Source organism: Lichenostomus cassidix, chromosome 1Aa (genome assembly GCF_008360975.1).
Source record: "Lichenostomus cassidix isolate B80296 chromosome 1Aa, HeHo_3.0, whole genome shotgun sequence".
NCBI lineage: Eukaryota > Metazoa > Chordata > Aves > Passeriformes > Meliphagidae > Lichenostomus > Lichenostomus cassidix.
The window spans coordinates 18,018,372-18,090,460 of record NC_139480.1 but is presented as its reverse complement, the minus strand read 5'-3'; the positions used below and the strand labels follow the sequence as shown (position 1 = coordinate 18,090,460).

General features: G+C 37.2%; 1 protein-coding gene and 1 long non-coding RNA gene across 6 annotated transcripts; both read left to right on the top strand.

Annotated features, from left to right (window-relative positions):
- The first annotated feature begins 31,124 nt into the window (after positions 1–31,124).
- On the top strand, positions 31,125–38,098 carry LOC146443254 (uncharacterized). 2 transcript variants are annotated; one of them, XR_014846500.1, is made up of 4 exons: positions 31,125–31,354; positions 31,467–31,548; positions 33,260–33,434; positions 35,473–38,098. It is a non-coding gene; the product is annotated as an uncharacterized LOC146443254 (long non-coding RNA). The 2 variants fall into 2 exon arrangements; XR_014846499.1 differs by having other exon boundaries at positions 31,467–33,434.
- Positions 38,099–46,353: 8,255 nt separating this feature from the next.
- Positions 46,354–66,341, top strand: LOC146443253 (uncharacterized). Of its 4 annotated transcripts, XR_014855990.1 has the most exons (5): positions 46,354–46,457; positions 49,098–49,169; positions 49,337–49,527; positions 50,019–50,080; positions 65,749–66,341. XR_014855990.1 is itself a non-coding variant. In XM_085079239.1 (4 exons), the coding sequence occupies exons 1-4, from the start codon at positions 46,403–46,405 to the stop codon at positions 65,904–65,906; spliced, it is 345 nt and encodes a 114-aa protein (XP_084935365.1). In that variant the 5' UTR covers positions 46,354–46,402; the 3' UTR covers positions 65,907–66,341. The 4 variants fall into 4 exon arrangements, 1 of the variants encoding a protein (XP_084935365.1); XR_014855994.1 differs by lacking the exon at positions 50,019–50,080; XM_085079239.1 differs by lacking the exon at positions 49,098–49,169 and having other exon boundaries at positions 49,458–49,527.
- Positions 66,342–72,089: the final 5,748 nt, after the last annotated feature.

The following is a 72,089-nucleotide window of genomic DNA, read 5'->3' as shown; positions in this document are numbered from 1 at the left end:
GAATTCTGTGTTGTTTCTGCTCAAACCATACCACATTGTCAAGTTTCCTCTCCAGCTCCTTACCCATTGCTATTTTCACTGTTACAAGTGTTTTCATTTTGTCAGCAGTTAGCTTGCCAAGCTGGAGAGAAAGAGATCTAAGGTTTTACTTATCTTGATTTTAGAAATTACCGTTTTCATCAAGGGAAGTGTTAACATAACAAAAGCAACTTTATTTCAGAAAAATCAGTGAGCTGGAGGCAAGTAGTTGCGTCCCTTTGGCTTGAAATCAAGTTCAGAGAACGTAGGAATTTGTTGTATACAACAAGAGCACATCAGAGCAAGTCTTCCCAGACCCGCTTTGTACCATCTCCAAAGGACTTGGGAAGGCCTATGAAATGAACCGTTTGAAAACTGCCAAGTGGGCAGATACAGAAGCAAAGGCAAAAGCAGATAGCTGCCTTAACTGTGTTAACTTCATGAGCTGTTTGGGCTGGGGAGACCTGAAGTTTGACTGGAATCTTTCTGCCCTGTGACATTTCAAAATAAAGATTATATCTCCATCTGTTCCCTGAAAGAAAGGAAATATTGACCAACAGCAGAAAAGCTCAGATGAGCAAGAATCAAATGATCTCATGCTGTTGGTGACAGTAGTAGATACAGGGTGAGGAACACTGATGGGGCGACAATGCAGAAGGATGATGTCTTGGAAAAGTCCTTTCATCATGGGTTTAGGGATCAGTACTGCAAAGATTTTAAGCACTAATAGCACATAATATCACTATCTGAAGTTCTGTCTAGACTTGGAGACCAAGGACAGATTGTCCTAGATTAGACAGGTTTCAGGGAGATTAGATAAAGTCTCTCGATTTTTTTCCTTTACTTGTGATATTAACGAAATAGGGCTCATTAGGATATCATTAAATCAGTTAGCTCCTGCTCAGGTGCACATGTGAAGACATATGGAAACAAAGTACTTGGTCCTTAACAACATCAACAAGCTGTAATTTTGCGCAAAAGGATTCACTGCTTGTTAAACTGTTAAAGCTAAATATCTCTTTATCCTGCGTTCTCAGTGGTAAATGATTTTGTTAACGCAGATTTCATTTACATCGTTGGATCTTGAGCCTTTCCAGACAATTAAGATAAGCAAGGCTCCAATATGTGAAAATGAGAGGGAAGAGGTTCCAGTAACACATTCTTCTCTCCAGCACCTTGAGGAGTCATACAATTTTAAGACAACTAAAGTACTTATGTACTATTGCAAAGCATCTAGTCAGGCTGGAAGAAATCAACACTTCAAGAGAACTTCTTCAGTAGGTGTTAAGCGCTCCCATCTTCTCAGCAGGAGATGTTCATTATTGAAATCACCTCATGGGGATAAGTACAGGGAAGAAACAATGCAGCACCGAGAGGTGTAAATGGCTTTATTCACTTTGGTGGATCCTCATCCTCCCCGTAAGTCAGGTGCTTAACAATCTGTGATGCTGTCAGTTGTTAGTAGCTGACACAATGAGGCTTGTGGTTGTTTACATCATGTAGTTATGTCATGGTAACAAAGAGAAGGACTCCGGCAATTTTAGTGTACCGGAGACCCCAGACCCTGCGGCCTCTGCTCCCCGAGAACGCCCGAGAGTCAGTGGAAATGTTCAGTCCTCCCTTTCCCTTCTCCCTTCCTTCCCACATGCCTCTTTGTCTGAAGAGAGAAGGGCCACTGAACTACTGGCCACTGAGATCAGACCGGGAGAAGGGAGAGAACTCTGGATGCCTGCAGAGGCAAGGGGATCCTGCTTCCAGTAAGTGAATAGGTATGCAAAGATTCCCAGTTTCCTTGGGAAAGAATTTAGAGAATCCATGAGACAGCTGGAAAGTCAAGGACCTTTTATTGCCCTTGTTTTCAAGAAGGAAGACAGATATTACACATACACACATATGTTTCATTCCTAGCATGCATTTGGCTTTGAAGGTATGTCCCAAATTTCCCTTTTCCATGCCATCCTCACCTTGTCCTGTCTCATCCCTTTGCCTCCTGAACTTCTCTTCCTGCTTGGGAAAACCTGGGACCACTCTACCCAAATATACTTTCTGTCTCAGTGTCTGTTGTCCTCTACTGCCTGTTCTCAATAAATACACCCACATCTAATTCCTTTTTTCTGCACTAGTTTGAGTACTATTTGAGCTGTATTTCTGACTGTTTAAACAGTTGGCAAGTAGTTATGGTGTTTGCCAAAAAGCATAATACTGGCAATGGGGGGGTTATTTCAACAATCAATGCAGTTTTAGAAAGCAATCTCCTTTGTCCTCCTCTTAATACTGTGACTTTGTTACTTTTGCTGCCTTTACCTACTTAAAGATATTGTAGAAAACTGGAAATGAAAGATGTCATCTCTTTCTGACTCTCGGTCAATATAAACCTCCTCTGTATTATTGGGGAGGAAAAAAAAAAAGGGTGGGGATATATTCTTCCAGCCCTTTAATCTGCCTTTGCAGTAGGTCTCTGAATGGCAAGGTCACACATTTATTTTATACTTTTTAGCTGTTAGCCAGATAGTGGCAGTGGAATATGATCATTGGATACTCAAACCCAAGAAAAATGACCATATGGACCATGTTATTAAATGTTACAAAGAAAGATGGGAAGAAAATAAATCCCTGCATGTCTGTTCAGCACTAGAGAAATCTTATCCAAAAAATTCAATTAGTTCCTTGCACGTGTCACATGGAACACAACAGTTTCACTGCTTCAAGTACAATTAGGCTGAGAGACCACAGAGCATTTAGGAAGGAAACAGGCCGGAGTTGGGGGCAGCAGCAGCATCCCCACGCGTGATGGGGAGTCGGGGAGGTGACTCCCAGCTCCTCGCAGAGCTGTGTCTAGACAGTGACAGTGCACAAGCACCCAGCACCGAATGAGGCTTCAATAGCTGCATCTAATCATGGTTTTGATCTGCAAGAAAATTAAAAATATATGAATCCCAGAATCTTAGGTATATGAGGGGTTTGGTTTTTGTTTTGTGTTTTTCTGAAGAGAACTGTCACAATAAAAAAGTAATTAATAATGTATTTTGCTGTTAGTGTCTTTGTAAGAATTTTTTTTTTGTGTGTGAATTGAGGATTTTTCCAAGATGCACTTTGAATAATCCACAATTCTACCCTAGAGCAAAATGAGATTTATACCAGAAATAAATAATATTTTTAAAGGTAAATTGAATCACATGCCATTCTTCTTGTGTAAGTCTCTCTATTTAAAACACACCCTCCTCATTTCAGCAGTATGAGATATGAATAAATCCAAACACTTTATTTATGTAGCTATAGAATTACTACAGAGAAACAAAAGAAGAATCCAAACAAGACGTTTTTAAGAAAAAATACATTGCCAAAAAAAAATTAAGCAGGTTACTTACACTCTCAGCATTAAGACTTGGCAAACCTAATACTAGATCACCTTTTATCTAGTAAGACAAGTGTTTCAAAGGAATACAAATTACCTTTCTAACAAACCTAAAACAAGCATGCCTTTTTAATGTAAATATATATTAAACAGCCATATGCATTACATAAATTGCTTCATCATTACTTTTTTTCTCACTTGGCCCCGTAGTTTTGTGATGTGAACACCATTAACTAACAGTACCAGCCCAGATAGTCTGACCTTTAGTAAACGTTTTGCTCAAGTCCAGCTTAATTACCCTTCAGCTCAGCAAGAGAAGCTATATAGCTATAAACCACAAATGAAACAAACATTTCTGTTATCAACTTTTCCTTCAGAAGGCACATTAAAAGAAAGTTAGAAAGCTTATTTAATGTTTTAGTGTGACAAATATCAGTTCTTAATTTCATTTTCCTTGATTAAAGTCATTGTCAATATCCTCAGACTGGCAAGGTGTCCACGAAACCTACAAGTGGCCCATGAGTGGAAAAGAAAACTCCTGCAGGAGGCAAATGCTTTGAGAATAAATAGCAATATTATGGTGTCATTTATTAAGCAGGAGTAAAGACAGTGTTTTGTTTGCTCTGACCCATGTCTACATTAAGGCAAGAATTTATGTCTTCTATAAGCACATAATTTGGTAGATACACATACAAGAGTGGCTATAATAAAAGTAACTAAAAGGAAAAGGTTTAAAATACAAAAGCCAAATGCTCTTAAAGGTGATTTTCAAGAGATTGTTAAAAATAACTTTGTCTTTGCCTCTTATTTAATATGTACAAAAATTACATAGGAGGATTCTTAAAGGCTTTTACTTCCATTTTAATGGGTTCAGAATAAACAGAATAATATAACACAAGTCAAAACAAAGTAATTTAACAAACAGCAAAAAACACAACATACTATAATTACGTATAATATATCTACATGTTTTCATAAGAAGAAGCAGTGGAAAATGGATTTGCTCTTTTATTCCACATTTGGTTCTCACTATATTCTTAGTGCACGCAGAGGCCTGAAAGAAACACCAGATAGTGAGGTAGCTCTATGATGCAAAGCATTTATCCCTCACTGGTATTTCTCCCTAAAAGGAGAAGGCAACTTTTCTGTAGCTCTGAATAACTTCCCTGGGTGTCATGGTTTAACCCTAGCCATCAACCAAAGCCACACCAAGCTTCCCCACTACTCCCTAGTGGGATGGGGGAGACAGAAGAGTGAAAATCAGAAAACTCATGGGTTGAGATAAAGACAGTTTAATAGGGATAGCGAAAGCTGCAAACACAAACAAAGCAAAAGAAGAAATTCATTCACCATTTCCCATGGACAGGCAAGTATCCAGACATCCCAAGAAAAGCAGGATTTCATCACATGTGGCAGTAACTTGAGAAGACAAATGCAATCACTAGAAACATTCCCCTCTTCCTTCTTCTTCTCACAGCTTTATATACTGAGCATGATGCCATATGGTCTGGAATATGGGTAATTCAGCATCAGCTGTCCCAGCTGTGTCCCTTCCCAACTTCTTATGCCTGACCAGCCTCCTTGCTGGTGGGGTGGTGTGAGATGCAGAAAAATCTTTGGCTCCATGTAAGCAATAGTTAAAACATCTCTGTGCTATCAACAGAGTTACCAGTACAAATCCAAAACACAGACCCATACTAGCTTCTGTTAAGAAAATTAACTCTCTCCCAGCCAGAACCAGCACACTGAGTAACTGGGGACTGTGCAGGAAAAGAAAGTTATAATTAAAAATGTAGGAGATGCATTAATTAACATTACCCTTATAGATCAGTCATCTAGGAAGTATTTGTTCTTATAATACTCAAAGACAAAATATTCTGCAATTGCCATCAAGCTTACCTTTCTTCAAAAGTGGAAAAGCTCACCTACTTAACTCTCAGTCAAAAATAGAAAGAAAATATTTACCCTGATTTTATATGCTTTTGCTCCTGTATCCAAAATAACATACACAAACTTATGTGTGCTAGAATTTCATACCCACACTAAATAAATATTATTTCAGACATAGAGATTAGAGTACATCAAAATACATGTGCAAATGCTAGTATAAACAAAGCCTTTGTCAAAAAAAAAACCTGAGGTTTCTGACCTGATGTAGCCAGTAGATAGAGCACAAAAATTGCCACAGTACTAATTTAGCTTTTGGGCATTAGAGAATTACAGAATTATATTACTTTTGGGGTTTTTTCCATTTGCATGGACACCTGGGATTAAAAAAAAGAAGAATCAAAATTTCTAAAAATCTTTGTTCTGGGATATTTAGTTTATACTTGCAATAAAATTCTCCTAATTAGAGGATTATCTTCATCCCTGAAAGCAGGGCTTAGTCTATTAGTCACATTTAACTTCTGTCCAAGCCACTGATGTTCCCTTCAAGTAACATTGTCCATGGCTAATGTTACTTCTTATCTGCCTTTTCATTATGTATAGTAACAAAAGACTTAATTGCATCTATTTCTCCAAAATGTGATCAATAATTCTAAATGTAGTCTGTTTGGTTCAGAGGAACAGCTCTTTTTCCAAATTAAATCTTCCAAAAATGATAACTGGTTCTTGACATAGACTGTGCAGCTACCATAAATTTGCCTCCTTGACCCACTGTAATAGCAAGATGAAATCAGAATGATTGTTACTTCTGAACTATTTGCTTCTGTCTACTTGTACCACATCATGTAGTCTCCTCGTTATCAGTTTTTGTACCTAGCTCTTATATTACCTCTTATCAGCATTCTCAGCTAGCTTGTTTGCTGCTCTGCTGGAAAGTCAGTTTTATCCAGAAATAGAGAAGAATGCTACTGTTCCCTTTATCCTACAGCTACCCCTCAGTACAGGTGTTGGGTGTTTGACCTATCAGCACACAACAAGGTCTCAGGTGCTACTAAATGATTTTCCTAGGAATGCCCAGTTCTTGAATGGTCCCAGCTCTCCAGTCACTAACTGACCTTCAAACCATTTTTGTGAGCGTTTTCATCACCCCATACAACAAAAAAGTAAATACCGAAAACCAGGAAAAACCCATAAGGCAGAAGATGAAACATGGTAAATCCACCGCAGCCTGAACTGGATTTTTTTTTTTTTTCAGGTGAAAATAGCCCTATATTGAATGAAGGTGGGTACTCATACCACAACCTGGATTGTTTAAGGGATAATATTCTTACAAATGTGTAAAAGTTAATATGCTCATTCTAGCATTAAGCTGATGAGGAGTTGAATTTCATTACCTGTGTGGACACAGACTTCCAACTCTCCTACTTCATATACAAACAGAAGGAATTTAGTGGTATCCTCCACTTTCACCAGATGAAAGTAAGGCAGAAAATCTATTTCACATCTTCATCAAGGTCAGGGTCAGCTCAGTTTTCTAAACCCTGAAGTCTGGGGTTTTGCTGATGCAAAAATTTTGCCCACGTGTGCTTTGTCTAATTAATTATAGTAAATTAATTTAAATAAATTAATAGGCAAGAAAAATAGATTACAAATGGTGATTTTTAATGATTGTCTTTTCACTTCCTTGTGATGTGAATTCTCAAAGATTTAGTCTGTTGGTTCCTACCACATATACCTCTGTTTATATTACATGAACTCACTTGCTATTAACTTGTTTCTGCTTCTCTTTGGTCCAGGTCTCAGGTTTTTATGAGCCACACAGCTTCTTGTCCATTTATATAAATTTCTATCATTTTATCTAATACAGTATCATCAACAGATTCAGTAAACAGTTGTTAGCAACATAATTATCACTGGGTCAAAATCCAAGACCCCAGTCTCACACACATCCTTCTCTTCTGCTAATTCTGTAAATATAAACTACTATCCAAAAGCTGCTGCTGAACTTTAGATGTAGGTCTCAAAAGTTGTTGATTTCTGTGCTTCTAGGATTTCGGCAAGCACAAATCTCCTTCTTGGGAGTACAACACTTTGAGCTGGATTCAAGTGTACATTTCTGTGGAAAGGTCAGATGCTCTGTTCAGTATTCAGGCAGAGAAGGCAGATAGACAATATGCAGGTGAGCTTTCTTCACCTCAGATATAAGTTAACTTTTCACAATGTCTCTCATGACCTTGCTATTCAAATCAGATGTACAGTTTTAGTATCATCTTTTTGTCTCCCAATGCTCATACACAGCACCAATGGGCTCTTGCAGGCAACTCTCTAATGCAGACCATGTTATAAGGTTGAAAAAGTGTGTAATTTTGATAAATGGTACAGAAGATGCCATTACTGGGTAGGTTCCCTCAGCCAGGTACACGTTATGTCACCCTACTGCAGCTGTTCAGCTGGCTGATGGATAAATTCTCTCAGCTGGCTTTGTGAGCCTTAAAGGAATGAGCAATTCACCAGATACTGATAAGAATAACAAGCTTTTTAGCTGCATAGGGAAAGAGCTAGAAATGAATGCACTTTTCTTTCTGCATCCACAGAGGTGTTGTAGAAAATTTGAGTCATACATTTGACCTGGGGAGCTACAGCTGAGGGACATTAAGTGGCCTTGGGAGTATGCAAATTATGCAAAATTCAGGAAAAAAAAAAGTCTTATTATGATGTATCATTTTAACAAATTTCCATGCACAATATGAGGACATGTATGCCCTGAGAAGCCCTGACACAAGTGTATAGCCCTATAAGTGCCAAGTCATCCTAACAGGAGGTACAAAGCCATCATCAGCATACAAATTGTGTGATCTATGGTGTACGGTATGAAAAATTCTTTATGACATTGAACTCTCAAAAATCAGATCCACCTACAGATATTCTAAATCCAAACAGACTGGTTACAAACCCGAAATAGGAGTTTAGTCACCATCCTCATTTCTATGGTCAATGGCAGGTGGCACATAGTTTCTTCGTTAGATATGGAGGAAATTCAGCATTAGCTTCATGATGGTCACACACTTATTTTAAATTCTTGATCCACTGATTCATATTACTAATCTGATGTGTAGTCTTTTTCCTATAGCTCTGGAAATTCCCTCTTTTCTCAGTCCAAGAACTGGTAGGGTATGGTAGCTACATCACCAAGGCTTGCTTGATATGCTCATAATCATCCTCCTCTGGGAGAAGAGGATAAAATTGTGCCTAGCCAGCATTTATATTTTTGTTCCTAATGAGCATTCAGAAACCGTGCAAGCCGATCAGCTCAGACATCTAGAAGTGACCTGAGGAAAGAAAGGTGATACATGTAGCTTCAATATCTACTGTTTGCTTTGCTGCTAACATTAGGACTTGTGCCTCTTGGGTTTTCCCTATGTCCATCTAGCAAGCAGAACCACCTATCCCAAATCACTCTCATGCCATGATGGAAAAAGCTACTAATCAGTTATCAGTTCTTAAAATTCAGGGGCACATATTCCATTATACACCTGGAGACAACAGTCTTTGCTACTTATTGCTTTAAACAGCAGAAATGGTACATAATGAAACTTATTTTTAATGCCAGAAATTAGTACTTTGAAGAACTTGTGTCAGTGTCTCAGACATTATGAAAGCTGTATACTTACAAATCACCCATGGTCTCAAACAACAAAAATATTTGTAAATAAAATGCTATTTTTTAAAAATTGTTTCCCACCAATAAGCACAAAAGAAAGCAAGTAGATTTCCTGATTGAGGAAGAAGAGTAATTTCCTTTCTGTATGTTCTGCATTTTCTATATTTATTACTGTTTTGGTCCATTCCCTTCTGACTAAACTACTGCAAAATATTTTTTTGTCCCTGTGTTAAGGATCATGACAAGAATCTTTAATTAATACCAAGCTTCACTTGAAGCCAAAACAAGAGACATGTGATGTGAAACTCTGCATTCTTTGCAGTTTTGGATGTCTTTGCAGTAGAAATTTAAATTCATGGCAGCAGGTTTTAATGCTGAAGCAAAAGAAACACAGTTTATTTGGGCTCTGGTCCTACTTACTTTTGAAAAGCTCTGTGTGTTCTTTACAGAAAAAATGCATGTTCTCTTTTAAAAAGAGTGAAGAACAGAGTTTTCAAGGCCAAGATCCTTGGTGCCATTTCAGAATGATAGATATTTCATGTCAGTTCCTAGTTATACAGTTGAGGAGAAAGAAAATGAAGCAGCTTTGACACTTATACATCAAAAGCACAGGGAACCCATGTAACCACATACTCAGAGTGAAAATGCGAATGAACAGAAAATATTTTCAATGGTGATACAGAGCTGCAAATTATATTTACTTCCGAATTTTAATCAAGCAATACATAGTAGTATATCAACATACTCACTACAATTTCTTCATTAAATAATACTGTGCAAAAATATTCAGAACATAATGTAAGAAATAAAGTACCCACTTTTTTGAGAGATGTGGCAAAGAGCAAACGAGCAAGTTTCTGAGTGGCATCTTCAAGAGATACAGAAATCATATATTAAATGCTTAAGTCAGCACCTTAAGCGCTTAGTTTGCATTGAGTCTGCCTCAGCTGGGGTATATCCACTGAATAATGTAAAAACTACAAGGGTCTGGGTATATTAGACTTCCAAATAGGAGCAATTAGTGAGATGGTACCTGTTCTCATGTTGAAAACAAGTACAATGCAGGAGTGTTGTACACCCCCCGGCTGCAATGAAGCTAGTGGGCTGTTCTCTGGCATGTGGCATGATTTTACTGTCTCCTCAAAGTACCATAATTTTAAGGGGTGTTTTGCAAGTTGTAGATATGCCCTCATATTTAATCCAGCCTGTCTTATAAACCAAGATATTTTAATAGATTTCTTTCACATTGTTGAAATAAGAATGTTCTTCCCCAGCTAATGTGAATTCATGTAATTGTTTAACCACAGTCGGCGACTAAGTACCATGCAGCCACTCACTCAACCCCACCCCTTCCCATCTTGGTGGGATGGGGAGAAGAATTGGAAGAAAAAGGTGAAAGACATGGTTAAGATAATAATTTATCAGTTGAAATAGTTTAATGACTGATTTTAAAAAAAATAATAGCAAAGCAAAGGGAGACAGCAAAATCAGGGAGGAGTAAAACCCAAGAGAAATAAGCGATGCCCAGTACAGTTGCTCACCACCTGACTGATACCCAGCCTGGCCTTGAGCAATCATTGGCCCCTCCTGGCCAACTCCCCCAATTTAAATTGTTGGCATGACATTCTATGGTCTGGAATACCAATTTTGGCCAGTTTGGCTCAGCTGTCCCAGCTGGGCTCCCTCCTAACTTCTAGTGCAGCTCCTCACTGGCAGAGCACAGGACACTGAAAAGTCCTTGACTTAGGGTCAGCACTACTCAGCAACAGCCAAAACATCAATATCAGTGTGTTATCATTATTCTCATACCGAATCCAAAACACAGCAGTGTACCAGCCACTAGGAACAAGATTAACTCTATCCCAGCCAAAACCAGAACAATTCATAAGGCATGTTTCTGTCCTTTGAACTTAGCCCACTATAAAGGGAACTTTGTTGTTTTGCTGGTGTCAAAACACACATATAGCTTTTAAGAAGACAATGAAATGTGTTATGCTGGCAGAGTCATTCACAGCATCATCAGTTCTGTGAGTGCTTTCTGTATCCTATGAGTACTGAGTCAGGAAAATGTCACTTCAGCTGTGTTTACATCCTTTTACACTCATTAAAAAAAATAAAAGTATCAAGCTTTCTAAAATTACATATTTAGAAAAAAACTACAAACAAGTTAAAATGTTTGCTGAAACATTTATTATTTTTATTCATTTCTATGCCTTGATTTTTGATGCTTGATTATACAGGTCAATCCATCACAAAAGAGACATTAACATGTGATTGTATAAATAACCAAAAATATAGAAATTTGTAATATTGATATTCACAACAGAATGCTGATTAACTCATTCTGGACTATTTTTCAAGTAATCAAAAAAATAAAGTTTCTCAATCCTCTTATGAATATTCTGAAAAAGAAAAAAGATCACTCCCAAATTTTATTATTTCACAGAATCACCAATTGAAGTAGGTTAAAAAAGACCTCTGAGATTATTGAGTCCAACCTATGACCTAATACCACCATGACAACAAGCCATGGCACTGAGTGCCATGTCCAGTCTTTCCTTAAACACCTCCAGGGATGGTGATTTTACAGTCTAGCTGGGCAGCATGTTCCAATATCTAGTCAACCTTTCTGTGACTAATTTCTTCCTGATGTCCAACCTAAACCTCCCCTGGTGTAGCTTGACGCTGTGTCCTCTCGGAGCACTTGGTACCTGGGAGATGAGGCTACTCCCCACCTGGCTACACCCTGCTTTCCAGCTGTTGTAGGGAATGAAAGGTCTACCCTGAGCCTCCTCTTCTCCAGGCTGAGCACCTCCAGCTCCCTCAGCCAACCCTCACAGGACACAGGACACACACTTTGCTCCACTTCAGTCACAGCTCAAAAGATTACTTTCCAGCTGACATCTCTGCCTGAGCACAACAACTGCTGCTGAGATTTACTTGTGTGGCAGATGAAAATCAGCTGTGTTAGGATCAGTCAAATGAAACAGATGTGGCACTGCTACCTAGAGAGTAGATAGAAGGGCACACATTGTCTATTTAGACAGAGCCCTACCAAAAATGTGTGTTAAATAATAACAAAAGAAACTTCAAACTAATTTTTACATTAAATATTTAAGCATTTTTTACAGAAAGAAGCAGCGATATTCAGTTCAATTGGAAAAAGATTTGGAATTCTCTTGAACCCATTAATTTGTCCAACTAAGTGATATCCTATGAGTGGTATTCACAATCACTGGGAAGAGAGCTGTCATGTTACAAATGAAATGCAATTATAAAAGTTTTCTTTTTCCTTCATTTAGAAAAGCTTTCCAGTCTGTGCAACTTTTCCATTTGCAATCTTGAATATCATACTTTTGCTTTAAGTATAACATGAGGTCTTCTTTGATTTACTTATATAAAAGAAAAACCCAAACCAGTAACTATAGGGTCATATGCAAATACCTCCCATAAAAAAATGTGGGACCTTATGTGTGTGTAAATACAAGTTTGTTTAAACTGGACAGAGATCTCTTGATGCATCTCTAAACTCTAAGTGCACTCAGGTAGAGTTGCATTCCTGCTGAGATCTCTCTACATCTACCCTTGCCTAACATGCCACTACACACACCTCTGGCCTGTTTATGAAGCCCAAAATATTGCATGGTACTGTCCCAGCTTTAAAGTGATTCTTTTTTACAGAAAGTTTGAACTATTAATTTTTATTATGTAAACATGAAAAATAATAAATCTTATTGTATTAACATTTAGACCTGTGAGACACATTTAGAATATGACTTTGCCTAACTTTTCATCCAAGTTTTACATTCTGTGGTATATGCAGTCAATGTAGTCTCTATTCCTAAGGAGCAGATGCACACATGCATGCACAGGTATGTGTGAAAGAGTGTGCCCTCTGATTCTTGAAAGGAACGGAACACGTTCCCTTAAAACAGATTAAAACAAAAAAAACACACTAACCTGTTAATAATGGAAAGTCCAAAAGATGCAAGGGTGAGTGGCAGCTGTCTGCTGCCCTATGCTTTTTGGGATGGCCATTCTGAGAGAGCTATAAAAAACAGCTAAACAGAGTTATTTAAGAATTTATTGCTTCAGTCTCAGCAGTGTATTTTGCACAGGCATTTCACATATCTATCCAACAGATTGCTAAGATTTCTGACACTGGAAGCAATGGTCTCTTTGCTCCGTTTTGCTTGTGTCTCTGGAATTGCCTGCCAAGGAAGGATTAGCATCCAGAGGTAAAGGAGATGGTGGCATTACCACTTTCTCCTTAGGGGTCCACTGAGAAGGAAGGGTGAACTGGCAGCTTGCAAACGCCTTCCTTGGCTTTGGACTGTCCCAAATTCCTATGCTCCATCCTGTTTCCACACAGTCTTACCCATTTTCAAAGTTGTGACAACTGAGTTAACTCCTTCTTCTGCACTGGTAATAGGTACCTCACACTTCAGTTTTCCCCTCCTCTTCCCCCCTGCCTCCCTTTTGTGAGCAGGCTTTCTGCCACTCCATGTCCTCAGCTTGGGATCCTGCCAACACAACTGAGACAGCAAGTCTGGAAATAGCCTATAGAACCTCGCTTTGCTAGACCGGAAAGTTTTAAAAAATAGGCTGGAAAGATTTATACAATGGATTGGCAGCTGATTAACAGAAAAACACACCCAGGAGCCAAAATGAATTTTGAGTATTGTGGAAGGATGCCAGCTTGACAGCTCTGCAACCCAAAGCTGTCCACAGGAAAGGTACAGGACAGAGCCCAACTCCACCAGCTGCTGCCACCCTCTCTGAGGAAATCTGATGACTATGATGAGCAACAGTCAGTGTCTCTGGATGTGATTTTTCACTGCAGTAAGACTTGAGGGTTAAAGAGTAAAGTAAACAGTCTCATAAGCACTGTATATGCTTTTTCCTTCTCTGAAGTTCATGGCAGCAGTTTGGATCTCATCAGCACTTAGAGTAGGTCAGACTCATACCACTACTCTGATGTTTTGAATTGCTCAGCAGAACATTTTTTCATCCAAAGAAAATTAAATTCATGTGACAAAAAATTTCAAATCCATCTAACTTCACATAAGTTGTCTGTTAAAAAAGACCCTACTGAGATCAAAAATATTGACAAATGATCCCTGGATATGAAATATATCTATGGCAAAAAAAAGAAAAAAGCATCATGTCATGAAGATATTTTCCACTTAGTTATTTTAATACATACAAAGAGAGTTCTTTAAGTCAAATGTTATTCTTTACTTATCACAATCTTTGGCTTTTTTTCTTTTTTGTTCCTTTGAACTCCTTATTTTCAGCATTGAAAATAGTCTATTACAAGCCTTTTAATATCACCAGCAATATGTTATCAACCATTATTGTGTTTTGTGCTTTTCCCTGTATTCTCTAGTGCATGTTTGGCTTTACTAAATTACAATGATTCTAAGTGTGGCTTTTGGAATAGCAGTAAGAATAATTGCTCTGATTTATATTACTCCAGCTCTGCCGTTTCCTCCTAGTATTTTCAAGTAAAAATCCATTTGAAGCACTGAATCAACAGCACCTTTCTTGCTCTTTGTTGGTTTTGAAAATACTGATTTTAACTGAACTAAGGGTACATAGATTAAAAATATACATTAATTGAGATATAAGTTAACACACACTGAAGTTTTTGTTGCCTATATGTAAGGTACCACATTCTTGGTGCTTTTGAGGAGCCCAAAGCCTCAACCAGGTATTTAAAAGAATTACTTGAAGTTTTCAATCAGATTTTTTTTTTTAGTGGAAAACTAAAGTTTCAATAAAAGCTGTTCTTGTAAAACGGACTAGTTTCAGCTACATTTATTTTTAATGCCTGACCTCTGAAAGATAAAATATTCTGGTTTTCAGGCAAAAATATAAAAACATTGACCCAAAGTAATCTGGGTAAGCTACTACATTAGATGAAATATACCTTGCTCCTTATTCTCTGGTCTGATTTGGAGTTGTCTTCTAAAGGATAACTAGGCAATTCACATACATAGGTCTTTGTATTTTATTTCTACTCTCTGCTTTGGGAAACATATCATCACTTCTAATGAAAGCTGCCTAAAACTGTTCATAATAGACTCTTATAATTGTATATTTTCTTACCACAAAACCAAGTAGTCTATCAGATAAATGTGAAAACCTCATTGACACAGAGAGCATAGCAAGTTATTTTTTATTTCATGTATTCATTATGTTCTTGCAGGACTTAATGGTAACATTGACCAGAGCTGAAAGCCGTGTCTTTGACCAGTGTTGCAAATTCTGACAGGAGCCAGGCTTTTCTGGAGTGCTATGTCAGTAAATCATTGGATCTAACACAGACAGTCAGTGCCTACAACAGGTACTAACAGTACTTTCTCCCTGCAGGAGGTTTTCTCACATCCAAAATTGTGCTCTCTCTGATTCTCTCCAGCAGGCACAGCACTAATCCATGTGTCTTCTCAAAGCATATTGATACACACATTGAGTCACCCTTCAGCTTCCCCAATAATCCAATTGAACTGTTCTGTGCAAAGGAAGTCACTGAGGATACCTGAAATATGGTTATGGTCTAGATTATTACTACCATCTAAAGTACTAGTATATTCATTCAAGATTTGAATATCTGAATGTAGAGTAACTGAAACAGCTCTTCCAGGTATGACCTTAGATACTGAGCTCTCCTAAGCTCACCTTCCCTTCCCTGGCTGAGTCTCTGTGCAGCCAAGATCCTGAGGCTCATAGTATGAGAAAGAACATTCACCCAGGGGCTGTCTAGCTTTCCTTTGGAGTCCAGGATATTCAGATGAGACAAAAGATGTTAAAGTTGTAATAACCACATTTATGACCATTCCTGGTGCTTTCTGTCCAATGTCAATAAATAAATAAATGTTAGATAACTTGACTTTCCTTCCTTTAGTTGGAGCTGAAACTCTCTTTTATTTGTTTCTCTTGCACTCCTCTATCCACTGTAATGGATTTGCTGATGAGATTGTTCTGGAGACTGGTGGCTGAGCAGTCCCTAGAAAAGGAAAGTTAGACCTACTCATACTGAAAGGAACTGGGAATACAGATCTGATTCTTGAGGTCTTTTTACCACTAGGCTATTAAAATGGAGCAGAGACAAAGGAATGCTAAGTTCTCCCAGGAAAAGAAATTTCCAACACTTCAACATAGAAAATGTCTAGATAATATACTGCTGCTTCAAATTTGAAGACACTTCCTCCTCTTATGGTAGAGGGCACAGCAATATTCACTTTAGGAGTATGGATCATTCCATAAGGAAAATTAATGTAAGATCTACACCCAGATATCTGTGCTTTTCAGGGTTGGGGCACACAGAGAAGTAGTATTTTAAAATTCAATTTGGAAAATATGTATTTTCCTTCCTTTAAACCTGTGTTGTGCTTTTTCTCATCTTAAAGGACAGCAAACAAAATTTTTGTAAATTTCTGGAAATAATGGAATAAGTCTTTGTTTTTACTGAGACTTAATTAGATAATTTAACACAACATTAACCTTACTATGAAGCTTTATAAAAATTTTCATCTCCAAGTAGCTTTCCTGTTCACATATATAAAAGTGCATCTAAACCAATAAAGCCTGATTCAGGAACTGATGGGCTCATTTGCATCCTGGCCAGTACATCAATCAATAGCTTTCATTTTGTTTAAAGGCCAGGGGCCAAATTAGAGTTTAAAAAGTCCTTGTAAAACCTTTGGGTAATTTTGAGGTTGAATCTAATGAAAGATTAATGAATACAGGCATCCATTTCTAGCCCATCTATTTACATATGACTTCTACCTTAAGTCCTGCTGAGTGGTAATCAAAGTGAATTAATCTGTTTCTGCAGATAATGCTGACTAGCTAAGAATAGCTCCTGCTACCATAGCAGTCTCTTCTTTTCTGTGCCTGTATCATAAATCTAGAAAGTCAGATATAGGAAGGAACAGCAGGTGCACTCTCTGTTTATCACTCCTAAAAAATTTACCAGAACTTCCACTCCAGGTATCGGAATCATAGTAATTACTTTATGAGGTAAATATCACCTCATAATGCCTTTTACAAGCTACAGACACAGAGAACAATTTCCACTGGCGAATGAGAGCAGAATGCTCTTTGAATCATAAACCATATTTCCAAACAAACTGCTGAGTATATTTGGTTACATTATTCTTTTTGCAAGGGTAATCACTAGATTGAGTAACCTGAAGTTTTTTGTTCTATGTAATAAATGCTTCTAATTAATTTCACTTTTCCAATATGATTTGATATGCAGGAAAAAAACCCATATATTTTCATTACTGTTACATTATTTACTTTTATGAAACACTTGATTTGCTTTCTTGTTTAGGGAGATTAAATATTCCTGGTCAGAAATTTTCTTACAAGAATAACAGCTGAAGTTTTTGTTTCGTTTTTTTAATATGAAATTAATTATTTTAATGAAAGTTTTTATGTCAAACACGAAAAGAATAAATTGTCTTTCTTCATCAAAGTTGCTAGATATTTCTCCTACTGTGCAAGTAAACTTAGGCTTCATGAGAACTCATCCCTAAATTACCTCTGAATTATTTTCCTACTGTGGAAATATTACTTTGAGACTTGGAAATTATGAGAACACTTTGTTTTCTAGGCTATTTTCTAAAATAGTGATGTAATATAAATAATATTTTTTTAAAGTATCCTTTTTTCAGATGCTCCTTTTTCTTAGATCTTCATGATTTAGACTTTATATATAAAATCAACAAATGCTCAGAGCATGCTATTTTTTCTCTCCTTCTCCAGATAACTAGATAATGCATATTTGATTTTTCCTGATCTTCACCAAATATCTGAGTGTATCTGAACTATTTTCAGTCATTCCTTCTTTTCCAAGATAGCTTCCAGTCACTCTTACCATCTGTGGATCACCACTCTAAGGACTGGGAGCTCCTGCCAGTTTTTCATTGACAAGTCCTCTTATTGTTACTAGGTGCTAATCAGAGAAGTCACTGATCTGGAAGGAGTGATTTTAAAGTGTTCATTCTACTGGAATTGAATTCTATTTCTTTGGGATTAAATGTAAAAATAATAAAAATTTCTCCCAAATATCTTCTTGAATGCGATTAAAGATCTTGAAACAATCAATAGAAAGCTTTACTCATGCTGCATATGCAAAAATGAAAAGGAGTATTCTATTGCATCTGAGCAGAAAAGGAAGAAGATTGAACTTGATTTGGACTTTTTCTAATTGAATAATGGGCAATAAAAAACTTGTTTCTCTTTGGTTGTGAATGTTAATCGCTTAATTTTTAATGTGAGTTCTAGAAAATTTAAGGCATTTTACACCAGGCTCAAGAAAAATACACTTTAACTGAAACATAAAATACAGATGGTGAAAAGTTACAACAGCAGTGTACCAGCCCTAAAAATACCAAAGCTTAGTAAAAAAAGCAGAACCACATTCAAGTTAATATTCTGATCCAATTAGGATTTCAGAGTTAGGAGCACGAAGGAAGTAACCACTACAAAGGTAGTCTGCATCAAGAATTACCACTGGCTCTAAGAGCTCTCTTCTGAGTTTCTCTCTCGATGCTGCATAGAAGACTCAGGTCCCTAAGCAAGGGAAAGACCTTTCCATCCCGAAAGGAATGTGAATGTGGTAGGGTAAGATTGCACACAGGAACCCATATGTGGTGACTGAGAAGGTGGAGCAGCCATCAGGCAGATTTTTAATGAGATAATCAAGAGACCAGAACCCAAACAGGTCACTGGGAGCTGCAGGAATGAGATGCATCATTCTGTGATTACCCACAAGGGGCCAAAAACCTATGGACTGATTCTGGCCCTACTAAATTCTGTGCAGTACTAATTTGTGCAGCAAATAGGCAGCCAAGTCCCATTGGTTTCAATGGAAAAGCACCTCAGGATTTTTCCTTTGTGAAGAAACTGAATTAAACGTATATGAAAGAATACAAATAAAACTCAGTGTCCTTTGATAAAACTGGAGAAACTCTCAGTACAATCTTCCTTCTAATAGTTCATTGCAGTTACTCTCTTATTTTCTGAGGGTAGATGTGATTTCTCAGTGTGATTATGTAAAATTCCTAGAGCACTTTGTCATGACATGCAGACCTTTATATACATAGTATACATACTTGAATTATTTGAGGGAGCCACAAGGTCTAAAAAAGCATAATGTATGAGGAAATTCCAAAATCTCTGTGATTCTGATGTCTGAATTATGTTTGTTAAATCACTAACTTGTTTAACTCCAAAGCTTGAAGAGACAACATCTTAATGTGTGAAAGACACACAAATGCTCACCTCAAAAACACACAAGTCCCACAGATGCATAGATAAAGGCTGCCCAGAATATTGTTCACAGGACAAGTCCTGCTTCCCTGTGATCAAAATTGTTTTCTCTGTGTAAGCAATTAAAAGCAGTCATATGCTCAATATCTCCGGCTCTTACTGGAGATATTGTCATCAAGCAGAGATGACACAACAAAAACAAAAAAGGCAGGCATTTGACAAGATGATGTGCTGGAACCTTGTCTGCTCTTTCTAGCTATATTAGGTTACCTAAAAGAAGATATCATCCCACAGCTCTTCCTGTGGTTCTCGTTGCCTTTTGAAACTGTGACACTGTTTAAGCTAGGATCACCTCCCTCATACATGGAGCCAATTCACTCTACCCGAGCAATGAAGACTGGTGAATAAATATATACACTTTTATTGAAAGAGAATTTTTGTAATTAACTTTGAATAAGAGCAGAAATATTTTAAAACCTCTTAGAAAATTGTCTGGAAAAGTGAGCAACAAACTCAGTCAAAAGCTTTTCATGTCCTTATACCCTTTTCTTTCAGATATTACCGTTTACCTCCAGGTATTACATCATTTATTGCCAGACAATACATTTTTCACCTAAGTGATTCCAGTAACGGAAATAAATAAGGTTTATGAAGATGATATTCTGTGAACCATGCAAATGAACTTATCCAGACTCAGAGCTTCACAATGTACACATAAATACCTGACTTTGTTCGCTACATTTTTTTTTAATCTGTGGAGAAAAAAAAATATTCTTCTTGTATGTTATTCATCTCATGTCAAAGTAGGCAACCAAAATAAATCAAATTAATTGGACTCTAAATTGTCATTTTTATCTGTGATATAAAGGGATGTTAGGGAGACTACCTCAAATGTGGAATGCTACAAAGTAGATATTTAAAGTTAGGTGAAAAGAATCTCATCTCACCAGAAAATGAATCCCATAAAAAGTGGCTGTTTAAGAGCCAGTCTATAGAAGAGGTTGTGACACCCAATATTTTACTATCTGATTTAATTCGATGAGCCAATTATAACTTTACAGACTTCTGCAGTTCCTCTTTCAATTGTCAGTTCTAAAAAGCTTTTGTATTATAATTTATTTGCTAATCCAATGAAAATTATTGCACTTTGATCCCTGTCCTACTCTCCTCCTCTGTAACTGAAAAGCTTCTGCTCTTTATTTCTTTTGGTCCTGCTGAATATAATAGCTTTTATCTTACAAAATTCTGAAGCTGCTACATCAACATATGCGAAAGTCATAAAAATTAAAGGTGGCAAGGAAGGAAAAAAACCCAAAGGATTTGTTACCAGTTTTTAAAATGCTGCTAACTTTACAATCTTTAGTTTAAAAACTGAAGATATTTTTAGAAAGTTATTAAATTATATGCTCTATTATCCTGTTTTCAGCCCACATTTGTGGGATGAGGAGTGGCCAAGTTAATTATGTTACTTGATACAATCTTACATCATTTCCAGGGCGGGGAAAAGATATTATCACTTCCCAGAAGGGCTTTCCCTTCTGGCAGGAGAAATTCTGGCTTGGTGGAGAAGAATTGGTCAGTATTTGTCGTAGTTTTCACTGTAAATAATGTCTTTGTCTTATACTTTTTGTTATTAACATTGTAGCTGTTACTGTTCCTTTTCTTATCTCATTTCTGTTTCCAGTAAATTGTTCTTATCTCAAACAGTGATTTGCACCTTTTGGTGCCTCCAATTCTCAAATCCATCCTTGGAGCAGGAAGGGGGAGGGCAAGGTGGGGTAATGAGCAGCATCTGGTTTAGGAGAGTGTCACTGCAGACACTGAACTGGGGAGTACTATTCCTAAACCATGACAACTGTATACTCAGAAATGTGAATTTCATTTTAGCCAAAATAAAATAAAAAGATACATTCTTACAAATGAGTTAGTTAAAATTAATTGCGGCTCTGATTTACAGTGATTCTACTCCTCCTTGTCTAGATCTGTCGTCTGTATTGACAGGTTAGTATTGGAACTGTGATATCTCTGCAAAAGAGTTAGCAATACCTTCTTTCACTCCTTGAATGGCTATGCTTGGACCAAAGCTGTACTTATCTCTGTAGCTCTGGAAATTTTACATGGAAATAAATATGTGGCTGGAGTGGACAGTGATGGACAAAGTCTTTTAAAGTCAGTTTTCACACTGAAGACAAAATGTAGTTTGATAGTGTTATGCTATTGCTTACGGTATCCCTATAGTCAGTAAATGAAAATATCTTCAGACAACAGTTAATTTCAACTATTTTGGGAACTCACAATAGTATGTGATGATCAGGGCATCATCCAAAGACAGCTGTCTTTATTATTTAGGAGAAAGTCTAGACAACCCTGTTATATGTTGCAGCTTTGAAAAGCTGGATTTGACTGAGCTAATCTTATTCTAAATCTTTAAGGGTTAATTTGGGTATGCAGGTTTACAGATTCAAATACCCTTGTAAATATATAAAAAAATAAATGTACAATAAGAGTTCATCTGTTAAAAAAATTATTTTACCAGTGCCTGATGAGTCATACACATATTGCCAGAAACAAGCATAGCAATTATTTATGTCTTGATGTTTTTTTCTTAGAAAAATGAAAGTAGGTAACTGTGATAAGAATTAGTAAATGACCAGTGAAGCCTTTTGGAAGATGGTATTCTTTGGAATTATTTGGAATTCTTTGGTATTATTTGGAAGTTGGTATTCTTAACTTTTTATTTTAACAATAAATTAACCTTGTGGAACCTATACCAAGATCAGGGCTGGACTTTTCTGATTTTTCAGAGGAAAATGCAACACCTGCAAAGAGAAGTGGGCCTTGTAACAAAGGCACACACTCAGCTTTGCAAGCTTCTGGGTACCAAGGTAGGGGAAGCCTATGCCACTCTCCCAGCAATGTATGCAAAGATTAATACTCTGAATTTCACTGAATGGATCTGCCATGGTCAGGGGTTCCTGCTGGCGGGTCTAGCATATCTCTACATGTCAATGTCCTTTATGATGTTTTCAGCTCTTCGTTTACTGCCCCTCCAAATGTGTTACTGTATATTAACAAATATTTTGTGTGTGTGTTTATCAAAACTAGCTGAAAACAGCTACCCTGGACTCCCTAGAAGAGGCCAATGATATTACTCTACTTAGGCAGACGACTTTCACAGGAAAGGGTAGACACTGTACATTTCCAAGGGTTCTGGGTTTGCTGCCCCAGCATGAACTTCTGGGATCTGCAAAGTTCTATTCCAGACAGCCAGAATAGCAGCTGGGAATATCTTTATAATGCCAGTTCCACTGCTTTACTTTTCTCAAATCCATGTCCCCACTGATTTAATGAAATGGTAATTCCCTTTCAGTATGGCTTATGCTAACTGAGTTTCAGTTTCTCTCACAAATATTTCATTTTGTGGGAGATATTCTCAGGGAGAGTTTTATTACTGTACCTTCAGAGATGGAAAATCATGCTGGTTAATTTGCATTAGCATCACTGCATCACACCTTTGAAGATATCCTTTGCTATTTTAGCGACTGCACTCTTTCACCAAGTGAACACATGAAACTAGATCTTCCACCTGATGGAAGCAGGAATGTATTTTATATTTTGCTGCATCAAAAATGCCAAATTTCATCCTTCCACAACCAACATGTATCCATAAACAATGACTGACTAAATATATAGTCTGAGAACATTTGAGATATTTCTGCGTTTGTCACAGAGTTCACGGAACTAAAGCCAATTGTTGTCTGCATGGATATACATCACAGGAACTCTAGGTGACTTCAGTTAGATTTCAGTCAAGAAACCTCATCTCTAATGGGAGTTCAGAACCTGCAGGAGCAACCTGGAAACTCCTCGAATACCAGCAAAATCAGAGTCCAAGTCTTTCATAAAAATCTCACACATTTGAATGAAAACGTTTTAGAAAAATGAAATCCATGTCTAAAGGCAGAAAAAATAACACAGCAGAAATTTCCCTCCAATTTGAGATAGCAGAGGTTTACAGGTTACTTTGAGGGACCCATGAAGATTTCCATAGTGAGTAGCCTGCTTGGCTCCAGCAGCTGGAGATGAGGCAGCTCACTGACCTTCCTCTGAACTGCTGCAGATTCTAGCAAGACATGAAAGGTAAGGCATTGCCTATTTCAGACTTTCAGAAGCTGATTGAACAGAGTGTTGGGCAGAGACCAGAGCTAACTAAGCCAGGCCTTGATCCCACAAGTAGTCAGGGCTTTTTGCCATTACAAAAAGAAGATGAGTTTAACATTCTATAATTTTTTTTAAGATGCAATTTTGCAAGTCCATCAGTGTCACACAAAAAAAATTCTCCATATTTTTTCTTTTCATTACAATTATTTGTTCCTTATCTGTAAAAGTCAGTAAAACTGAAAGGAAAAAACACACCATGAAATAGCTTTATTTTCCAGAGCCAGTGATTGCCCTATTACATTGACTTTATGGTAGTTTTACATTTAGATAACGTTTCAGTGAACACAGGTATTTATTGCCCCTTGAAGAAAATATTGACCCTAGGTTTGCCTTGGTCAATAGCTTGTCTTGCAGAGAATTTAAAGACCTCACAAAAAGTAGATCTCTGATTATTATTTACAGAAGCACGACTTGTAGAAATACATAGTCATGAAAGCGGTAAGTTCTCTCTTATACAATACAGTGTATTTGTAACAGAGTCACTTTTTACTAATTCACGTGTTTACCCATATTACTTTTCTCAAATATTTGATGCTCCACACTTCCAGCTTGAGTGCTCAAGGTTTGATCTCACTAGAAAAAAATTGCAAGGACACCCATGAATATTCACAGTCGCAATATTCTGATTTCCAACAGAGTTCAGACCAAAGGAAATCAGTTTCATCTCATTTTTGATTGGTCATAATGCCAGATATGTTTCCTCTTATTCACCTCTGAAAAGTATTCTAAATCCTGGATAATCATGAATTTCCAAATCTTTATTTTAATATGCTAGGTATTTCCAACTTAGTATAGCAACTGTGAAAGCTGATGGATGAATAAATAAGATCTTCTGCTGTGTGCAAGAATGTCTATACAGCCTCTTGTGAGTGGCTACGAGTCTTGACTGTATATGAGCAGTAACTGCTTTTACCCATTTTATCTTCTCCTTATAGTTTAGATGGGTTCAGAGCAGCAATAAAAAACATTAGTTACACATTGAGCAACTAATTGCTATTGGCAACCTATTAGCCCACTACGGTAAACTGGAAACCCTTGTATTAGGACTTGAAATATATTTAAGTAATCAATGTCATTAAAAATACTGAAATTGCCTATATATTTTCAGAAGATTGTTACCATTTCAACTTTTCATTGAGAAACATGAGCGACTTCCCTAGAGAGACTTCAAAGATTAAAAGAAATTTTTGAAATGTAAACCCCATGATAATAACTTCTAAGTGGCAGTGCTGACTGCTGCGAGCTATGAGTCTGCATATGGATACTTGAAATTACATCCTACATCAAAGAAGCTTACATGATGCATAATGGTGTTTAATGTTAAAAAGTGATCTCCTTTACAGCCTTAGAGCTGTTGTAAAGGCACAAAAGCTCAAAGAAATTCACACATTTCAGGGAGAATAAAATGTAGAGTGATTTCTTCATGTAGAACATAAATAGCAGAATTGCATTTGCTGTTTTCTGCAGCAGGGAAACTTTTCACTTTCTTTCTTGTAATACTGACTTTTCCAAACTTGCTGAAAGGGAAAGCTAGTATTTGTAATTCTTCTTGTGAAACTGAGAAGTCCAGCCAGCAAGAGTTACAATTTCTCATTTCACTTTTGAAATATACTCTGACATTTCAAAACTGAAGCCTACCTGAAGAAACTTAGATTGAAGACTTATTCCACAGGCAACAGCTGAATTTTATTCATGGACTTGATCTGACTGTTTTTATTTAGACAACTTGTCCCATTTGTCTCATCTGAAGCAGGACAGATTGTTTTAAATAAAAGTAATGGAGAATAAATGGAGTTAAAATCTTCTGAGCAAAGCTCTGCCCTCAGAGAATTATTAGGTTAGTTCTCCTGAGGAACAAGGCTGAGGAAAAAAGGAAATTTGGCAGTTCCTCACAGAAACACTATTAAGATCACAATCACAAACTCTTTTTATGCAAGAGATCAGCTTGACTAAATCTTCTGCTCTTCATTAACCTCAAACACAAAAAGGAAGCATGAAGAAATTGAAACTGGGTCAGTATATCAGGGACAAGGATAAAAGAACAGTGTAAGTATGTATGGATGAAATTAGAAAAGCCAAGCCATGAAGTGTGGTACAATCAGAAAAGACCACAAGGAGGAAAAAGTAAACATCTATAAATACATTGCTGGCATGTGGAAAATCTAGTGGAGAGCTGATTCAGTAGTAAGTGGGAGGAAACGGTGGTCACAGATGTCACCAGAAGGGCAAGAACAGTCTTGTGTTGTTCAACTTCGCTGAGGCTCTAGCTGCAGTAAATTGCTAATGTGCAGCACTGGTTTAATGATACTGAGGGCTCATAACAGTGCACTCAGCTGGGTGCAGGCAGAACAGCATAAAACCATCCCTCTGCTTGTCAGTCCCATCCTCTGTTCCAGGTCACTGTCCTTGCAGCAGAAACAGCAGAACAAGAAAAAAGCAGCTTCAGCTGCCTCAGTTAACGGTTTGACATCCTAATGCAAATGAATCTTCACATCTAGTTAACTGAAATGGTTGGAGTATGAAGGTAGAGTCAATACTGGAATAGCCTGGAATCCTTCCATCTCAGTATTAATTCTTTTGAAGAGACTGCAAATAGTCCTATAAACCATCTTTGATAAACAAGTTGTTTTCTGTTCTCTTTGGGAGCTCAGGGAAAGATACAAGAACACAAAATACTAGAAAGCGTAAATATAATGCCTAGTTTAATAAATAGGAAGGCAATGGGGGAATAGAGGAAAAGACAGACAGAGAAAGAGGAGATAGAACAAGAGAAAGACAGAAACAGAATTACAGATCAACCAGCTTAAGTTCTTGGAAAAACACCAGGATAAATAATCAAACTGTCTGTAAGCACCTTGAAGATAACAAGTGAGATGAACAATAGCCAGCAGGGATTTGTCAAGTACAAATTGTGTCAAATCAATCTAATTTTCTTCTATGAGAAAGTAACAGATTTTGTAGAGAGAAGGAAAGAAAAAGATGTAATATATCTTGACTCTAATACAGCTTTTGATTCTCATGTGGCATTCTCATTAACAAGTGAGGGAAATCAGGTCTGGAGGCAAATTCTGCAGACTGGTGACAAAAAGAAAAAAAATAGAAAATCACAGTTTTAGTTGCCATTAATCTAGTCTTACAGAAAAGATGCACTTATTGAACTGGCATGTTTGGAAGGGTCTCCTTCATCCAGAAATGTTTGCTATCTTCAATTCTATATGCACTAATACAAGGTAGAATTATTAACTGCCAAGTAATACACACAGAACAGGTTGATTCCTTAAGGGAGGACTCAGGTAGGTGGATCAGAAGCTCAACACAAGTTAGTAGGGGTGTGCTATTGTGAAAAACTCAGATTTCATGCTGGGATTTAAAAACAGGACTACAGACTGCAAAGCGTGAATTAGACTTTCCACCCTGATTAGCCCTGGCTAGAAGAAGTTGGATTAATATAGGTGGTCTGAAGTACTTCAGATGGATTTGTGTTGAGTTTGGAGGTGAGCAGCAGGGTTCACTGCAAGGTACAGCCTGCTAGGGAGCACTGAAGGAAACAGGGTTGGTCAAAATACAGAAAAGGCTCAGGGGAGATGTGATAATAATCTTCAAATATGAAAAGATTTTGAACAGAAAAGATAAATAATTCTTCTTGTCCAGTGTAGAGAGATTTTTAGGTAATGGGTTTGCAGCAGTGCAAATCTAATACAGGCCCTGGGAAGAAACTCAGGGACAGCCAACTGCTGTAGTAGATTGTGAGGGAGGATGAACAATCACCCTGATTTCTAGGAATGCCAGCAGTGACGTAGTTTACTAGGTCCCACCTTGGACTAGATGACCTCTGAATGTCCTTTCCACATCTTTGTCTTCATGAGGAGAGAATATCTGAAGTGGGGCTGAGAGCCAAAACAAATCAAGGGGAAGTTAAACAAGAGATGCACAGAGGTTCCTCTGTTACAAGTTTCTGTAAAAGAACAGAATGAAAAAATCAGACTGTGGGCTGCGATAAATTTGGGCAGTGTGCACTGACATTAACAGGGAATTACAGACCAAAGGTTTCAGTAAGTTTTTATAAATAAATATATATATATATATAAATAAAACATGTACCTCTATAGATATATATAAAACAATCTTAAAGCCATACATTATTTGCATTGCTATATATTGATAAATTAGAAAGAAATATATTCTTTATGTAATGCATTTATGTAAATTTTTATATATGTAACACATTTTATATATTATTTTTTTATAATTTATTTTTAATAATAAGGGTGGTACCAATCAAAAACATGAAGAGAAAGCCAGGAAAAATGGTTTTCCCAGATATGTGTTGTAAGACCCTCTGAACTTAGTAGTAATTGATGTAAAATTTAGGAAGAACATTCTATAAAATAAGGTTTGTGCATTTTGTTTAGCACCATTTTCAATTTTGAATATTGTCCTTTTAGTCTTACAGAAATAATAATGTTTTGGTGCCAAAAGTTAATTTGCAAGTCTTTATATCAATTTTTTAAAAGTGACTGAAAGTTTAATATATGTGATTTCACTATCCAGTCTTTAGACACTTTAGTAGAACATATTTCTGAACAGCATTAATTCCTCAGATTTTTAATGATCAGAGCCAAGGTGCTGCTATCTCTATGACGTCTTCGTCTTAGACACTAAGACATTAACTTCAGACGTAAAACTCTGTTTTGGCTGTCTAAAGCCATCTTTTGATAAATTTATTGCCAGTTTAAGAAACACCTCAGTCTTCAGGGTTATAGTACTTTCCATCTGTAACAATTCAATAGTGGGACAGAGCTAAAATAATTTCCTCTTGCTGACCATCATATCAGCAGTACCTTTTAACAGCTAGTTTATTTCAGATAATAAATTTCACTGGACTTTTGCTGACAATGAATATATCTTGTGATCTACTGTATCCTTTCCTACAAAGAAAAGTGATCTGTAACTAGCAGAGATCACATTATTTTCTGCAATTTTAATTTTTTCTTACTTGTCCTTTTTTAAGGTGAACTTTTAAAAGAAATCTCAAGGTGGATGTGCTAAAACTGCACATTTCTAGTGGATGAAAAGCTCTTTAATTTTGCTTCTGAGTGACTGCCAATGTCTTGTGTAGTACAGCTTTAAGTATTTATTTTGTAAAATACTGTCTGTTTGAAACTGGTAGGCTTATTTTTTGTAACTTATAAAACAAAGAACTAGAGGAATCCATTATAATGAATGTTTAATTCAAGATACAGCTTGCATGATTTTTTATAATCCATACCACAGCTAGATTCAAAATTTCATGTTTCTGATGGTCCTTAGCCAAGGCTACCACCATCATCATACTGTTTGTTGTTATGTTTATTTAGTTCTAACTATCTGAAGGGCTCAGTTTGTAAATCTGAGCTGTGATATATTCTGGATTATACACAAAAGGGTGAAAACACCTGATTGGGGTCACACACATTCCTGTGCTATACTGGTAATTCTATAATTTGGTCAGTAGAAGTGTTGTCTCACTCAAGTGTTCATCCTTTAATCTTCTGTCTGGTTGCTGGCTTCCAAACATTGCAAAGAATAAACCTTCACCTTCTAGAAAGAAAAGGACATTTGACTAAATAGATTTCAGGCTATGACAAGTTACATAAGATAGGCAAAAAAGAAACATTGTTTTTTCTTTAGTTGTTCTGGTTGGGTTGTTTATCTGGGGTGGTTTTGTGGGGATTGTTTTTTTGTTAATATAAGCCCTACAGCTCCTCTTCGGTCTCTCCCTTCCATCTGTGTGGAGATAACCACAGGTGATTCCATCATTAACGGAACAGCATGTTTTTTGTTTTGCACTTAGAATTTGAGCAAGGTGCCAGGACAGCTGTGCACTGAGAAAAAAACAAACAAACAAACTGACATTAGCAAACATAAGAAAAATACAGAAGTTTGTCTGTGATTTCTTGGAAATCAGTGTTGCATCTAAACTTCCTAATCTCTCCAGTGAAAGTCAATTTGTAAGTGGCACTGCTTTTGCTTTCCCCTTTCCCAGAAGCTAACCTTCAAATTTCATATCCAGATACAACCTGTGTATTGAAATGCTGGGAAGAACCACATTGCTTTAACATCAGTGAGTACCAGGCTGTGCAAATTCCATACATTGAGTGTTTGGTTTTTTGGTTGGGTGGGAAAAGCTGACTTCAGTACTTTGCTACATGAGTCTGTTGAAGACACAACTGCAAGTTCTTTGCAAGATGACTCAGGTGCTGTGTGTTGGAAAGGAGAACAGACACCAAATGAAGCATTTTAATGTGTTATACAATATTTACCAGAGTCCTAATGTTTTGTAGCAGACTAAGTCCTACTGTGGAAAATGAAAGGTCTCATCTTCCTGCTTGACAGTAATGCTGACTCACTGGATTGGTCTAAACAAGTCAATTAAGCTTCTTTGACACTCAGTTTTGCTATCTGTAAGACAAAAGCTGTGGTGTCTTGTAACAGAAATTGAGAGGAACAGACTAACAAAAGCACTCTATCAGCAGAAATGGTGTTAGTATTAATTATCTAACTGAAATTATATACGAACATTGAGTATGTGCCATCATCTGTCTTCTAGGACAACTGCAACACTTCTTTTTGGTTTCTCTTCTTTCAAGTCTGTATCATTATAGTCTATGAAAGCAAGCATTTAAAGATACTGGTATCAAGCCAAGAGCACCTGACTGAGCTCTAAAATATTAAAGATGACAGAGCTACAAATTGATGCTGAAAGACTTCAAACACATAAACTATAGAATAAATTGCTGACTTTTCTTGTGATGCTTCCTGCCATTGCATTTTTTTGCTCCCCTTACAAAATAAAATCCTTCATTCCCACATTTATTTCTCCTCAGGGAAAGCAATGAGGCTAGGTATGAAAAATACATTAAATCCAGTGTAAGGCATTCCAATACAAGATTGCAACCACTATGGCCACACTACAGCTCTGATTTAGTATATCAATCAGGCGATTCAGACCTCACCGTGAATTTCTGACAGACTTACTTTTTCCTATATCAGGTATTCTCCTTTTTTTTAGTATAAATGGCATATTACATCTCTTTCCTAATGTAACTGCAAGGCTGGCACATGCTAGCCTTATTTTAGTCTATTCTTATACTAGGAAGGGATGTAGTAGTACATAAATCTGGTAATCAGGTGGATCTAATAGATGTTTAGCCATGTCACACTAGAGAAAGGTGGTCAGGTATTACAGAGGTATATTAAAATTAAATAAAAAAGGGGTCAGTTTCTTGCCACATGCATTTTGCCACTGTTTATAATTCCCTGCAGACAAACGTCACTTCCAAGTTTTATGCTATTTAATTACTTATTTAGGATCTCATTTTATCTCTATTGAGATCCAGTGAAACACTCTTAGGAATGAATCAATGGATTGAGAGTTTTGCCTCAGCAGTCTTTTATTTCTTTTTAATCACATGCATTTCAGCTGCTCTAATACATTGAAAAATATGGCCAGAACAGAAGTCACTGTAGCCTGGAAAGCCCTTGCTCTGTCACTTACCATAGTGAGTGGCATCCCAATTTGACCTGAAAGTTCTCCAAATGCTTTTGTGCATGCCTGGGATGACTCTGGAGTAAGCAGCTCTGTTTCTATTTCTTGCCTGCACCTGATCAGGGTCCATAAACGAAGCGGAGTGGCATGCAGCTTCCAGGCTGGGGGCTCCTGAGTTAAAGCAGCCCTGGCACTCTGACCAGAGGTAGGTGTAGCTGCACAGCCAGGCACACCAGGAACACATCAACAGGATTGTCTGTTGTCTGACACAAAACTAACAAAATAGTAAAGTGTCAGCTACCAGGATTATTCCCCTTCCTCATATCAAAGGAGTGCCTCAGGAGGAGTGCAATATCCAGTGGTAATAATGACAAGGCTTACAGCAGTCTCAGTCTCCCAGGTAATCTGTGTTTTGCCATCACAGGAGAGGTCCCCTGATGTCCCAGTTTGGTGTCTGACTAATCCACCTGTGACATACTAAGGTAAGTCTTCATGTTTTGATATCTTTACAGGGAAAACATCTAATTCTGGATAAAGCTGACAAGAACGAGAATTGGGTTAAGGAGCCCGTACATCACGGGCAAGTGGAAAGAGGTAGAAAACTGGCTGTTAAGGGTACACACTGAGCTTCCTTATTCTCATGCATTGCAGTTATTTAGAAGAGAGTTATCTGGAAGAGAGGGTGAGATATGCAGGATATGTATCTGACTGCTTGCAAGTTTGTCCCCATATATCCTAAGAACTGAGCCCTAGGGTAAAAAGTTACGGTGTTCTGCATATAAAATGAAAAAAGGAACAACAGAAAACCTGGAAGGTGGGTTTTTTTTTTTTTTGGTGAATATAGAGGAAAATATAAGAGACCAAGGGAATATAGTATTTATTATTGACTGTTTAGGACACAACAAAAATTAAACTGGGAATTATTTAATAGCTGTGAGACATACAATAAAATATTTGTCAAACAAAAGTGTATGTCATTTTTATGAAGATATCAGTTGCTCCATGATAAATCATACCTCACTAGCTTATAATTTTGCTTTTGTAAACACATCTTCCCCCCCAAAAATAGCTTTTTTTTCTTTCTTTTTAATAATTTTTTATTATGATTCATCATGAAATACCTAGAGATGGAAACTTTGAAGATTAAAAGCATGTTTACTTTAAATAATGTATAAAAGTATTGAATAATATTTCTGGTTTACGTATTTACATATTTTTGGTATATGAAAATTTGTTCAGATTTGTTATTGAGCAATAAAAGTCAAATAATTCAAAAGGGGGATGTAATCTTTCTTTATTGACCTAACACACAACTTCACACACTGTGGCTGTATCTGCAGTGTAATCTAGACATAGGCAAAGCAGACTAGCTGTCACTGGTGACTCCTGGTAACTATACAGCCATTGTTGGGGTAGCTCAGACCACTTCTCAGTCTGTGTCACTTCTGCAGAGATTGTTTAAAAAAAATCTTCATCATTCATAGCTTCTTCACATGCAGAAGGTTGTGCAACCAGAGGATCTATCTGCCTGACTGAAAGTGTCCTGGAAAAGAAGGAGGGGGTGGGATTTTTTTTTTCCTGGGGTAAAAGATTTACTATCCTTTTCTTTTGTCGTGCATTTGAAGTGCAGCTTGAGAAGCTAGGCTCACGTGTGGATGAGGCATCCCCACTGCTGAGCCAGACCTCAGTGGAACACTTTCTATGACTGAAGATGCAGCTCCATGACTGTTGCCATTCAATGGCATAGCTGAGTTTGTGCTGATAGATGAAATGACTTCCGAAAAAGACTTTCCAAGCACCCCTCCTTTGGTGGGGTTATTTTGAAATTTATTTGTTTTAAAAGATTTGGTTTAAAATGCAACTATCACAAACAGAGTCTACCGACACAGATAGAAAAGGCAGAAATCAGCAGGTAGGGTCAGTTCTTGACTGTGCTATTAAGAGAAAAAGTTGGTTTGATTTGCAACCAGAAATGGAAACCAGAATTAAATCCTCCCCAAACCAGTCTGGCTTTGTACTTCAAACCCTAAATTCTGGAATCGGGACTTCTTGTGGAGAACAGATAAGACTGGTTCTTGAACCTCAGTCACACAGGCATTTCACAGGTGATCACTGATATATTCTAGCACCTGTGCATACCAAGAATGGTTCCTGATTCCACAATAGGGTAAATTTGTCTCTAATTATGTATGTTTCCCTACAGAAACTACAGGAAAAAGGCCCATCTTATAAAGTGATTTGGTGCTGAGCTTTATTGAGTACTAAGACATTGTGACACTTTCTTTTTTCTCTTTTTCTCTCATAGGCATGCAAGAAACATAAATGCATGCAAACATGCTGGCACAGGAAAATGAAGACAATGGAAAGAGGTGACCAGAGAATGGGGTGAAAAAACCCAAAGAACGCTTTTCTGTAGATCTCCCAGGAGATATTCAGATCATTTTACCTATGCTAAAACACTAGTCTTAAGGAGCCTCCAGGTGAGCTCTGTTTTGGAGATTGCTATTGCCAGTTGATATCCTGCTCCTCTTCTTGAGGATCCTCTTGCCACACATAGCACAGCTGGCAGAAAGCATGATATGCCCAAACCTCAGCACTGTCCTTGGCAGCCCATATTGCTTTAAACTGGCTCAGATTTAGGCTTGTGCCTGCACAGCAGGCTGAGCTGTGCAGCAGCTGTAGAGGAGCTGCTGTGTGCTGGCTGCTGACAAGGACAGCTAGCCCATGAGACTGGCAGAGAGGCAGGTGGATGGCAGGGTGTCAGTAAGTACCCAAAGAGCCCTGGAAATACTCAGATGATTCCATCTGGAGGTACCTTACTATAACTTAATTTTAGGCCTATTCAACCCTATTAAAGTTACCATTACTAATTTCATTAAAGCAGAAGACAAACTAAGTGTAATTTTTCTGTTGGCCTAATTTCCCACCTCATTCCTTTACTTGCATTCCATCAGTATTTTGATTCCACCACCACCACCTTTCTTCCTGCTAAGCCTTCCTTCCTGTTTTTTTTACTATTTTTGCACCTATCCAAGAAATTTAACTGACAATACTCATCTTTACATGAGGTGGGTTTGTAAGTACAAGTGTTGTGAATGTAAAGGGGACAAATACTACACTAGCCTAGAGGGCAAGGGAAAAAAGCCTACAGAAAATATCTGTGCTTGCCATGCAAAGATTCATAGCTACTTTAAGACAGCTGGCTCAGTCAGCATATGTCAGCAGACTTGGGCTATTTCAGTTCACTGTTGCATATTTTATATCAAGTGACCTGCCAAATGTCATGAAGAGGTGAACAGAGAACAGAGAAATCAGTCAAGGTGATGGATGAGATGCAGACTTGATTGTTTATTCAAATCATTCCCACAACAATTGAGTCTTACTGATTGCAGACAGCATTTTGTCACAACCATTAGGAGAGGGCAAAGGTGACAGGAATTTAATGGCCAAATTAGAGTTATTGAATGGTGCCAAGTATGACAATATTTTTAAACTCTGAAGAAGACTTTTATCAGTGAGCAACAACATTCAGAACTCCTTTCTCTAAACTATCAGTTTCTTTGTTTTGTTTGTTTGTTTTCTTGCTTATTTGTTTTCCTCTTCCAAGTACATGTGCATCTCCAAATGTATTCCAGAGGGTTTCTTCAGTAGCTCCCAGTTTCCCTCCAGGACGTTTCTCTTAAAAGAAACATGGATTCTTGTTATTCCCTCCTATGCACCTTTATATATTTGAACAAATACTTCAAACATATCTTTGCACCCTCCCCTGTTTCCTGGTTATGTTGGTCATGATGTTGGTGTGAGGGAAACAGCAGGAGAAGGCAGTAGGGCAGGGTGATCCTGAAAGGTGATGTGCTGCAGCCCAGGTCTGCGTTGCCCTTGCCTTCAAATGGGATAAGGCTCATACAAAGACTCCAACATGTTCATACAAAATCACTCATTTCTTTTCCATCTTTAAGAACACTGCTGTTGTGTTTGGTTTGAAGAGAGAGGGGAATGTGAAGGGCACAGGGACTGTGAAAAAAACATATTTTTCCAACTACCCTAGGTTTTGTCCTTTCTTTTTCCTCCAGAAACACTGTTGTTTAGGTGAGTATTGTATTAAGCATGTTGACACATTCTCTTGAAGGATGATAACCAGCTCATACTTGCATTCCTAATCCGAACAAATTATATGCTCCATTTTAGAAAACAGTGCCATTCCTTCTCGTCTGGCAAGAATTCAAATGTTTAAAAAATAACTTTCCGACTTCTTTGAAAGAAAATATCAGTCTGGTCCACAGACTCTTTCAACAGCATCAGACTATAAGCAGTTCAAAGGTATTGAAATGTCATAATCTATTAAATATTAATATAAAATATTACAGAGAATTAGAAAAAAAATTGTCACACTATAAAATAATAGAATAAGTACAGCCCAACTAATTTCATGAAAGTTAGTGAGATTTTGTTAAGAAGTTTAAAAGGCTATAGCATTAGAAAGACCTCAAAACATATTAATGATTTTCTTACTTTCAGATCTCATGGTGAAAAGACAAAGAAAAAGCATATGCAAAATTAAAATACAGCAAGAAGAGAAGGAGAACAATTTTCAACCATACATATGTTCAGTCTCATTGAGAAACAGATATTTGAGAGCATCAGACTAGATGGTAGGCTGAAATATGATTTTAAAAATTTCCCTTTTCATAAGTAATTTGTAGAAAAAGTCCCTTTGCCTTATTTTTTGAAGTGGCTCAATTTAACATTTATTTTTGATTAAACAAGGACAGTTTTTTTCCTGAGTTCACTTTGATGGCAGGTGTTTATTGTGAGGCAGGTTGCATTTGGACCCTTACCACTGCTAACTTGGAGTTTCTGCTATGATCCAAAAATTCAAAATTTGAAAAAGAATGTTTAAAAGGATGTACTTGTGTGTTTTAGTTGACCAGAGAATCGCCGGGAGTTGCTGGCTTTGTGCAACTGAAAAACAGATGACATCAGGGTCCATAAGCTGGAGCATTTACAGCACAGCTCAGAAGAACTGCTGACATTATCAGGATTTGTTCAGCTTGAGGAGTACTGCATAAAAATCTCACCAGTCAGAAAAAACAAATTCAAAATGAAAGATGTATTTAGAAATGTCCTTTATGATGATAAGAGTGGAAATCCTTTCTTATGAGAGCAGCCAAAACACTTTGGGCTTTTCACCTTAAACACAGCTAAGCTGACATGATTTCTTTGTATACACCTATGAGGTTTACTGCATGTGGGTCAGAACTCCTAAACTAAACTATTTTTATAACAACTGGAAACAATTCAATTGTATATTTAGACATCAAATTAAAGATTTATAATTTTCAGAGAAGTGAGATTCTATACCATTTTCCAAAGGCCTCCTGAAGACAAAAAACTAATTATTTTAATAAAACAGTTTACAAAATACATTTCAAAATTCATTTAAGTTAATGAGGCACAGAATCTGGTAACCCACTCTTTAGTCTCCCTGTTTTGAAGAAAACCCACCTTTGATGATGAATGCTGTGAGGTTACAACTGTCTGGATTAGACCTGTAAGACCAATTTGAAGTAGTGAAATTCCATACTATCTCCAAAACTGTTGGGAGGACAAGTTTTCTGTGGCAGGAAACTCATTTTCTAGAATTTCCCAAAGCTACTAAGCTTCCAGAGTAGGGAGATGCATATTCAGCTTCCTCCTCTCTCTTCTGTATATCCAGAGCTTTATTTTGAACTGGCTCACAAAAAAAGTATAATTTAAACTATTATTTATACAAAATGTAAAATATTAACCATGTTCCCTGTTTCTTTCTCCTCTGTGCAGTCTTGAAGGCCTCCAGCTCCTTGCTTGGCTGGACTTTAAATAGCATATGGTCACGACTTCTATAAATTGCCTTTTATGCAGACAGGAGTGGGATTTATCTAAGAATTACCTGAGGTCTTTTATCTCTCTGATATATAAATTAAACTACACTTTCTGCTTAAAAATAGCATTAACATATTACAGAAAAGTGTACAGGTTATTTTCAGGTTTGTGTCTAAAATTTTATTTCAATCCCAATGTTAAAAGGCATTGCAGGGATTGAAAAGTCTCCTGCAGAGTTCTTACTGATTACTCTCTTTGCAAGGTGTGGAAATAAAGAGGCAATATCAATACTGAGGGTGAGAAGACTTCAGCTTCCAGGGCCTTCATAATGACATGTTTTATGAGCTTTTCATTCTCACAGACAATCTTAGAAACATGATAAAGAGACCTCAGAAAGTATTGATTTGCATTACGTTCAGTAGTGATGACTGGAAATCAAGTCAATGCAGAATCAGGTCTGGCAAGCTAAATCTTGATGAAGTCTGAAGTAAAACACTAGCTCTTCATTCCTAGTGCTTTGTTTGGCTAATCAAAGGCAGAGAAATATAACTCTATTGTGAAGCTTTATTATGTAAGCCATAGGGGAGTATCTAAACATGACAGCAAGTAGCAATAATTGTCTAAATTATGCACCAAATTGTAAATACAGCACTCCTTTTATTTCACTTCTGGAATTTGGAATACTTGCACCATTGACTATTAACTACTGCACTGAGTTAGGAACAAAGCAAAAATCACATATGTTGCTGAACTCTTATTATGTCAGATTCCACTGTAAAAGTCTAAATTTCCCTTCATGTAAAATTTCAGGAAAATTCACAGTGAAATATATAGAATGCCAAAAATAAAATAAACAAAGAAGTAAAAGTGAAATGAAAGTATCACCTGCAGTAAAAATGACAACAGTTATTTTGTGAAGGCAATTATTTGAGTAGCTTTATATCACATATCATAGAGATGAGAATAGTCTTCCAGAGTTCTAGCATAGTAAGGAAAACATCCACTGCAGACATTTGCTCATTTCCATTGCAAACATCATTAAAACAGAAACACAAAACCAAAGAAAGTTTCTCTTGAGCTACTCATCAGCTGGCTTTGCCTCTTCATGCCCTTACCTGAAGACATATATTTGAGAGCAGACTTTCATCCTACCTGTTCAGCTGTATTTGAACAACAACAGGATCACATTATAATAACTACAATAAAAAAAGTTTAAAACCTCCTGAACTGTTTATGCTAATGATGCTTTTATTATGAGTAATGAACTGTTTCCTCTTCCTGTTCCGCCTTATCTCTTGTAAAATGTATTGTATTATTGATAAGATTGCTTCTACAAGAAAACAAATTACATTTAGTAAGAGAAGTTGTTTATTTAGTCCATTTTAAACATTCTCTAAAATGTGAGTTTAAAACACATGGTTCAGATTCTTATGTAGTGTACTTGAACAGATCAAAGAGAGCTCATCCAAGATCCATGAAGAATGTTGTGATTTATCATAGTAAAAATATCTGACTTGGGTTTTCCCAGATGATTTACCACAGTTGATAAATTTGCTAATCTCTTCCTTTCCTAAGTGTTATTTTTGCATTTCAGCCTAGTGGCCACACCATTGGGATCTTTTCACTCAGTTCTGAAAAATGTGTATATTCAAAAATCAGTCCTGAATCTCTTCTAAATTTGCAATAATTCATACATAGAATTCAACTGTCACATATTTGATTACTACTGAATTGTTTATTTTAGTCATCTCCATTTGTGGTACATGATTGGTGCTTTTCGGTTCATAGTCTTCAAATATTTACAGGTCATGAGCCTCTTGGGGAAAAAAAAGCCAAACATTCCAGATATATGTTTTTGCATTTGTGTTAAAATTCATTTTAATTTCTGGATGCATGAGCACAGCTCTGAATAATCTGTTAATTCTCCTACTATTTAAATATTTTAACACTTGCTGCTAAACAAAACTATTTATATCAAAGATTGTATTTGTAAATTACTATATTTCTCGAACAGTTCTGCTCAGTATGTGCTAACGCTGAATTGCATATGAGAAAAAGTTCCATATGAAAGAAGTACAAATTTTATATAAAAAGAATTTACACTGCAGTGTTCTAAGAAGAGCAAAGGAGCTGGAGAAGGGTCTGGAGCACAAGTCCCATGAGAAGCAGCTGAGGGAGCTGGGGTTGTTTAGCCTAGAAAAAAGGAGGCTCAGGACAGACCTTATCACTCTCTACAACTGCCTGAAAGGAGGTTGTAGGGAAATGGGAGTTGGTATCTTCTCCTAAGTAACAAATGATAGGATGACACAAAATGGCCTCAAATTACATCAGGAGAGATTTAGAATGGATATTAGAAAAAATTTCTTCATGGAAAAGGTTGTCAAGCATTGGAACAGGCTGCCCAGGGAAGTGGTGGAATCACCTTTCCTGGAGGTATTTAAAAGACATGCAGATGTGGTGCTTAGGTATATAATTTAGTGATGGACTTGACAGTGTTAATTTAATGGCTGGACTTGATTGTAAAGATATCTTCCATCCTAAATGACTCGATGATTCCATAATAATCTGGTCAGAGCACACAGAGAAGACAGAACCAAATGCTTCTTGGAGGTGCAACAAAGGGGCAACAGGTGAAGGACATCAGTTAGAGCACTGGAATTTTCACTTGTATATTTAGATTAATTTTCTTAGTCATTGGGATAGCCAAATACAGGGACAGACCATGTAGAGACGTTATGGCATCTCTACCTCTGGAATTGTTCAAGGCTCAATTAGACAAACTTGTTAGGTCTGCTCTGAGCCGGGAATTGGACCAGTTGATTTCATGAGCCCTGGTCCAGTCTGAACTATTCTGTGATCTTACACTTCAAACATTTTCAGGACCCATTTCCTTTACGCAAGTGCCTATTTGAACAAAACTTATAAAAAGGTGGTTATCTCTCAATGTTTTCCCGCTATCAAGCTGTGTTGAAATTAGCCAAGAGGCTGAGCGCAGACTTTCAGAGTGATTGCATAAATCATGTTCCACAAAAAAACAAGCAAAAATGTAGTTAATCAAATGTTGGCATGTAGTTCTTTAGAATAGCCCTATCCAGGTTATATTTAACTTTCTTCCATCTGAAAAAGTAAAAGATTCAGAGAACAAAGCATCATTGTTGAGAACATTAATTTTGGACTCTCCTAGCTGGGCCCCAATCAAAGCTTTCTTTGTTAGTTAGTAAAACCTTCTCATTCTCTTGCAAAGCCAAAGCACTGTAGAAACAAAGGCTGTACATAAGGGGATAAGGAGACCAAAACCCAGCTGACTTCCCTAGTGCAGCTTCAGAACAAATTGCAGATCAGATTCACAGGCAGTGTCAACCCTTCCAAATCACCTAACCATCAGGTGAGTATCTGGTCCCATACACAAGGTTAAACAATAAAACCTGTTTATAGAAGAAAAGAATTGATATGACAGGTTGGAAACACAGTGCTCCACACATTTTGGCAAAACTTCTTTGCAGGTTGTATAAATACATTATCATAGTCTTAACCCTGGAAGTCCTTGTACATTTGAGCCCAGACTTTTGGCTGTGGTAGGTCACATAATCCTTTCATACAGGTATTCAAGGGCTTGATGCTTCAGCTTCTGCCTCACCATGCTTCAAAGTCATCAAACATCACTGGCATGGGTGACAGCATAAATCTGTTTCAGTCTCACTCCTGCTGCAGAGACCACTCGAGGAATTCAGGCTGTGCAGCAAAAGGTCTGTTATTGCAGCAGTGGGGCACTCTCCATGGCCAGGGCAGAGCAGCTCCAGGCCACACAACAGTTACCCTCCAGAGGTTTGGTGGTGTTTTGTAGATGCATTTCATTACTCTGTCAGCCCAGATCTGCTGAATGATGGGCATTGGTAGCCTTAGCTTCATGCACAGAACGGTGTTACTGTCAGTGTCAGGCTTCTGACACTGGTAAGACAAGCATTCAAGAGGAAGCAAAGGCCAAATCCATCCTTTTCTTTTTTTTTTTTTTCTTTTTTTTTTTCTACCTTTTTCTTTCCAGTTAGATTACTTACGCAGCTTAAAATTTTACATCATTAACAGTACTCAATTCCTTACCTGATAAGATAGAGGGCAATTCTATTTACATATGTGAGACACTGCAGATGTCTCCCTTTTACCAAATCCAACCTTCATTCATCACGGTGTAAGGAAAAATCAGTATCCTTTCAACGTGATATTTCAGCATGAGAAATCTGTATGCACTTAATGTTTTAAAAACTGATGAAGAAACCTGATGATGAAATGATCCACAAACATAGATATAATAATCATAAAACTGAACGGGGACATTCAAGTCAAAGAACAATTTCTGTGTATTTTTGGTAACATAACTGTCAAAATGCCATATAAAACACTTAAAGGCTGCTTTTGCTAACCCCAAGCTGGACTCAGGTTCTTTACTAAGTATCTACTTACAAAACAACACACTTGTTACTGCTGTAGTAGGAGAGTTTGTGCTATATTGGGAGAGTTTTGCTGTGCACTTTATCACTGTTATACGTGTGAAACAATTGCAGGCTTTAATTTTAAGTTGTCTGAAAAACTCAGAATTCTTTAACTTCAAAATAAAAACCCTGAAGAAAAAGCTACTCAATATGTTTATCAACATATATGTTTCAGTAGCTATTGTGGTTTCATCAATACCAATACCAGCCTTACATATACTGCCCCTTATCCTGTAGTTAAGCTCTATTTGTGTCTGGTTACATGGAAAACCTCTATCAACAAGATTTCTGATAGAAAATGGGAGATAGAATTGTGTCCAAATGCATGACGATTTTTTTTTAATTTAAACAAGAGCAAAAAAATAGAGAGATTTTTCTCTGATTGTTCAAGTCAATGTTGTAGGAGAGCTGACATTCACTGCCAAATAGGTGCAGTGAGTTGAACACGAGGACAGAAAGGAACAGGAGCATTTACTGAGTTTGATTGTTTCCAGAAGGTAATTTAGTAAAGGGACTGTCTGAGTCCAAACTAGCTCCTGACTCAGGAGCTTATGTGAAACAGGAGAAATCAACCTGCAAGTTCCAACTCAGCTGTAAATTGCTGAGTTTGGGAGTCTTTTAAACAAATTGACTTCACTTGCCTGCTTGTTATTGCAGTTAGCATTTCATTCAAGTGTACACATATATGCGTCTACTAATGCCTTGACAAGAGGAAGAGAGCAACTTTATTTTCAGAGTTTAAAATGGTGTATTTTTTACTGCATGATTATCAGTTGTGCTCACTATGGCATAAAAAAGGTGTGAGGAAAGAAATGCACGTAGTTCAGAAGCACCCACAGTTGCTCTCACTCCAATGCTGAAGAGCAGAACTTGTTGAATGCATTCAGCTAGTGCCCAACTTGGGCAACCAGTCCCACTGCCAAAATGGCAGCTGCCGCCACTCGGAAGCCTTGAGGGCTTAAAATCTGCAAAGACCATCTAAGAAGCTGACATTCCATTACAGAGGATGAGCTTGGGGTAGAGCCATGCCAAGTCAGTTATTGTTCTAGAGTGGTTGTGTCCTGTTCACTCTAACCTCAGTGAAGAATCACTAATAGACTTCATCGCAAGAACTCCACTTATGCATTAGATTTTGTGTGGTTGTGAAAATAACATTCAAGGTCTGAAAATGTCACATGGGAATTGCTTGATATTCTTAGAGGAGGGAAGTGAAGAAGGCAATGAAGAGCTTTGAACCCCCTGGATTATATGAGAAAGGATTCTGGGATGTTAGCTTTTCCACTGAGATCTTATGATTTCTGAAGTCTTGGTAATTGTCAATAAACAGAAGACAAGAAAAAGGCTTATATTTGTGTTCTGTAAAAAAGGCACAATAATTCATGTGAGAGGAAAAGATGATATTTCAGTTAAATCTACAGGTAAATCTGCAGAATAAGGAAAATAGAAACTAACACTCATGTAGAGAAGTCCCTAGAATGGAGCCTGGTAATCGGAGCAACCACAATTCATCTGCTGGACACATAGAAGGAAAGAGTTCAGTAACGATCATTTTGTATCTATCACCCATGAGGTTTTCTAAACCTTTTTAAGTGTTATTTCAGACTTCATAGATAATTATTGCTTGTTCTTGCTGTAATGTGTGGTGAATGAAAGGTGATTTCAGAGTAAAGAACAATTTCAAGGCAAAAAACCAACATCAAGGCATAATTTCTATGCAGTAGAAATTCTTGTAACCACAGATCTACATTGTCTCCTGTGACACCTGTCACTGTGGCTCGCAGAGAATAGATTGGTGTGAGGGGGCAACTTGCAGGTTGGCATATGAGAAGTCCTGCATGGAGAGTCAAATCAGATCTCCTAAAACACATATCTATAAATGGTCAGCTGACTATTTCCTGGTTCTCCCCAGATTCTATTTCCATTGACTCAAGTGAGAGCTTGGGTGCTTTGCAGAGAAACAAAATTGCATCCAAGATGTGCATTGCACAGATGCTTTGGGGAGCTGACAGAACAAGCAAAGTTCAAGAAGCTCTTTCAGCAGCCAGCATTTGCTAAAAAATCTTTCTGGCACTGGCAAAGTGCTTTGTGATGAATATCAGTAAAGTCCAAGGGCCCTAAGTGACTGTAAAAGTGCAAACAAGCACATGCCTACGTAAATTAAATATGGCACAAAAAGCCTGGAGCTGGTGGTGACCGAGTCTTTTAAAGAAACTGAAGCAGTTTACTGACTTCAGCATGGCTGGGTCTGAGCCAGGCAGCCTTTCCTTCTAGAAGGGTGCAGCAGTGTGACTGCAGTGCCACCGTGACACTACGCTGCTTCTCTGAGCTTCGGTTTTGAATTTCTGCGTGGCACTGCACCGCGCAATACAGGCACGTCAGCTGGGAGACCTTTAACTCCTCTGTGATTTATGCGCATACTCTGTGTTTCTGCCAGAAAGTGGGCACCAAAAAGTCTAAAGTTGGAAAGTTCTGAGCAGCCAGTTCAACTACAGGCAAGCTAGGAGATATTTTCCTGCGTGGGGAGTACATCTAATGTACTGAAGAATGCAGGGCAGGAGAAACCAGTACTCACCTAATAGTCCTATTACAGCCCCAGACTTAGAAAACATGACAGAATGGGTGACTTTTATCTATGTACTGTACTGTCCATCTGAATGGGAAAACTGCTTCTTAAGAGAACATACTTAATTTTCTGCTACTGAGATTTTGCTGCATCGCTAAAGACAATTAAATATCCATTTAAACAAAGAAGAAACTTCATCTCCCCTTCTTGAAACCATCTGACTACTGAATAAAAGAGAAACACTTCCTCCTTTTTCCCCTGGTAGTGATATCTAGGCCAAGTCTCTCTTGGCACAGTAGAGGTTCCTCAGCATGAGCATCAATTCCCCTCAGTCTCCACTGTGCAACCTTTTTGACTGGATGACTCACTGCACACATCCATGCATACAGGCTGCAAATGACTCTCCTCACAAATCTTGGGAGAGGGCCATGCACTGCAGCCTCTCTGTTTCTGACCCTGTGAAAGTGTCACACAGCCTGTAGGTATTCCAGATCTACTGATCAGGTGGAGAAAGTTTCCTTTTGCAAGGGAAGCAGGAACTCCCAGATAGACACAAAAGACTAGACACAAAAGACTTTGCAAAAGGTTCTGTTATTTAAAGCACATATACAATGAATCCTACAGCTCAGAAAGACAAGCGCAACAGCATAAATATAAAATGGCTAGCTAATATATTCCTTCCAATTTCCTTCCACTCTCCTTCCACTTTTGTGACAGATGATGGAGTAGGGCTAGACAAACCCCAAGGGAAATGGTTTCTGTAAACAAGCTAGTCTTGTCACAAAGACAGATTTTCTCCTGTATTTTTAGATAATCTTAGAACAGGGAAAGACTGAAAATCTCATATGCTAGGTGAGGGGTTGCTTAGAATTTAGGTGTTTTCATACTGGTCTCCTGCCCTCTTGGCTCTAGCTTGGAGTGTCTGGTTTGCATTGCACAGAAATTATTGTAGGATAAATTGTATATATTTCCAGCTACAAGTCTTTCTATCCTAAATTCTCAGGCCAACAGCAGTCACTGTCTCACCACTTGTGTCTCCCAACAGCTTTTGAATATACCGTCAAATTTCATCTTAGCTTGATTTCGAGGAGCAGTGGTCACAAAACTAAAGCTCCTATAAATTTTAAAATATGTTGCAATTGGTGAGATTTAGGAAAAGCCTTCATCACATGCAAATTTCTAAGAGAAAAAGGGTTTATTTAAACACAGCAAACTCAGAGTATGCAGCAGCCAAGCAGAAGGCAAATCCAAAGAAAATGAAACTTTGATAGTTCTAGTGGTAATGCCATCACTTATTCTGCAGGACAAAATGCAAGTCTGACCAGCTACTGACATGACACTGTTGGGGACAGACATGGCAGGAGTTTTCAAATGCTCTCTAGCAAGTAACAAGATCCTGTGATGGGAGGAGTTTGCTGTTTGATGTATCTGAATGTAGCAGTTCATATCAATTCACCACAGTAAGTAACAAGTTTTTTAACACAAAAAGCAGAGTCAAATGCTGCATTCCAATTCCAGCCAAACTCCGATTTACTGTGACAACTGAAAGAGAGAAGACTTAGTTCTTGTGTGGTCTAATGCTATTTAAGTAGGATGTTGTGTCACTTTCTCACAAACCAGAATGACCATCTGAACACAAAAGTAAAAATAGTGGTCAGCTTATCTGCAGACACCAAAGAAAGAATTTGGAGGGAAGAAAAAAAAGAAAGAGAAAAACAAGGAAGTGATTGAAAACACCAGTTCAGTGAAGAATTTTTTGCCGAACAAAATGCTAATACTTTTTTATTTTAAGGACAATGAAAACACTGCACACTTATGCTTGATCTTTCTGATATTAACTTCAGCAGCTACCAGACTAAGGCACAGATGCAATATATGGGGAAATTTGCAGTTATGGTGCATTTTTGTTTTACACAGTGCACATAAAGATGCTGACCCATAGTTGGATCATTACTTTCATTGAGATTTGAGCAACATGTTTTCTTTTTAGCTTAGGATCCCAAAGCAGAGCTATTGAGGGACACCAGATCCCAGTGTTGCCTGCTAATTAGGAGCCCTACAAATGTAGGTCACAAAAACAAAAGCAATGCTTTTCCGGGAGAAGACAAACGTGTGATTTGTGAATGAAAAGCCAGGAAGTTTTAAAAGTGAAACAGAAGTAAATTCAATCAGGCTCTTCTTACAAATGAAAGCAGTGAAAACTCTTGGCTTTTAGCACTTGAAGAATTGAGAAGATTTTATTAACCCTTTGTTCTTCCAGACAAACTGACACTGTGGCCAATTAACATTACAAATATATTTTCCAGTGCTTATCAGAGGGAGGAATTTGTTTTAGAAATAGCAAACCATCACAGAGCCAACCATTACACAGAAGCAATAGGATACAAGAGGAATAATAGTCTCCTGTTCCCCTAGCTGACATGAAACTACACTTTGCTAAGTACAGCTGAAGTCTGGCTCCCTCCTTCAGTACCAGACACACTTCAAACCTGCCACTGATTATTCAAGTTCTTCCAATTTGTTTTAATTGTGGAATATGTATTTAAGTTGGTTAAGCACTTTCACATGTGAAGATCCTTCACTGGGGAAAGGTGAGTGCTTGTTTTTAATCAAAATAATAATGTCTCCACTATGTGACTTCTGAAGATGCAATTATTCTCCCTTTTAGAGAGACTGATAAGATGCCTGATTATACGGCCTCACAGATAATAAAAAGGATTATAGAAAAGGGTCTACAGCAGTATGGCTCTAATCCACACGTGCTGAATAACTGCCTGTTATTAAAAATCTGACATTCTATCTTTCCCCTTGCTGAAGTCAATGTGAGGGTCTTTTCCCTTTTGTAATTTAGATGAAGACTGATTTACCAAGCCATGTCTTCCTTCCCAGAAAATAACATTTCTACCCATGATGAATGTCATGACTAAGTGGCAAGGCATAGCAGGATGTGTGTCTGTTCTGCAATAACAATGCGCTTGAATGAGAATTTACTGTATCTAAGTCAGAGGCTCCTCCTGCACTAGCTCCTTGTTTTTGCTGAGCAGAATTTTTTGCAAATATCCATTCAGTACAATTTTTTTCCACCTTCCTAAATTCAATGAATTCTTGCTTTTTATCATCCTAACAAAGTGGCAGAGAATAGAATTCTAAAAATGCTATTACTCTCATCACTCTTTTCCACAAGTCTAGCTTTAAGAACTTGTTCGTCTGAATTCCTTTATCTCATCTGTTTAGTCAAAAATGTAATTTTAAGTTATAACTATGAAAAGTCTTTGATAGGTCTTTCAGAAGGACTGCAGTAATCCCCCCTTCACAGTAGTTACCTCAATAACTCAAAATATTCACAGTCAGAATATCATCTGTCTTTTCAGTGTATAAAAAGAAAGGCTAACAACTAGATCTTTAAATACCTAACCCCCCATCCCTTAATACTTTTATTTTCCATTAAAACAGTGGTTTAACAGCCAAATTATTTCATAATCCTTGCTAGAGTCCAGTATTTATGGGTTGCAACACAAGACAACTGGATTTCATTCTGTGCTACACCACAGCTCCTGATCTTGGTAAAATTTCCAAATCCCACAAATTAGTACTTAAATTCTGGCTAAATCCAAAATTGTGGCTTTCAAACCTCACTGCTCAACTGCTGCCAACAATAGGGGCATATGCTCAGACTGAGCAATTATCCCCCAAGACTTAAGTCATAACCATAGAATTGGGCTCTGTACAAAATGCTATAGAAGACACATGGGGTTTTTTTAACTGATTGAAAGGAGATAATTTGCTTTTTTCAATGTTTCATTAGATTAGAGCCCTCATCCTATGACAAAGTACTTCATTCCCTAAAAATGCTGAAGTAAAATATTCCTACAGAAATGGTGAGTATTCTTGTCCATTATCTCTATCAAATGGCCTAAGAAATTCCTCTGGACCATAGGGAGGCACATGTCTACTTCTCGGCAATTATGCATCTATAGCATATTCCCTGTTCTACCCACACAATTTATCTTTATAAAGAGCCTGTATTCTGCTAACAGGATATACACAATACTTCCCTTCACGTTTTAAGAGTCAAACATATAATATTTTCTTTAAGTTTGATTCTGATGTATAATATACAGATAAATGTTTGAGACACTGTGAAATCACAAACAGCCCTACTGACAGACACAGAAGAGGTTGCAAATTTCTTCCAAAGAAAGCAGCAAACAATTATCATATGCAGGTCAGGAGCACCATCAACAAAAGGAATTGGAGATACAAATAAAAGTCTACTAGATAAAATAGAAATATGGAATTAGGCCAGGAATCTAATATTTCAGAGGTGTTCACTGTAGTACAAAAGTATATAGACCCTAATCCCAAAACCAAAGTTGTCTCACAAAGACATGGAATAAATAGAACAATAAGTTGCTTAATGAAATTAAATTTTAATATTTTAACAAATTTAATTTTTAGTAGTGTATAACACTATAGGCCTGTAGATAAATTAATATGGTAAACTGCAATGATTATTTTTGCCTTTTGCTTTAAAATGGGAGCAAAATTATTTTTAAATATTAACAAAAACCAGGGAACTACATATCCTTAAGTTATAGGAACATTATGCAAATAAAGACCTAATGTTATAAGGCCAATACAGGAGATACATTCTTTTTCAGAGGAAAATTTTCAGGAAAAAAAAGAAACAAAAAAAATCTCTTAATAGTATAGTGTAACACAGCAGAGCACTGAGGAGGAAAAACAAGTCTGGTTTGGAGTTTTGGGGAATTTCAATTGTGTAATGTGTTTTGAAACAAAGTAAGAGGTTTCAAATGAGCAACTACTAGCAGAAATCATTTTGAAGGATTAAAGTACAGCTGTAGCATCTTTCAAGTCTTTCTCTGGAAATTTTCACCATTCGTTCTAGCAAAAGTATTTCTCCTTAGAAGTTTGACCTTTTTTTTCCTTCACCTTCTCTCCCCCACATTCTCATTTTTTTCTTAGACCAGACCAAGGAAAATGTCATCCATTTTCCTTCCCAGATGCTCACCCATCTCTCTCCCATCCTTTGCTTTGATCTGTTACTAACCTCTTCAATCATTGCTTAACCACAAAGCTGCTATTTCTTTTGAACTCTAAGTTGAAAATAAACCGATGTACAGGTTGGACTTTGGTGAATCTCTTGCTTTGTAAGAGATTAATTTTGGATCTTCTGATAGTCTAACTGAGTTTTTGCTTTTTCTTCTTAGGTTTCAATCAGGATGTGAACTCTTATGAGAGAATCCCTTAAAAATGTAAGCATGTAACTGGTCTAGACCTAGGTAAAGGAGGAAAAGACGTTTTTTTCTTTATTATTGTATTTCAGAATGCTTAAAAGCTTCATTTCTATGTGAAGAAACATTTTAACTTCTGCATTACCATTCCACAAGCTACCATCCTCTGCATGTGGTAAAAGATGCCTATCAACATCTCTTCAATATTCTTACAGCCCTTAAACCATGATCACCCTCACCAAAGTTTCCTCATTCCACTGTTAAAAATCCCTCAAGAGGCTGAGACCAGAGTATAGTTTCAGAAGTGAAGTATTTAAGTCTTTCCATTCTCAACAGAAGACAAATTAGAATTACATCTGTCATTGAATTGTCAGAATACGTGGGAGAAAAGGACTGCCATAAAAAGGTAATTTCTTTTCCATATTGCTTTATTATTCTTCCTCACTGACTAATGCAGTATTTGGCAGTTTATCTCTGTCATAGGCATATGAGAGTTTGTTTCTTAATGTCTCTTTATTTGTTTCCTGTCTCATTCAATTGTCCCTTGGTTCCCAATTCAGGAAGTATCTATTTCAAGGAATTTTTAAAGCACAAATTACACATGAAATAATTAAAATCCATTAGAAATATGTGCTAATAATTCCTTCAACCACTCTGGCATTCTAACATCACAAGGATATACCATTTTCTTTTGTTTAATTTGATGTCCATATTTAAATACGTCATCCAGATAGAGAACATGAGATTTTTATAAAACAGAAAATTAAGCTGAATTATACAAGTATTAAAAATTTGCTTTAACAAGCAGGTATAAAAACATAAAGTTAATTAAAAAAAATAACTAAAGATCAAAGAACTTTTTAAACTATCAAACCATATAACTTCTTGTGATTTCAGTGTCACAATAATTTTCTCAAGACATGGGAAATTACTGCAACCTCACCTTGTACTCTGCACAGGTATTTTCTATTACAAATGAAAATTTTCTGTTACAATATACTATCCTAGTGACTCAAACTTTTAATCACTTCTTAAACTTAAAAAGAGATGAGTCCATTAAACTGGGTATGGATGTCTTTCCTAGTGTCAGCTGAAGATTATACTGCTAAAATTTCTTTACTATGATGCCCATATTGACATTTTCTCAAGAAGAGATTAAGAAGATTAAAGGATCATTCTTAGGAATTCCTACCATTCTTACCATTGACCTAACCTTGTTCACATTATTGATTATAATTTCTTTTTATATATTTTCTACCCAATTAAATATAGTTCACATAAGATGCTATTTGTATATAAATTATTATTGTGAGGGAGCCTCTTGTCATCAGCTCTTTAAAGTCATCCTTTTTAATTCTACTGCAGAAGGCCAAAGAAAAGCTCTTTGATACATCTTATTCATTTGCTTTCTGACTTTTTTTGCTTACCAAAGCTTAAGGCAGCATTTTTTTAAAAGATTTTCTATACTCTAGCAACATGTGGAACAGTTCTTTTACCTGTAAACATTTACAGATACCTCCTCACAGAAGTGCAAGGGCTCTTCTTACTAAATGCTAATCAGTGGGCTACCTTCACAGGATGATGAGCTGTTATGTCAGATGTTACATTAATTCTACTCTTAATAAATAAATAGATATATATCCCCGAATTCATGAACTTTTAAGCATGACTATGTGTCTGCATGTCTAAACAATTATATCATCTCCTCCAAGTAAAATTTTCTCATGAGCAGTAGTTTTCCTATACAAAGGGTCCTTCAGGTCTGTACTGGTAAATAATTAAGGAGTAAGGACTGTGATAATTTAGTTTGGTTTCATGGATATGTGCCTTTAATACCACAGTAGAATTATATTGTCATTTCATAGGTCAAACGTATATTAGCCTTTAAACTTCTGTGGAAAAAAAAAAAAAAACAACAACAAAAACATATACATGAATGGCTATATTTGTCAAAGTCTGAAAAATTACTAGATTCTCCTGGGAAATGTCAGTTCCTACACTGTTATATGTCACCATATACATGGTAGACTTTTAGGTGAGGAATGAAAGGAGGATTCCTCTGCTGACAGGTACTAGCCATTAAATCTCCAAACAGGGAAGTGTAGGTGCTAAAATGTTTTATGAAGAGGCAACCAAATATCACAGGTCAGAAAATTAGTCAACCTCAATTCCAGCTAGCAAAGCAGTTTAGAAATATTCTCTGTCACCTCATGTCCCTTCTCTATGGCACATTTGGTTGTTTCCTCTCAAAAAGATTTCAAATAAAATGAAAATATAGAGAGAATTTACATCCAGAAGTTCAGGCCAAAGATTTCCTCTGCTCCTACCTCAGAGACCCTGAATTAAGCAGCTGCAGAAATCCTACTTGCATGTTTGGACTGCTCTCTACTTAGAATCTCTGCTTTAGCTATAAAGTTTCCATGTTCCTATGAAGCTTTTCCCACTCCACCACTAAGTCTGCTTTCCCAGAAATAGTCTGTCTTGGCTTCAATCGTTTACCTTGGTATTTGACAATTGACTCCTTAATTATGTCTGCTAGAGCAGCTGGTGGATTTTTAACTTCTGAATTGTTATAGTATTGGATCTCATTAAGTCAAGGTGCAAGGTCAGTAAATGCTCTCCTCTACTTGATATCAAGTAGGAATTGAGTACATACATCTAAAATAAAATAAAAGAGGTTTGCTATATGTCCACATAGCTCGGTGGTCTTGGTGTATGAAACCTGTGCTGCTAAACCCTGATAAAGGGGATGAGGACATGAGCTTCTGTTCCAAGAGTCATCTCTGTAGAGTCAAGGTGACTTACATAAAGTAAAGGTGTTATGACCCTGATTCCAGAATTATTCAAATGCTGGAAAATGACTGATTCTTGGAATTTATGTGCTTCAGGATGGACTTTCCACTGCTCTGGACCAATGTTATGCTGTTTTGAAGACAAAGGAGTCTTTACTGACATGGCACTAATATAAGGGTATATATTAAAAAAAAAAAAAAAAACCAGAAAAGAAGGGCTTATGCAAATATTAAAACTGTCACAGACACAGGAGAAGTGAGAGCATATTGCAAACCAGAGTCCTCATAGGCAGAAACAGAAAAAAAAATCCCAACAAGTACTGAAACCAGTCAACCTAACAACCAAAACTGTACCTTAATATCAGCAAAGAATATAGACAATTCAGCTGTTCAAAATAAGTCATGCAGTAAATCTGTCTAGACTGTATCACAATTTGGATCCAATGCAATTTTTCCTATACAGGAAGAAAGGTACAGCACTACAGACCATGAGCTAACAGTCACAAGAATAGATCAGGAATATGCTCAGACAGCTAATAGACAGAAAATGACAAGTTGTTCTCCCTAATTTTGCTGTAGTCCACGGGGCTTCAAGTAGATTACCTCCTCTTCATCCTTTCAGATTACATTGTTCTGGAATAATCCCAAAGAACTACAAGTCAATACCAGTTCTGCTAAATTTCCTGACCATAATTTGCTAGATTAGTTAATCAGAAAATATCTTATCACTTGGGGCCATTTATAACTAAGATAAGTCCTAATTAAAATAAAGAAAACCAGAAAAGAACTGAAATGTTTTCAAGCATCTCAAGAATGAAAGCAACTATTACTGAAATGTTTATCAAAATAATTAAATTTTTTAGTGTATTCATAAAAAAGGAGCAATAATTTGAACAAAACAAAACAAAACAAAAAACCAAAATACAGCAAACAAACAAACAAAAGTTGTGCATCCAGATGGAGTAATCGAAAAATCAGGATTCATTGCATGCTTGAGTGTCTAATCTAAATCTGAGAAATTAAATAGCCACTTCTGAATACCTTGATCCATCTCTTGACAGCCAGTGATTTATGCACTTAAGTAGCCTAAATAATATTAAGATTCTATGTGAAACCCAAGATGCCATGGTTAACACGACAGTCTTTCACATAAGTTGCCATATTGGTACACTCCATCCTGTAAAATTATTCTTATCTCCTGCTACACCAAATGCTTTAAACTGCCATTGAGATCAGTGAACCAAAGGCAGTCAATATACTTTGAGGTGTCCAGCATTTTAGGGATATAAAAGCTTGTAATATATATCTGTTACATTCAGCCTTTCTGTTTGAGGCTCACGTGATTTCAGTACAGTAGCAAATCTCTCCCATCTCTTTTCCCAGATTTGTTTACAGAGAATAAAAAGAAATCTTTAAGATATCTACAGACCTTATATTTACTTGTAAAGGAACAGCTTAGATGGGGCCACGTTTTAAATTTGGCATTAGTTCTAGACTTGACTCAGAGTTGCTGCAAGAACCTCGCTTACAGGGATGACAGCGAATGATTCACTCAGTGATGTTTTGTTGATCCAGCTGTAGGGCTGAATTAGACAACAGGCTTCTACAAAGACATAAAAATATAATTTTACAGCAGACAGAGAGTGACATGCCTTGGGTCCACCAAGATGACTCACATGCTTGCAGTGAGAAGTAACCCTTGTCTTAGTCAGTTCACAAATTAGCAATGATTAATCAAGCATAAAAAAGGCTGGAATGACTATAGCAAAATGCATCCCAAATAAAACATAAGTCCTTCCAAAAATACTTGTGAGTTTTTTAATATATTCATATCTGTTACGGTTCATTCAACCTGCACCGTGCCTCTGCTGTACTTGCTTGTCAGAGAATGTTACTACAATAAGGGACAGGAAAAATTTAATTTCAAAGTAATATTTGTAAGGTTTCAAAGATGTTTGACTTCAAATTTCCATGTCAGTTTTAGGCCTAGAAATTACTCAGAAAACTGCTTATTCTATTAACCAACCTTTTTCAATTTTATTTTATTCTGCACGTGTTTTCGTATCTTCCCCTACCTCTTAATATATTGAATAGATTAGAAATGTGTAAGCTTGTTCATCATAAGATCTTGTTCATCTTGAAAGCATATATCAAAACAAACAAAAAAAAAGATTAAAAAATAACAAATAGCAATGTACATGAACTTTCTATACCTGTGGCTGAAAAACACTATCCTGATGATTTCTGTGACCAGAAAACAGTTCAGAGGTCAGGTCAGGATCAATCCAAAGAGGTAATAAGATTGGGAGAGGAGAAATGGAAATCATTGCATTTTTTAGAGAGATAAACATGAGGAAACTACAATCTATTCATAGCTACAGGCAGATGGTTTCATAGATGCATGCCCAAGAACAGAAAAATCAGCTCTGTTTGTCAGGAAAGATATATACTGTGAATTATTCACTCAGCTCAAATAATAAGTAGGGTCAGGGTAGAAAAGAATAATACATTGATTTATTTCCTTACAAAAAGGCAAGAATGTGAGTGGCTAGTGCAGGTATTCATTTGAGCTGCTACTCCAAGCCCAGGGACCAACTGCTGCCTCTCTGATTAGGGCTCATTCTCACTCCCTATGTCCCCAGTACCATGTCCATAGTTCTCAGATTAATGATGCTCAGGTCCTGTCTAAGTATTGGAGGTGCTTAAAATCAATTTGTTCCTCTGTTTCAGTGCACAAAGTTCCTAAGGACTGGCATATCACTTCCTCAGAAATGTGCTGGCTGAGGGCATAAAGCTTCTACCCTCCAGTGCAAGCTGATAAAAGACACGAGGCAGCTAAACCTACCCTAATTTCTTAGAGAAACCTGATCCATTAGACATGCTCAGGTCATGCACTGACTTCCACACAATAGCCTAACAGAATAGACTAACATTTACAATATGGGAAACCCACACTTTTGACTCTTTTTGGCCTCTGGTGGTTTTGAATCTGCAGATCCTGGTTTTAAGTAGGTGTTCTTACTGCAAGGCTATAGAATAGCTGAAGATGAAAACTAATCCCTATCCCTGGAGATACCAAAGGGGTGATGCTGAGCAGAAGGGAAAGTGACACTTCAGGCACTGGAGCAAGACTGATCCAGATGGGGATTTAGTCCAGGAAAGGTACAGTGTCTTCATTTTTGGTAGCAGAAATTTTGGTTCAAAGAGTGGGTTATACAAAAGGATGCCAGGACCCTGGAGATGGGGAAACAGCATTTTTTGAAAACTTCTCTCATTCACATTCTCTGCAAACTTGTAATATCATGGCCACTATTGATACTTACATGGGTTTTGACACTTTGTCTACTGACTTGAGTGTGCTGTTATCTATCATGGCCTCTTATCTACCACAGCCAAGTGCCATCATCATAATTCATTATCTAGTTCTTGATTAAATTGACTACTCTTATAAGCACAGGGGAAAAAACAGTTTTGCCTCAGAGAAGCTCAGAATAAATAAAAGGTGTGAAGAGAAATGGTGGGGCCTGGCTTGGTGGCTTGCTGAGGGCTCAGCAGGAATGCTGACATGAGAGTCCCAAATACTGTGTCTTGCAATCTGGTATTTCAGTGTCTAGCATAAATTTCTTCATTTCTGTTTCCTTTATTATGAACATGTTACAAAGATGTGCATTTGCAAACTTTTTAAATTGTAATTTGTATGTTTTTCTTTACCTGTAGTCCTGGAAGACCTATTTAAAATTTCAAAAATTAGAATGGTGAACTCTTTTGTTTTGGGCTTTTTTTTTTTTCCCATTAACTTTGCTAAAGATATCTATTGTGTCACAAGCTGGACAAAGTACTTATAACACTGAATGAGTGGGGGGGGCTACATAAGGATTGTATGCTACTTTGCATTATATTCTCAAATAGACTTAAATTCTGGGCTTCAAAGTATCTTTTCCGAGATACTGATTATAATTAGTGCAGTGACAGCTGGCAGGATTTAAACTATAAAACTTGATTTTTGGACATTAAAATTGCATTTCTGACCAAATCCCAAAGGCCTGAGGAGGGAAATGCTGGACTTGGGACATAATTGATTTCCAGCATATTTTATAAGAAAAATCTGTTCATGGCTAATGTACATTTATCCTTTTATGCTTTTTAAGGTACATCAAAATACCATCTATTCTCATTTAAAACATACCAGACTCTAGTGAACCAGACATTTGGAGCTTATACAAGCTGGCTACTGTTTGACCTAGTTTCATTACAAGCCTGAAACTGCCCATTACACACTTAATGATGAGTAAGATGAAAAATTGAATTCAATCTACCTCGCAGGACTTGAAAAACCATCCAGACAAATCTCATCCAAGAAAAGCAGCTCAAATTAATATGCCAGATTGTGAACTCCAATGTCTGAGGGAGGAGCATTTGTTCTCATTTCTTCTGCCCCTTCCACAGGTGCCACCTCTTACTATGTCCCAGCCATGGGGCAGGTGAGGTTGCACCTGAGTTAAATTCATCAGCACTTTCCTGCCAAAGTACACAACCTTTCAGTCACCTTTCAGAGAGCAGCAGCAGCAGCAGTGGGGCTGTCATGCCCAGGTTAACAAGCTCTGCTTTCTCAGCAATGACTATTGACTTGGGCTTAATATTTCACTCACCATGATTGCTGTTTTTGAGGATGCCTCAGATTCATAACTTACTACAGCCTGTGATATACATAGCTATACACTTGAGTGTGAAATAGTGCATTTAACTACATAAGAACAAAGTCTCTTTCTTTCAGCCGCATAAAGAAATAAAAGCCCAATCCCTCAGATCCTTCTTAGCTATCACAGTGTGATGGAAATGCACCTGAAGTCTTGTTTAAAACACTGGACAAATTGAGGTCTATCACTGATGAGAACAGATAGCTGATCCTAGATTTCCACTAGTATGATTGAAAGCAAAATTTGTTCTGGAGTGTCAAAGAGGTATCACAGTGAATTAAACAGTGCAACCAATTTAAAAGAAAAATGCTTATTAGTGTGAATAGAAAACCATCACAGCAGAAAAATGCCAGCACTTACTGCAATACATCAGCTATTCCCATTAACATAGTAACTAACCATTTCTGGATAATATGATTCATGGCTAAACAGAATACTGAAAAATGATAGCTTCCATCCACATGGCCAAATTACAGTTCTTCCCTGTCTTTATCAGCCTATCTCTGCTGATATTTTATTGAATATTTTTAGCACAGACAGTCAAAAAGGTGAAGTTTTTTGTATACAAAAATATATTCATGCATGAATTGCACTGATGCTACATATAAATAAATAAAAATGAGCAAAACCAAATCTTTGGTTTCAGAGATATTCTCCAAAAGAAGTAATCTCTAACACTGCCATTTTTGAACAGAGTGATTCCAGACTGACTGAAAATCCCAGTCAAAGCACATAGTTTTGCAGTAGACTCATCTGGGTAGTTTCTTAGCCAAAACAATTTCAACAAAAAGGCTGGTTCCAGACATACCGTATTAAATAACCTCTGAATTGGCAAAGAGTGATGCATACATTCCATTTGAGAGTCTGCTATGGGTCCGGTCAGTTGAGGTAATGTAAGTTCAGTTTCACAGCTAGAAATTGCAACAGCATTTTCAGCAAATTATCAAAACAGTCCTTTTGTACCTTCAGTGGTGAAGTATATGTAAAAATCTAACTAGGTAATGTACTATTTCAGACTCTCTAAACTTTTAGAAACAAAACAGCAAAAAAGTGGCATGAGTGGTTACAGTGAAAGCAGAAATAAATGTGAGTGTGTAATTTTATTGGCAGACAGGATTATATGGTCATCATCAAAAAAGAGCCTGTTTTTTTCCTCAATTATGTCATAGTTCACTGTAATTTTACTTGCTCTGTGGGAGCTACTCACAGACAAGAATTAAAGCAGTCTGCAAACTATAAAGATGGGAGAAGTCCTCATCTCCTCAAATTATATTTTTCCTTCTCGTGGTCTTTTCCCTCCCAAGTGGCACATTTCTGCTTATCTATAGTTTGAGGGACATTTGTGTAGGCTGAGTAGAGGTGATGAAGAAGTGCCAAGAGGCTGTCGATCTGTGGGCAAAGCAGGAGCAGAGGGGTGGCCATGGCTCTTGCCTGAGCCTACACAGGCAGAAGGAGGGAGGGCAGGGACTGAAAGGCAGGGATCTGGCTCAGCATCCTCTTCTTCTCTCATCAGTATCCTTCTCTACATATTACTCTTAGAAAACACTCCACAACTCTATCTTTCCCACCTCCATATTTTAATTTTTTAAAATCTTAACGTATCCTGGGCTCTGCTACATTCAGTGTAGCCACGAAATTGGGCTTAACGGTAGTAGTATATCAACCTTCTGAAACAAAGCAAGAAACTTGCAGTGTTTACCATGGTGTCCAGTTAATATCTGCAAAAGCTTGTGTTAGTATCTCCTATCACATATTCTTTTTTCCACCACTATTCAGGGCCAATCTAGTTTTTACTTAATGGTCTTCCGTATAGAAGTTTTCTCAGATCCTTGAAGAACAATAAGGCTCGAGTATGAATACAATGCAATAATACACATGCAAATATGCAACATTTGCTTTGGCAGCCAAGAAAACAAATCCAATCCTGGGGTGCATCAAGCGCAGCACAAACTGCTGGTGAAAAGCAGTAATTATCCTTCTGTATTCAGTGTTGGTGCAGCCTCACTTTGTATCTTATGTGGAGTTCTGGGCATCACAGAAGAGACATGACACTTTCCCTCCAGTTCACCCAGACAGCTCTTTAGTTGAACTAGTGAGTTTCTTCAACTTTTTCTTTAAAAACGTTAATCTATATAAAGAGAGATTATTCCAGGAAACATAATAACACAAAGAATCTTTGCATCACTGATAACAAAATTTCTCCTGCTTCTAATGATTCTGGAAGTTGGGTCCAGAGAGGTACATACAACCAAAGGGACAGATTGCCTACTTGTCATAAGATTTTTTCCACAGGGTTTGAAGTGTGCACAAAAAATGAAGGAAGAGAATGAGGAAGAGCTCTGGTGCACAGATTGATACAGATTTTTTATTCCAAGTGAATCTTAAGAGCAGTGTGTGCAGCACACTGATGTGACTTCATGTACTTTGAGTGAATTCAAACTAGCATAGCTTTCATGGCATAGGTAGAATGTTTACTAATGTGAAAATCTGTCCCTGTGCCTCTAAAAGCAGAACAGAGGTGGCCTCAGTTCACACCTTGCCTACTGTGACCCCCTTCTCCAAGGTTAATAGGTCATTGCTTCAGCACTGGTTTAATTTCTATGAACTGTGAAAATCAACTCTTCTTGTTACAAAGCCTCATAAAAAAAAAAAAAAAAAAAAAAAAAAAAAAAAAAAAAAAAAGGTGTCAAGGCCTAACTCTGGCAAAACTCTGAGCATGAGACAGAGAAGAAAAAGACATAACAGTGAATTACATGTGATGAGTGCTGGTTCTTCAGCGGCTAATGCATTGTTTAAGGTCAAAATCTGAAAAACAAATGTTTACAGCCATTGATATCACTAATCAAATTTAAGCTCCCAGAAATGGTAGTGCTTTCAGTTTAGAGGATATATTTTACTGCTCTTTGCAGATTTAGGATAGTTCACATGCTAAGTAGCTGTAAATCCTTCAAATGCAAAATGTAGCATGGCTCGATTTATGCGTCTCATTTAGAGTCTGTTTTTATTGACACAAAGGACAGTTTCAGTATGTCATAAGTGTCATTCTGATGGCCTTCAGAAATAATACCAGCATGATGGTAGATATTACATAAACATTTTGGATGTTTTGGTGTGTACCGGGCCCTTCACTCACCATGAAAATGGGAGAGAAAAAAACCATATAAATATAAGTGAAATTCACACAAGGGGAAAAGGGTCCTTAATGGTCTAAACTCATATACATCAGAAGACCTCCATCCTTCCCTGACTGCTGTGTCTTCTTTGTTAAATTGCAAACTCTTAGGGACTGTCCCTCAACAAATGACTCCCTTGACTAGAACATTAGAGATCAACCTTGTTAGGGACTCTAGATGCTAATGTAATAGAAATTATGTAAATAGGTATGAATTCCTTTGCATCCCTTAATCTAGGAATGCCACATTAAAAAGTTAATCACTGAATAAATCTACAAGAATTTGTGGAAGCAAAGGAGAGTCTAAGACTTTCTTTATGCGTAATCACCCTTTGTGTTGGCAGATAGAGGTGCACCTTTCTCCTTTGTTTTCCCTGTGGCAGCACAAATCCTTCACTCTCCTCTTGAAACTACTGTGGAAAGCCACATCATGGCTGGTGCCCATATCAGTGATTTCCCTGTAGGAGCTATGGACACACTCCCTTCAGGATGGAGAGTATCTAGGATTGTCATCAAACTGGTTGGCTCTCACAAGGATGGTGACTAACTGTTTCTGAATGAAAATAAAAACTTTTAGGCCTTCCTGGTCCAGTGTGGCGGACACACTCTGAACATGCCTGGAAAGTTCACCGAGGAAAGTTAGGAGACATTTAGGTACTTCCTTAGATGTCTCTGGACTGCTAGGTAGGTGCCCAAATGCACAAACTGGGACATGCATAGGCAGGCAGAGGGTGGACTTGGAGCTCCAAAGTGGACTGGTTTCAGGTACTTTGGCAGAAGCCACTCAGACTGTTCTCTGAGACCACAGCTCTGCAGTCCTGTCCTACTGACAGCCTTGACAGAAAATCAGTAACCTGAACCTTGGTGTGGACCCCCAGTTTCTTTGCTACTCTTGCTTTTCAACATATTGTAGTAAAACTGGGTGTCTGAATCAGTTGAGCTGGAAGAACTTAAAATATCCAAATGCTAGGACAAGCTAATACCAATGGCTGTCTGAGTGGTGAAAACATTGGGTAAATGCTTCTGGAGTGCTTCACCACTTCTCAGTCCATATAAGCCACAAACAGCTTGTGTCTAGCATACAGAGTTTCCTGAAAAGAGCAATATATTCCCACTGTCCTTGAAAATTGTTGCATTAGATGGCTTTCTTCAGCTATCCTTGTGCTGAACTAGATGTCAAAGCTTCTGGCACTCCATCAAACCAGATAATCTATTTCCAAAGTAACAGCTCATTTAGCATTAAAATTGGCACTTAAGGGTTGATATAAAATGTAAATTAAGTGTAGGATATGAGTAAATGAGGCTACTCTTATACTTCAGTTTTTGTATTGGCACCAAGGTTGATAATTTTATCCCAATCATAAGAACTCTTTCTCTTTTTAAAAGTACGGTTTTCAATTTCATTTGTGGTATTGCTTTCAAAGCAGAGAAACATCACCTTCACTACCAATTCACATGAGAGTAATATGACTATCAATCACAGTGGCTTGGAAAGAGCTGGTAAGATTTCAAAGCTAGGGATAAAGATAAAAGAAATTAAATTAAGTAATGCTGGAATGAAGCAATCAAGATTAAATGTGTTCTCAGCTGTTGAGCTAACCGGTTCTGAGTTTTTATCGAACAAAAGGTTAAAGAAACGAACCTTTAACAGCAATTTATTTCAGTTTAATGTTTTTTTAAGCTCAAGCTCACAGCAGCTGAATTTCTTCTGTCACTTAAAGAAAAAGTAAAACACCTGACATAATCATGTCTAGTTAATGGCTCTCAAGAAGTTAATTTAACACTCGTGATGATCATGTCCAAATAGGCTTTGTGATTTAATTAGAACTGTAAGAGTTTTGAAAATCTCAAATAGTAAGTAAATGTATGGGGTGATGATTTAAAAACTGCTCAAAAATCTTGAATTGAATTATTTATTTAAGTGAAATTAAATTAGATGTAACTGAATTAAACCGAAAATAATAATTCTTAAAATGTGAAGAAAGCCCAAGAGATCTTATTTGGTAAATACTATCCTGGGAGAAAAAATGTCAGTGGATGATGAGTGAATATCCTTGATGAAACTAGTGGATATTCAAACAATGGTTGTCATATCTAGCAAGAGTTTCCAATAGAAATGTGTGAGCTCATAGCTCAATAGTCTTCAAAAATGTGTGATATATTTTCCTGGGTAATGGTCAGTTATTTGAATTCTTTCATCCACCAGCTTCCCCCAGCACTAAAATTCTTGCTACTGTGTTTTTGCCCTACACTGTGAAACCAGAGATAGAGGGGCAGAAAGGAGTACATGAGTCAGGGGCTTCGTGATGAGCATACATTGGTGACACCTTGGAGAACAGGCTGTCACTTCCACGTCTTAGGGCTGCAGCAGGACGTCATGGCTTCTGGTGGCTCTGCTCTGAGTCATCTGCCCCAGCAGGCAGCACACAGCCCAGGGCTGCCTGTCAGCTGTGGTCTCTCTCCTGCTTCTCAGGGCATTTGTGTGGGCAGCCAGCTCCCAGGCGATGGAGCAGGGCTGCCAGTGGCCTGCCAAAAGGGAGAAGAGCAGTGTATAAACTCAGACTGCTGGTACAAACGTGCCATTGAAATCACATGGGGTGTACAAGACTCATGCACACAGTTCCTCCTGAGGTTTACTTTAAAGTTTGTCTCTAAAGAAAAGTAAGATAAATTAACTGAAATGCATGAAATTTGAGTGGGGTAGCTAAACTGCAGTAAGCTCCAGTGTAAGATATTCCACCTAGAATGATGTGCCTTAACCTGATTTGACTTTTGTACAAAGAGTGGTCAGCTCAAAAATTAAGAGGGGTTCAAAATTGATGTTTATTTCTTTGCCACCCATGAATTCTTGTTTCCATCCTCACCACCAGTCCCCACATTGTCTCATATGTAGAAGAGCTCTAGGTGTTTCTTCACTTGTAGCAGCTTATGCAGAGCTGCTCATCCAGCTCACACACTGGGGTCCAACATATAGGATCCTGCCTGATCCTCCAAACATAGTCCCACATGCTGCCCCATCTCAGCCTCTCCAGCTGCAACATCATGAGACAGGCTGAAGAGCTGACCTAATTAAAGACAAAGCTCTTTTGGGGGGTAGAAAGGAAAAGATACATGTTTGACAGCCATGGGGAGAGGGGAGAAAAAGCAGACGGCCTGGTGCTTTTCACAGTTTGTTTAAGCCATTCACAGTGCCAACTGCATTGACAGGCACCTGATGTGTTTCTTCCGCCGCCTCACATCCACATCAGACTGGGGCTCATGTGGTCATCTGGATCAGGAGTTGATATGGCTGAGAAATAACTCTGTAAATGAGTAAATGCGAAAGATTTATGTTTAACCCAGGTCACTTATCTAATCAAGTTCTCTTCAAAGCCCTGTAAATGGTTGTACTAACAAAATGAGGGAGTGATGGAAGAGTGGGAATGAGTAACCTGAGGTACGAAGTAGAACAGGTTGTTTGTGCTGCATCAGAGTTGAAATAAATATGGGTCAAATAACAGACTTAGTAGCTTTTAAAAAAAAAAATCACAAAGGAATGTCTCACACTGGAAAAATATTAGGGAATTCAAAGAAATTGGAAGGTTTGTCTTGTTCACAAGAATTCACAGATAGATTTCAAAAAGAATCAAGCATCAAGATCATCAGTTTTCCTCTTTTATTTTCAAACTTGTCAGCACTGTGTTCTCAAATACCTAAATCATATAACTTTCCTCTGAGCACCAAAAAAAGGTCTCCATTTGGTGCCTAAGTGTACTAAGTATGCTTGAGGAATGAAACCCCTGAGGATAGTGAGTGTCTGGCTGCTAATGTGCTTCTTCAGTTCTCAGCATCTGCTGAGACAAGAAGGGAAGGAATGAGCCAAGAATCCCAAATGCTCTTTCCCCATGCAACACATTCTGCTGTAAGGATGATGCTGAGCTTGACTTCAGAATTCAAAAATCTTGCAATCTTCTTTCTGCAATTGATTTTATTGCTTTCTGGGCTTATTTTCAATGCAAATCAGTGACAGAACCAGTTTCTTTAGTAGCTGCAAAAAAAGGTTTCAGAGTCAACCATTGTAACAAATAGCTGTCACAGAAAAATCCTAGGTGACAAAAAAAAAGGGGAGGAAAGGTAAATCTGCATAAATGCTGTTGTGTTAAAGAAAGGAGTAGGTTTCAAGCAAAATTTTATCTAGAACAATCGAACATTTGTCTAATAAAGATAAGTCTTGATGCTTCTAAAAACAGTATCATGAGCATGTAAAACTCCTTAAATCAACAAAAATGGAGACGGCAAGTGCAGGAATGAGAATCAAACCTAAGAACTAAAAATTACATCCCAGAAAAACAAAGAATGAATGAACATGGAAAATGTCTCCCAACAAATCAAGGCAAACAATGCCTGAACTTGGAGGTTCTGAAAAGCGATTCTCTATATTCACACCTTGGAGGGAATGTGTAAGGCCCCAGCCAAGTGGTGGCAGTGGAGGTGATGGTGATTTCATCTTCATCTTTCAGCCCCAGCATCGAGCTCTCAGTCTTTCCACACTACTCACCCTTTTCCCATGGCATAGCACCAGCCTGATCATGCAACCACGGCTTCTTGGGTCTTGTGCTGTGAATGAGTTCCTTGAACTAATTCCTTTAAAAATAGTCTGGTTTGGGGGTTACCTCACAACATTTATTGGCCTGCCTGACTCTGTAGGGTAAGTTGGTCCAGTGGAACTTAGGGACACGATTTACTGGTGGATTTGGCAGAGCTGGGTCTATGAGCAGACTCAATGATCTTAGAGGTCTTTTCCAACTTACATGACTCTATGGTTCCATGAGTTTTTGTGCTAATATTCTCCTTCATTATCTGACTGCCTCAGGCCCAAATTTTGGAAAGGATCCCATTGAATATGCTTGAGTCCTACTGAAGCTGGGCATATGGCTAAGTACTTCCTTGATCAGGCATGTACATATGTGCTTTCTCAGAGTGATGTCTTAGATCATAACTTATTTGCAAAATACATTATCAATTCTCTGGCATGTTTTATGAGAACATGAATAAACAGATAAATAAATAAAGCCAAATAGTTTTTCTATTTTTGGGTAAAGAGAATTTTTGGGCTGATCTTCCTTTACTATGTTCTGAATACAGTTCAAGTGTATATTTTTACTTCTATTTTGTGGTTTAAAAAACAAGCACAATACAAGAAAGTTAAAGCCATCTTACAGATTTTTAAATGTTATTAACTGTGGTTTGCTAGTTAAAGGTAAAATATGGTCTCTGGCAAAATGTTTGTAAGAAGCACTTGGCTGTTTTAGTATAACTGAAGGCCCTAGAGTGATAAAGTCTAAATAAATTCAATAGACTTGGCATATTCCTCTTTCTTACATTATTCACATAATAAAGACCCCATTTACATTCTGTCAGAGACCTTAACAGAAGGCTGTCAATTGTGACAAATTTCACAAAGCAATACTTGATGTGTGTTTATGTCTTTTTGTGCTTGTAGCTGTCATGAAGTGACTAATTCACAACAAAAGCTTTATTTGATAAATTTAGTAGATTTTTCATTTGTAGAATATCTGTGTAGAGAATTCAGTTTTGAGAAAACAACCAATTATTCAACTTTTGCAGCAATCACTTCTCTGAACCATTTAATGCTATGATCATTCACGGACACTTGAAAACCAGGCTGTTCTGTAGACATGGTTACTCACATCACTCACGTGGGATCATTTCTCTCTGTTGTTTGTCTGGGCATGGGTACATGTCTGGTGAGGACTTTCCCACATGCATAGGTGAAATATGTTCCGGTGTCCTGTGGGCATGAAGCTTTGAAAATTGCTTTTCATAAACACCTATTTCAAAAAGGCTATTGAATCTTGTGTAGCAAATGAATTTGAAAAAAAGCCCTATATATAATCCACCAAAAAGTCTTGATAAAATTTATTATCCCAGATTGGTTAAAATGTTTAATGTTACTTTTCTTTCAGGTATACTGCCTGGACTTATCCAAATTCAGACACCTGATGTGTCCACAATTGGAGCATCTAGTCTGACCAGTCAGTACAGGCAGCTTTGCCCCTTGGAAGTGACTCGGGTCACCCAAGATCTGAGCTGCAGTCGTGGGCTGCTTCTCCCCCTGAACTGAATGTGTCAAGAGCCTACAGCATCTGAGTCTCACGATGAGAAGGTTCAAACAGGTGCATGGAGTGCACTATGCTGGCTTTAAAGCAATGCCTGAGCAGCTGTGAGGACTTAGTTCTCTACTACTTTATTCCTTGGCTAACTAGTGCAGTTTTTTGATAGCTATCCAAAATGAAGAAACAGAAAATGTTAGCATTTGCAGTCTCTTTTATAGGGAGGAGCTAGCCTCTGAGCTGATCTGGTTGTCTAGAGTAAGTGTTCTCGAAGAGGAATCTAGATCAAAATCTTAGAAAGGTCACCAGGCCAAAGGTGACATTGCCTTATACTTCTTTTTCATGTGATTGGGCAATCTGCCATGTATTCCTAATGCAACAAAAATGTGTACACTCATTCTGAAGTTCAGAATAAGGGAAAAGGTAAAAATTACAGATGCTTTTGAAAAAAAAAAAGAAAAAGAAAAAAGAAGAAGAAAAAGAAGAAGAAAAAGAAGAAGAAAAGAAAGAAAAAGAAAAGAAAAAGAAAAAGAAAAAGAAAGAAAGAAAGAAAAAGAAAAAGAAAGAAAAGAAAAAGAAAGAAAAAGAAAAAGAAAAAGAAAAAGAAAAAGAAAAAGAAAAAGAAAAAGAAAAAGAAAAAGAAAAAGAAAAAGAAAAAGAAAAAAAGAAAAAGAGAAAAATTAGGCCAGCAGAGCTAAGTTCAAAGCAAGATACGTAAGAGGAAGCAAACTTTTAAACAGCTGACAGAATCATGGTGTCTGAAGTGCCTCATCTGCCTTCAACATCTACTGGAAAAGCCATATCACAGAACACAAGAAGCATAAGAACTTAGAAGAACAGATTGAGAGAATATTATAGATTTCTACCTTCTCTTTTGCTTAATTAGGCACCATCTTTCAGTCCTGGTCAGAGAGAGGACATTGGTTTAGACTGCCTTTTCCTCCGATCTAACATTTTTTTAATTTAAAAATTACTTTTAAAAAAAATCAAATTAAGTTGAAAAAATATTACAAGACTCCACCAAGGTCAATCCCCTTTTCACTAAAAGGATTTTCTTCATTTATCTAATGCAACTTTAAATATATTATGCTGATCAATGTAGTTGTTCATTGGCTAAATGATCTTCTCTATTGAACTGTAAAGTTCCTACAGGAAGATGATTAATTCATATATGTATTTTTTAAGCTGTCTTTACTAAAGAAAGTATTCCAATTATCATATAAATAATGGCATTTGATTTTAAAATTGACCAAATATGCAAATATTATTCTACTGTTGTTCTGAGCTGAGCCATTATACTCCAAAATCAAAAAGGGGTGGGCCAGTTGTGCTCCAATTTACAGCTCTGTGATGACAGATCCGATTTACTTGTGCAAGGAAAATTACTTTGTATTTACCCCAGCGCAACAGATAATCAGATGTGAGCAATTGGAATGAATATCTCTGGGAAACTTTGACATGTTATCTTTGAAAATATGATATTCACTTATTGTCAGTATTGAATGATTTAAATCACTAACTTGGGGCTCTATTATCCTTGGGCTGTCACACCGTCAGGACATAAACCTAGCTTTGAGAGAATTGCCAGCTATCTCCATTTTTTTTAATGAGAGGAACTTCAATCTAGAAATTCATGCAAAACATTACAGATAAGCCAGCAAGTAGAGAAATTGTGCTTTCATGCAACACCCATTAAAAGAAAACTCTACTCCTGATGAGAAAACTTAAACCACCCCAAATGAAAGCAACCCCCACCACCCAGGAAAAGTCCTGAGGTCAGCAATTCAATACTTTGTTTTTCTTGATCTGTAAGGCCACAAATTAATAATGTCTGGGGGTGGGGACACGTTAAGTATGAAGGAATTTGGGATGTTTTCATTATTGCTGGGCAAATAACTCTTGAAAAGTAAGCATCTCTTTTATGCATAGATCAAGTGAACTTGGCAGCAGCAGTGTCATTGATGCTAACAGTGTGTGACAGGAAACAAACCCATGTGACTGCTGTGTTTTGTAAGTCGAGCTCTTGTGTAAGATTCCGGTACATTCTTTTCCAGCTATTCTCTCAGAAATTTGAGCTTTTAATTAAAAGGCAACATTGAAGCATGTCCAGCACTGACAGTCTTAATGCTGTTTCTTCTCCACATTAACATGCAAACCAGCTTCAGTCAGCATGCAAGGAGATACAGTATAATTAGCTTCATCGTCCATTATGAACAAATATGTGTTTTGGGGAGGGAGAGAATGTACCAGTGTTTTCTAATCAAATGATCAGGATTTTCAACTCCTAGTAGACATGGCATTTTCTCATAGAAACTCTAACAACCATTTTATTTTATTTTATCAGTTGGAACAAAATAGATGTATCAAATTCAGGTTACTTGTAAGGATTTCTAACATATTAGAAAATCAAATCAAGTAATTAAAAAAATAATTTGGAATGCAACACCTTTCTTAAAGTAAATATTTATTAATATTGCAGCTAATATCAAAATACAAATAAATAGCCAGATCCTGATCTCTGGAAAGATGAGCTATGGTAAATTTCATATAATATGTATCATCATTTAACTCCCTAGAATCCATTTCAGTCATAAGCATGGAGCTTGGTAATGTAAATGTATTAAAGAGCTTCAATAATATGTAATACTGATTTTTATTAGTATAAACATCGGAACTGATAGGGCATGACATGATATGTTTAATATATCAGCTGGTGCTTCAGTGTTGGGTTTGAATTCTGAAATTAATTTTGAGTGATAAATTAAAAACACATTAGCTGACATGAAGCAGAGAGTGGAAAGCTAAAATGTATGCTTTATTACAAAATTTAATATTTCTTTTCCCTGTAGCTAGGAGGTATATTTTACGTGCTACACAAATAATTAAACACTTACTTGACAAAAAAAGAAAGCAAAAAAATAATCCCTAAATTTCAATTTCTGAGTTAAACATCCTGTAAGGGCAACATAAGACTATAGGATTAGATCTTGAATTTCAGGTTCACATTATCCACTTTCTTCCTTTTCATGGAGCTAGTAATAAAGTAGTATGAAAACAGAATCTGTTCCTTCTCAGACTGTAGAGTAATGTTACAGAATCAAATTTTTATACTGCATTTCATAAGAAAAAACGTGAGAAAACATATCCAATATTTTTATGGTTCAATCCCCAAGAAATAAACTATCATTTAAATACTGTGTTTTCACCTCCAAAGACAACTACCAATCTTGTGGAAATCAGTCTAGTGAATACACACAAATTAATGTAACAAGGAAGTAGTAACTCAAAGATATCAGCATAGCCTTTGAAGGTTTCTGGATTATCCACAGCTCCTTCAGAAGGTGACCTTCTGACAGTTTTTGTAGATAGCTTAATAGAAACAGTTTAAAAGAGAAAATTTGACAGGAAGATCATAGGCAGGTACAAAATAATCTATCTCTTTATATGTCTCCATCACTAAATCATCAGCCAAAAACTTTTTGTTTGATGTTCCCCCATGGACACAAAATTCATACTCATTAGATATTTCTCCACCATCCAGACTTGCTCAAATGGTTATATACTGTAGAAAGGAAACCTGTTTGTTACCTGGTTTAGTTCAGCCTCTTCCAGAGCAAGATGATGGATCTATTCTTTATTTTTCTTTTTGGGTTTCACCATTTACCATTACTTCTCCCTTCACCTGTCTCAAGGCTTTCTGAAAATTCAACTCTTGGCACCGAAGAAGAGGGCAAGAACATCACAGATGTGAAATTCTATAACACAAATGGCTTATACAAAACTTTTTCAGGTAACAACCTTTCTGTTTTGGCTGACTTGTAATAAAGACTTACTGAAAACGTAAAATGGATGATTGCTTCAGCTAGACCTGCATTTCTTCATTATTTTAAAGAAGAAAGAGATGGAAGGGAATTTTTGAACATACTTTCTGTCATCACACAAGACTTTCAGTAGCTTATAAGAATATTCCTAAAATATGCAATCTGCATTATAATGCAGTGAACTCATCAGTGTACAGATAGCTGACGATATATTTATCAGGAAAATTCTTTTAATAACTCCAGTTGCTATGTCTTCATTTGATTGATTTTACAGAAAATGAATGACTATGAATCTGACTTACCACAGACCAAAATCAGTGAGGAAATAATATCCTGATAGGCCATGAACTTACAGCTACATAAAATGTAGTCCCAATTCTCTTCCTTTCACAACATTTTTCAGCCTTTTTCTTACTGTTGAGAAATAGAGCCTCTCCCTAGCTGATCTAGCTATTCACTCAAAAAATTATGTATGTTTAGAAAAAAATCTCTTTTTTTTTTTTTCCCCAAAATAAGGAAGGCCCAGCCATGATACAGTTCTGAGATTAAAGTTTCAGCATGTACTGAAATATTCCAAGTTCTTTATCATTTCCTGTCAGGACTGATATCATGGTTACTGTTTTCTCCCAAACTACAAATAACCTTCATTGATATTAGGAGCAAAGCCTGTTACATATATATGATCTTCCAGTAAAATAAAACACTAAAATTTGCATTACATGGGTATATGCAATTGAAAATCTTTGACTGTCTCCTGACTTACTCTGATTGTGAAAGTCTGCCATGAAGTAGTTTTTAAGAATAACTCTGTTATCTCTGAAAAGCTGAGTAGCTTGGTAACTGCTGTTAAATGCTCTTTCAAATGCCTAATACATGGTCTACCCTCTGGGATCTTGACCAGCAGAGTGGAACAGCTGGTGTTCATTACTGATGGGATAGCCTCAGAGAATTTAGGGATCCTCTGAGTCCTTTGATTTTAAACCTGTGCTCTCTCTACGCCTAATGAAAAAAAAAATATTTTCTGATAATCACACATTTAAGTTGCGAGTAACTCAATATTAGCCTGATAAATGTTTAACTGAAATGCATCTCTTGAGAACTGTTCTAAAATCAATTAAAATATTAAATAGGAGCATGTTTTACCATATCAGTTTCAGAGGACATAGTTTACAGAATGTAGCTACAGAAGCCTCTTATTGATATGTATAAGCAGTGACTGTCCAATTGCCCAAAGGGTATTTTACATTAGACTTCACAAAGATTCAGGTGCTTCAGAAAAGAGAATGTTCTAGAAGACACATTTTTTATTCTTATAAAATCAATATTAGTTTCTTTCAGCATATTTGTAAGTTATTCTCATAAGTAACCACTACAATCAGTGTTTTTGCCAGTGGACTTATTCAAACTGGTTCAATGAATGCATAAAAAAGCAAATTCTCCTATTGAAGTCCAAGGGCTTTGCACACACAGACTCTGGACATGCTTGTGCATGGCACAGGATCAGGCACGTGGTGCCAGAGTTATTCTCCAGTTGTAAATTGAGTGAAAGGATTGAAATTCAATAGATCGAGTCCTTTGTATTTCTGAAGATATATTTCTGTTTCCCTGTTGGAGTTACCACTTTCATTTACCTATGGAACACATATGTTATAATACCTGTTACAACTAAAGATCAGAGCCTGTAAAATTTTTTCTTCACAGCATCAATGACATGTGAGAAAGATCTGGTTTCCTCATATTTTGGAGGAGAAATGGTGGGATGTGGACACATCTACACTGCAGCTCCCAGAGCACCAGGCAGATACAAGGGAGGACCTATGTCAGAAGCCATCTCACAGGGGCATTATTACCCACTCACCACAGCCACACTTACTGCTGGGAGGCCACAGGGTCAGCTCTGTCAAGGAGTTAATTCAGATTCAAATTAACCACTTTTCTAGCAAGTTAGTTTTACCCTGATGACTTTCTTTCTCCAGTTCACTATACAGTTGCACAAATTCTTATGTAACTGAAAGGGAAGAGAGTACTTGTGGGCAGGAGGGGAAGGAGTTGTGTTCTGTGAGCTGCCAGAGTACAATGTGAACCAGAGGAGCTTTGTGTCGGCTCATGGTGTTGGTGGAAGTACAGCAGAGGCTCATCCTTAAAAGTTATTATGCATCTGACTTCCCCTGAAATGAGTGCACTGAACCTATCTGACTTTTCAAAGGTCTTGTAAAATGTTTCTAATAGTGCACAAAATTAACATAATTATGCTGGCTGGAATAGGTTGAAGAAGCCATCTCAGTTCTGAGGGCCAAGGAAGATTTGCATATACCTTTGGTGATCCACATAGTTTTTCAATAATAACACGATATAAAAGAGCTGTGGCTACAG

Coding starts and splice junctions, on each gene's coding strand:
- LOC146443253 (XM_085079239.1), top strand. CDS start 46,403: ATGTATTTAAGTTGGTTAAGCACTTTCACATGTGAAGATCCTTCACTG. Junction 46,458..49,457: donor AGATCCTTCACTGGGGAAAG/GTGAGTGCTTGT, acceptor CATTCTCAACAG/AAGACAAATTAGAATTACAT. Junction 50,081..65,748: donor TCACCTTGTACTCTGCACAG/GTATTTTCTATT, acceptor CTTTTCTTTCAG/GTATACTGCCTGGACTTATC.